This window comes from Heliconius melpomene, chromosome 10 (assembly GCF_056956725.1).
Source record: "Heliconius melpomene rosina isolate 202511_hmr_F chromosome 10, ASM5695672v1, whole genome shotgun sequence".
Taxonomy (NCBI): domain Eukaryota; kingdom Metazoa; phylum Arthropoda; class Insecta; order Lepidoptera; family Nymphalidae; genus Heliconius; species Heliconius melpomene.
In genome coordinates this window covers 2,726,243-2,787,190 of record NC_140398.1, presented here as the reverse complement: position 1 = coordinate 2,787,190, position 60,948 = coordinate 2,726,243, and the positions used below count along the sequence as shown (strand labels likewise).

The 60,948-nt window shown below is 33.8% G+C and overlaps 1 protein-coding gene across 1 annotated transcript; it reads right to left on the bottom strand.

Annotated features, from left to right (window-relative positions):
* Window positions 1-22,331: 22,331 nt before the first annotated feature.
* LOC146535157 (uncharacterized) lies at window positions 22,332-44,986 on the bottom strand. The gene is made up of 7 exons (XM_085191521.1): window positions 44,640-44,986; window positions 43,902-44,383; window positions 41,609-41,710; window positions 38,993-39,101; window positions 38,071-38,217; window positions 29,076-29,210; window positions 22,332-24,027 (listed from the first exon to the last, which is right to left on the bottom strand). Exons 1-7 carry the CDS (start codon window positions 44,854-44,856, stop codon window positions 23,912-23,914), a joined length of 1,308 nt encoding a protein of 435 aa, XP_085047647.1. The 5' UTR covers window positions 44,857-44,986; the 3' UTR covers window positions 22,332-23,911.
* Between the last annotated feature and the right edge of the window lie 15,962 nt (window positions 44,987-60,948).

Genomic DNA, 60,948 nt, shown 5'->3' with positions numbered 1-60,948 from the left:
ACGCGCCATGGAGCGGGCTATGCTCGGTGTATCTCTTAAGAATAGAATCCGAAATGAGGAAATCCGGAGAAGATCCAGAGTTACCGACGTAGCTCAAAGAATTGGTAAGTTGAAGTGGCAATGGGCGGGGCATATCTGTCGTAGAGCCGACGGCCGCTGGGGCAGACATCTCGTAGAATGGAGACCCCGTACAAAACGACCGGTGGGGCGACCCCCTGCCAGATGGGCCGACGACATAAAGAGGTTGGCGGGAAGCGGATGGGTCCGAAGAGATGAGGATCGAGTGTGATGGCGAGAATTGAAAGGCCTATATCCAGCAGTGGACAAAAGATGGCTGTTGATGATGATGATGATGATGATAACAATAAATAAAATATTAAATTTGAAACATAATTATCACTATATAGCCATCCACAGCTTTCCTTTCTAATACTCGATGTATTTATTGTGCTTCCATAAATAACATATGACAGTACAACATCTCTTAATAGGATTAAGCCAATCAATATGGAATGCAATCTGATATGTGTAATCTAGTTGAGTGTTTTGTATTGAATCTATTGTAATTGTATATACATATATTTATATTTAAACTATCGTATATAACAAAGTAAAAAAAATAAAATATTTATTTAGAAATCGTATAAAATTTTAACGTAGCAGGATTTGAACCTGCATCTATCGGAAGCCCTCCAAAACAACGCCACGTTCAAACTCGTATACGTTTTCTAAATTAGTATTTTTCTTTCCTAAGTGTAGAATAACACTTTAAAAATGTCATTAATATTATTGCTTATAATAAAATTAAATTTGAAGTTAATAGTATCACCGACTCAAAACAATCTAAACTATTTAATTAGATTTAAAACGCGCGGAGCGCGTAGCCAAGTGTTTTTACAAACAAAACTGGCGAGCAGCACCGTGTGTTATTTTACACGAACCATTTGAAGCCACTTTTTACCTATTCGTAACTCAAAAACTATTCCATCTAAAGCTGTCATATTTGGCTCAAATATTTAGACCCCCTACCTGTATATGTGCATTAAATTTCATAAACACAGCTCAAACAGTTATTTAGATAATGATGTCCAAAAATCGTAAATTTTTAGGGGGGTGACTGACCTATAGACCTTAATGTTAACCAAGTTCCAGATGACCTAGAATGGTGAAATTTAGCATCCGGTTAAGTAATTGGGTGTATATAAAGGGAAAAATCCGAAACTAGTATTTTTTTAATATTTTCTTATAATTTTTCAATAAATAGATTCAATTAGGAACATTTACTTATAGTGCCTGTAAAGAAATCATAGCAATCAAAGTTCATGATAATTGATTTTTAGGCTTAGCGCCTGACAAAAAAATAAGAGCAATGCATTATTTATATATATGTTGCTTTAATTTATGTCACGCGTTAGTAAATATTTTATTTGTTATGGAGACTAACTTCACTATTACTTACGTAAGCCATCTAAAACAACACGATGCTTTCAAGTATATTTTATAATATAAGATAAGATATGTCTCCATTTGTAGCTGAAAATGCCTCTAATTTATGTCCTGACAAAGCCTCAGCCTCAAGTCCATCATGTGGACTTCAAGGGCTTCACGTAAAAATATAAAAATATAATAAATGGATTAACATCCTTCATTATTATTTATTATAATTTAAACATATGTTTTAGTACTTATTATACTAATAGTATTTGCATAGTCGATTAACGTATTTGATATTAAATTATTATTACAATATTTAAGTACTAAGTCCTATATAAGATCCTATAAGGGTTCTGTTTTATTGCTTTCGAGGTACAGAACCCTAAAACAGAAAAAATACACTAAAAAATAAATATAAAAAAAATAATTATATTGATAGAAATATATATAAAATTTAAGAATAATATACTATCTGTAAGGTCAGTCGTGGCACAGGGGCACAAAGTGAAATGTGCGGAATAGAGTGTATTTTAACTTCCAGTGAGAGAAGCCTGAAATGGTATCTGGGACATGCGAACCAAGTGCTTAAGAGAAAGAAATGAAGTAAAATGTGGGTAGGCAGATAAAACTACTATACTTTTCGGTTACTTTTGGGGATATAGCATGTTGAGAGGCGATACCGAGCTTTATCTTCTCACCAAAGCGAGAAAGTGGAAATCAAACCCAGAACCATCGTATTTACGGCACGACCTCAGAAATGAAATATTGACATTAATTCATTATTTTTCATACAAAACGGAAAATCTACGTAAATTATATTGCAAGTACTGGATAGAACTAAATATTCTAGCTGACAAACGCTTCCAAAGATTCCCACAGCACAAGTATTTTAATGACACAACTTGTACGTATAATACATTAAAAGTTTCGTCATTACTAAGTTGGTAACTAGTTAAGTGAACTAAGTACACGGTTTAATGGTGGCAAGGTTGTAAAGCAACCTTAAAGGGTTTCCGTTGAGAAGGTTAACTGTCCCTCGCTCAAAATCTATCTATCTATAATTAATATAACTGAAAATGTATATTTGAACGAGTGTATGAATATTTACGTATTTTATTATTTGTATTGAAAATATAGTTTTTTTTATTTATTCAGAACAGCATTTTAAAAATAAAATGGAAATACGGAATTAACTGCTACATCTTGTCTTATTACAGGGAAAATGTAAATATTTTATTTTGTAGAGTAATTTACAAGAAGTAAAATAATAATACCCACATAATTATTTATAAAAGAGGAGGGTAGGGATACATTAAATGACGTTTTTGATGGCGTGAGTCAGTACGTCGTTATTCTGCCTCTCGTAAGGTGTTTAAGTATTTAAAATCAGTGTCACTGCTGAAACTATGCGTTAAAAAACTACGAAGTGTGTGTAAGTGTAAAGTGTGCGGTGTAAAGCGTACTAAGTGTGTATATGTGAAAGAGGAACAATAAATTATGGTTATTAAGTGCTATCTTCTACTTCCCTCCTGACATCTTGACATATGTAAGTACTTTTTTTTTTACCGGTCAATTTCTTTCGTGTGTTTTCCATACAACGTGACATTGGCGAAATGAATTGTGCTCAACTGGCACGCTCGAAACGCCATATATCAAGAATTCAATTCAACAATAAATCCTAGTCAATATTAAACACAAATATAAAAAAAATATCATATGTACATATATGACATATCTATTGCCAAAAAAAAATTAAAAAGATTGAACCCACGACCGTCGCGTTTAGTCACAAGCGTCCTACGCTACGACGGTCCTATCTCAGAGTTCAGTGATGACTCACATTTGACAATACATTACAATAAAGAATCACCACCAATCTCTCCCTCAAAGCCCGGCTTCAGGTGAAACCGACACTGATCCCAAATATTGTATTCGGTGTTTCATCTCAACCTGTATTTACATATAGTATAGAGTTACGAAAACAAACATACGCCCGAAGCTGGCATCGAGCTCACAAAGTGTGGCTCCATAGGCTTAATTCAACAAGATTTGAGTGAAAGGCTTTACTGAGAAACGTGATTTTCATAATTTAACCCGGCCACGGCGGAATAGAAGGAACATTGTTTTATTTTATCGGTGTTAGGTTATATTCTTGCAATACTAGCAGGTTTATAAATACGGGCAAGGAATTTTAACTAGAGAAATGAATGTCTTCTATAAAACACAAGACATGCAAGAAGAGATATTATTGAAATGTACAGAGATTAAAAGTGAAATAATGTATAGAGTAGAGAAATAAAAACACACTATTTTCCTGTATATATATCCCCGGTATATATCTATAATATAGGTAGTATAAACTGACGCCAATATGTTTATTTATATATATGGACGTGCATATTACTCGTATAAACATATCAATTTAACCTCATTATATCTATTTAACTAGCAATATAAATCTGAGGTAAGAAAATAACAACAAATAAAAGAACTATAAATATTTTCACGTTAATTTATTTCAGAAAAGTTGTTTTGTATTCTATGAAGGATCGATTAGGTACAAAAAGCGAAAAACGCTAAGTTGAATTCTATTGTATCTCATTCTGGGAGTTGGCACACACATTTATCACTGGATTTTCGGCAGGAACAAATGGTTAGAAGAAACTGCGGAATGGAGAAATGTTAGACAGCTTTCGGAAGATTTCTGTTGATTTGCTAATGGCTGAAAAAAGTGTGTGTAACTTAAAAATCTTTATTTTTTAGCTTTTTTTAGCCTTATACTGTATTCCGTATGAAGGTAAAAAGGATATTTAGAGGGAACCTAGGAATCAAATGTTAAAGTGCTTCCGTTCCCTATTTTTCGCTGAATTCTGGAGCCGTTGCTTCTTGAGTAGTGGAACTCAACACTGCGCTTTGCCTCAATACTAGAGGGAGAAAATTAAAATAATATGAAATATTTTATATCCTCGAGTGGGAGTCCAACCCACAAACTTTCGCGTTTATAATCGCACACTTGTGGCCCTGCGCCACAACTGGCCTCAAGGCCTGTGTTTGTCAATTTGATAGCTTTAATCTTAGGAACTACTGTGTTGCATAATCCATATATCAAACTTATAATCCCTTTAGTACATCACGTTAACCATTTCGATAGAACCAAATACCAACGGTTAGATTGTCATACAAACCTCTCAGTTGTTTCTGTTTCACGACGGACACTAAAATAGAAGTTAGTACGTACACGAAGTTAAAAATAATGCAAGATCTCAAACAACCACGTTTCTGCTGAAAGTTAAAAATTTATATGCTTTTCTATATGCACCGACAACGTACCTACAAGTGCCTTCGCCGCGCATTTGGAACGTGCCTTACAGCATGCAATAGTTATAGATACAATTCCTATTCGGTAAAATTTCTCCGTTTTCGATAGACTATTAAAGGCGTTAGGTTACGTAATTTTATTTTTTCAAAAACTTTTTTACTTAAACTCTTAATTCAAAGGTACTTATAATTAAAAAAAAAAAACTACTTTAAAGTAACACGGGCTCGTTTTAACAAAAATGCCATTATCTTTTCACAGTAGTGATAATACTATCAGTGTTGTTTTATTTTGATTTATTATAGTTTAAAAGTGCATGCATGACCTAGAAATATGTATGAAATATATATGAAAATAAGAAAAGAAATATATATATATAAAAAAGAATCATATGATATCTACAAGTGTTGTTTTAAAAATAGCCTAAGCTTATTTCTTATTTTTATGTTCTACATGATTTTACAAAACCCAGTTTTAAGAAAAATGTCCGTGCTCCGACATAAATAAAGCATCTTGTTATTTCGGAGCGCGGAGCGGAATGTTAGCGAAACATGCGAGTCTCAGAACGTATGGAAGTATACGAATAATGTATAAGAGTGGAATATCTCCAATTTATGTATAGTACAAAAAATACCATATGAAGATATTTTTTTAGCTCCACGCTATATCCTGCACAGCAAGGTATGTAAGGTGGAACCTGGGAATCTAGTGTTAAGAAACTCCGTACACCATATTCCGCCGAATTCTGTGGAACTGGAGTGGAACTCAACAACGGGTTTTAATTTCCTCGAGTAAGAATCGATCCCATAACCTTTTATGGCACGACTGATCTCCTATAAAGTGTATAAAGTATGTAAGTAAGTTGTCGACTCCCATGGGAAATTTATATTTAGAAATATTATTGATTTTTATTTCTTCAGCAAAGAGCACCCACCAGCATCCTTCCGTCCTTAAATCGGACGGAAAGTGAAAAATGTCTAGGTTCTCTCTTATGATATAGAAAATATGTATGTCAAGATAAAAATAGTGCTTTTAAATTTCCTTTCACTACCCATAAACTTATGCAGCACATAAAATGAAAAATAGTAAAGCTTATTTTATCATAACAGTAAATTTATGTAAGTGAATTTAAAACCTGACATTTATTTTGTTTTTAATGTTGGCAAACGCAATTTCTAAAGAGGTTTACGATTCTACTATAAAAAGCGTATTCTCATTTATTGAAATTTATTTTTTACCATATTCCCGTCACTGTGCTCTACTCTTTCCTTGATTTCGATTTTTTTCTTGTGGAAAAGCGGAGTGCCTTAATACTTATAAGATTCCCTCTGAATATATTTAGAATATTTATTAATAAATAATAGACACTTTTTAATTAAGTACAAGGAACATAGTATTTGAGTTATTTTCTAATTTCTAATACAGGAAATAAAACAGGAAAAAATAAAAAAAACTTGTAATGTCTAGTCGCCGTATGTTATAGTTGATAAAAATAAACAACTTTCTAAGCAGAAACAAAGCGAGTGGAAAATAGATCAAACTAGGCAAAAAGGTTTCCAATGTCATGTAACGTTCTTTATGTATGTAGCTTTGTATATAAATATGTATGTATTATTGAGGCCATTAGTGGCGCAGAGGTACAAAGTGTAACTGTAAATGCAGCTGGTTGCGGGTTCGATCCCCACTCGAAGAAATGAAATATTTATTTTTTCCCTCTTGGTTTCCTCCGTTCCCTCTGCCTCTGCCCTGGTGTGTTCGGGATACAGCGTGAAGCTGATGTATATATCTCTTAATAAAAATGGATGAGGCCTTTGTGGGGTAGTGGGTTCTATTCCCACTCAGGGTAATTAATTTTTATTTTTATTTCATAATTCTGGTAAGAATGTTGGTGGCGGTGTTGATGAAGTTTGGCATTTAGATTGGAACACGCAGAATAAACCTGGCATACTCCTACGAGATACAGGAATACTATACTAATTTAATCTGAAATTGTAAAAATAAAGATGAAAGGGAATATTGTGAACCCAATCCGGAGGTGGGCGTTATTGACTGCGATACAGTGTTTCACTAATGCAGTCACTACCGAACACAAAGTTTATGTTTCTGTACTGTTTTTCCCAAAATAAAGAATTTATTATTTAATTATTTATTTATTTAAAGAATTTATTTATTGTGAATTACTCTAGTATATCATTCAGCTGACTATAAAACTTACGAAATTACAAGATTATTTATGTATACGCGGTTTGTAGAAAAAAAAAATTAAATTATATAATAGCAACATACGCTATTTACTAAGAGGTCTCTCAAGAGTCTAGACCTTGACTTGGAAAATATATATTCGTAAACATATTTTGAGGCCACCATAAAATAGCATCTCATTCTAAACTCAATGAGTGTGGGTTCGATCACTAGCTGAAATAATTTTCATTTTCCCAAAGTAGGTAATTTGGTTTAACACTAAACTTCCTTTTTCTAATCCTGTTAAATGCGGGAAAAAGCGTCAAAGTAAAAAATACAACTCGCATCATAATAATTTACGCTGTTTTCTCATTTATATAATGTTTTAATTAAAATATCGCATGCTCCATAGACAATGTCCGTCTATAAACAATGAATGCTGAATATAATAGTAATAAACATGAATGGCCATTGTTGATATACGATGGATTTATTTTATTGTATTTCACTATAAATTTCACAGCTATAAATATTAATGGCATTAGACTTTTTTTTTGCTTGGAATATTTTTCCTAATTTCCTTTGAAATTGTGTATGTTACTGGAAATTAAAATATGAAAATAAAAATTAATAATAAATGAAAACTTTTTATTATATAGCGTGCATATCGACATATGTTTATTTTCCTACCAATCCGAAAGTTGAGGCAGTCAGTAAAACGAAGTTGTCTATCTACTGTGTTTTATTTCCGATTCCATTCAGATTCACGTTATGGAATAATAATCTTCTTGAAATATTGGCGCAGGGGCACAAACGATTGAACGGAAGCGCGTTAAATTGTGGGTTCGATCATCAAGTGAGAACTTGAGGAAATTAAATATTTAATATTTTCGTATATTCGCTCTGGTGTCGAGGCAAAGCGCGGTGTTGAGTTCCGGACTGTAGATTGGGAGGTAGCCTAGTCTTAAGTCTTAACACTAGGCTACCTTCCTCTGCCTACCCAGCTTGCGGGATACCGCGATAAGCTACCCGACTTGCGGGATACAGCGTTAAGCTCTGTCTCCCGAATGTTGAACAGTCAGTAAAACGAAGAGTTCGATTACTACTCGGAGCTTTCATTTCCCCGATCAAGTGGAACCGAGGGATATCTTATTTCAGTTAAGGAATTTCTTATTTCAGTGGGAGTAATTTAGATTCTAAATTCATCAACACACCCACAAGTTACTATCGTAGGACATTATAAAGCCATACAACCTTTCGTACTTAGGTCCTAATAACTAAGAAAGAATATTAAAATAAAATTCCCTTTAAAGTGAAATCACGTCAAAACGAACATTTTTCATAAGCCCCTTCCATCACAGATGTGCTAATTACGGCGGGCACGTTAATTGCGTGTCCGCGTGACGGACTAATGAGACAGCTTCGGTTTAACGCTGAGTAAATCGGCTAGCAGTAAATAAAATTTAAAGTTATTATAAGATGTACTAGCCAAATTTCTCGACTTTGCTTATATTATTTTGGTTCAGGTTTACGCTGTATCCTGCATATAGTAGGGTATCAGAGGGAACCTAGGGTTAAGATACTCCGTTATTATATTTATTTTGCTTGTTTGCCTACCTTGCTATACCGAGAAAAGCGTCAAATTATCTTCTTACGTCATATGTCATACATACGAGTAGGTGTACCCAAAAAACGTTTGCACTGACTGAAAAAAAAATAAGTGACACGAATCGTAAAAAACACCGAAGTACGAGCTGAAAATTCATAAAACTGGCGACCTACAAAACGGTGAAATGAAAATATGAGTTCCTACTATAGAGACTTCACTGTCTTTTCAAACTGTCTCCTTATTTGGATAGACAGTTGAAGTGATAGACGTTTTATTTTATACTTCTCGTATAGAATGTTAGATTTTGACGTTTATTGATTTTTATTTTATTTCAGTTTCATGCTATATTATTTGTTTCATACTAGCGGCCGCCGCGCGGCTTGCCCGCTTGAGATATTTCAATATTTATTTTACCTAAGGGTATTTAGAAAAAAAAAGGTTGATTATTTTAGTATGGTTATCTTTGCTTGGGATTATATTTGATTGTACTCACAAATTGTCGTATTTAATAGTAAAATATTTACTTATTTATTTTTTTAGAAATATATAAGTAAACATTTTGTTAGATCCTCAGAAAGCTCCAAGGTCGATATAATAATATGTACATATAAGAAACATGGAAAAATTACGATTTTTAATTAATTTAAAAAATGGATAACATTTCAGCTTCCAAATCTATATATACGCGAAGTTTGTAAAATTGATTCCCATGCCTAAAACGACTATATATATATATATATATAAATACAGTCGAATTGATAACCTCCTTTTCATACAGAAATCGGTTAATTACTTACTATGTTTTAAGACGTTTGTTTAAGAACGACGATATCAGGAATCTTATATCATGTTCTTACTTTATTTCCTAATAGAGAAAATGGACAAAAGTATATATGCGCTCTATTCTCATACAAATATATAAGAAATAGCTATCTAATACCTCATAATGAAATTCACTATCTCTATCATCACTCACTTTGTTAACTTGCAACCTTCTTATCAGTTTAATCGTCAACTTAAGTAAACTAAATAGTGTGAAATTGAAGTCGCCTTAAAGCCTTTGTGGTTAGGGAACAGTGAAGGGGCAAGACGAAATTACACCAAGAGGAACTTGAAGGCACTAAATATATATATTAAAGTGGAACAGAGTGTAACTTCCTATCCTATATCTTATAAAACAAAGTCGCTTTTCGTGTCTGTCTGAACTTTCTAACTCTTCTTCTTCTAAACCACCCAACGGATTTTTATGCGGTTTCCACCATTAGGTCGAGTATTTCTCAGGGAAGGTTTATATATAGTTTATTATTTGTACATTCTTATGTAAATTAACATAAATACGATAAATGTGTCTAAAGTCCTACCCATTGAGACACTTTCGCGCATGCGCTGCTTTAATGGTAAGTACTACATTAAAATAATGTACTGGAGTATTGTTCCTCTTAATAAGATCTACAAAAAAGTCCGCGAGAGCATATTTTTAACTTTTAAGGATAACGTGTAGTGATCATATTTCTGTCTAAAAATAGTAATTTCAATATATTTTTTTTTGTGAGGGATATTTTTCCATAATGGTATTAATCCTTATCCTTTAAAATACTTTATTAAATTTCTACGTTAAACGAAGATAAAATTTGCTTTTTAAACTATTTCGAAATTGCGAACAGTTTTAGAGAAAAACGCATTTAATTGTTGACACATCACGCCGTTGACTCTTTTTTTTTTTTTTTTTTTTTTTTTTTTCGGACTTGACTTTAATGCTGTTAGCCTTACTGGCCTTTACAGCGACACCGGGTGGGTAGGGAAGAGGGTACTCTGTCCCTGAAAATATGCAGGCACTGTGTGGCTGCCTGTGGGGAGTGCCGACGACGCAAGGGCGCCCCCTGCGGGGCTCGAACCTCGGCTTGCGGTCGTCGAGCGGACTGGGAGTTTCCCTATTCTAAGCAAAGCCGGCCGCGACACAGAAGCCGCGACCGGGGGATAAAATTAGACTAATCTAAGGGAGCTAACGGTCCCTACCCGCTGGACCCGACGGCGCCGAGGCGCCGCCGGGCCGTGAGATAAGCTTGACTACGTCGTCGGTTCCGGCGACGACGGTGTGTGTGTCGTGCGTGTGTAGTGTGTTTCCTACCTACGTACGGGCCGTTTGCTACGGTAATGGCGTCATCGGGGTCTAAGAGGACGCTACGCGGGCGTCTACGAATCGCGTGAGGCGTGTAATTACACGCCTCGGCGACGAGGGGGTTCGCGTGCGAGCCTGCGCGCTCAAAGTAGCGCTTCGCTAAGCGTTTGCAGTGCTCGTGAATCGATTCCAGTTCAAAATCTCTATGTAGGTCGACATTACGCACGTACCAGGGGGAACCTGATGCGATACGCAGGAATTTATTTTGCACTTTTTGCAAGGGAGCAAGCTTGGTGTGCGCGAACGCAACGCAAGCGTAAGTAAGGACAGGTCTAATACAAGCTTTGTATAGTGTCAGCTTATTTCTAAGTGACATTTTACTTTTCTTGTTTATGAGATAATATAATCTATTGAGAATGTACTTTGCTTTATTGCAGACTTTTGTAATGTGGGGTTTGAAAGTTAATCTAGAGTCTAGAGTGACACCTAGATATTTGACCTGTTTTTCCCAGGGAATGGGTTTGTCTAAGAGATGGATGGTAGAGACTCTAATATTTTTATTGAGAGGGAAGAGTATTGCTTTACTCTTCTCGGGATTGACTTCGATTCTCCATTGGCGGAACCACTCACCGAGTGCGCGGGCCGCTTTCTGGAGTCGATCTTTTAATAAGATAGTACAACGCGAGGTTGTGAAGAGGGCTGTATCGTCGGCGTACATAGCCAGGTGAACACCCGGAGTGAGCGGGATATCACTGGAGTACAACGAGTACAGGATAGGACTAAGCGTAGAGCCTTGTGGCACGCCTGCGCGGAGGAGGCGGGGGGAAGAGAGAGTGCTTTCGACTTTATAGCGAAAGTACCTATTCGAGAGAAAGTCCCGCAGGATGTGTACGAGACAGTCTGGCAAGCCGTAAACGGCGCGCAGCTTGTAAATCAAGCCGTTATGCCAGACTTTATCGAAAGCTTTCGCTATATCGAGAAAAATAGCAGCTGTATTGCTGTGAGAAGGATCCCTAAGGTTGTATCGAGCTATATGCTCTACAACACGGTGGACTTGATGTATGGCGGAATGTTTCTTTCTGAAACCGAATTGCTCATTACAGAGCAGAGAGTCGGCCTCTACCACCTCTTGGAGTCTAACGAGAATGATTCTCTCGTAAATTTTACCTAAACAGCTGAGAAGGCTGATAGGTCGATAACTGGACGGGATATTCCGCGGCTTATTAGGCTTGGGAATGCCTATGACTATGGCCTCCTTCCATTCGTCGGGGAATGAGCACGACTTAAGAAGGGAATTGAAAATAATGACCAATAGAGATATGAACTGAGCCGGTAGGGACTTGAACATTCTATTAGACAATTTATCGGGCCCCGGGGCCTTCCTATCTTTGAGGTTTTTGATGATGACTTTGACCTCGTCTTCAGAGGTCGGGCGGAGCGGTTCCCCTTGCGGCGTCAGCGCCCATTCTGCGACCGCGGAATCCACACGCGTAATGTGGCTCGGGTCGCAGGGCTGACTACTCGGGGTACACTGAGCCTCTAAACTGTCAGCGAGACATTCCGCTTTTTCGGTGTCATCGGCGGCAATTGATAAATCTGACCTAACGAGAGGAGGCATAGTCGAGAGACAATCGACTCTAAAAGCTCGCGACAGCGCCCAGAATGCCTGGTGCGATGGAGCGAGCTCCTCGAGCTTCTTATCCCACGACTCACCGCGCAGAAGTTCGAATTCGAATCGAACTCTCCTCTTTAATCTGTAAAATTCCCTACGATTGTTGTCAGTCGGGTAGGTATCGTGTCGTCGCATAGCTACGTTTTTACGTCTAATCAATCGCCTGAGCTTTCCTGAGATATCAAACCTACCGTCGGGCAGGTTTGTTACCTCTTTCGAACAACTCTGGATTGTATTTAGAATATAATCGGTGAATTTATTCGCCGCGTCTATCGCTAGCGCCGCGGAGTCGGCGATGCCAGGTATTAACTCCTTAAGAGGAGATTCATTTGAACGGAGGAGCTTTGCAAATCTCCTCCAGTCGACCACTGTTTTGGTGGGAGGGCCTGAGGGGCGCTCGTCACCTAACTTGAGAATGACAGGACGGTGGTCCGAATCTAGGTCGAGAATGGTATCCATTGAACGTTGCGACAATGCAACGTTCGAAAGAATGGCAATATCGAGTACATCGCCAGTGCCGAGGACACTAAAGCGAGTGGGAGAAGGCGGGCCTATAACACAAGCGTTATATTTCTCTGTGAAGGCTAGAAGCCTCTTGCCGCTGACATTAGTCACCGACGAATTCCAAAGTGTATGTTTACAATTGAGATCCCCGATCAGAAGGACCGAGTCACCCATACTAAGTAGCGCCAAAATGTCGCTTTCTAAAATTTGCCTATTAGGCGAACGATAAACTGAAGCTATAATTAAAGGCTGATGGCCTGTGAGGAATACCTGACACACCGACGCCTCGGCTGCTTCGAGAGACGGAGGGTCGAGTGGTACACAGTGTAAATTCTTCTTGTAATAAATCATAGTGCCTCCACCTTTGGTGGCTCTATCATTTCTCACAATCCTGTAGTTCGCAATGCCAGGACTACGAACAGCAGGTTTAAGAAAAGTCTCCTGTATACATAAGATATCTAATTGGTGGGCGTGCGCGAAGGCGCACAAAGCCTCTTTTTGGCGTTTGACACCGTTTGCGTTAAAAGTCGCTATTGACAGGGCTCTAGGTTTAATACGCGCGAGTTGCGAGTCAGCGGGCCGTGGGGTAAACCTATTTATGACCGCCATTGGAAAAATTTAAACCGCGACGAAGCCTTGAATGGCTTCGATGAGATCAATGTGATCTATAATAACCTGGGCGCGATCGTCGGAGCCGTTGACTCATCAGCTGTGCCGACTTAAGTTTTACTTATCCCTTACTCTCAGCATATAAATAAGTATATTAGTTACGTTGGCCATTTAATGTAGATCAAAATTGTCTTTTACTGTTTTTTCATTTTAATAAGTACTTTAGAAGTTGTTACAATATCAAAACATCCTTGCTGCGAAACGCGCCCCGCGACGTTTTGCTTATACAAGCGCGTCATGAGCAGTCATCGGTGGTTCCGTGGTAGAATGCTCGCCTGCCACGCGGGCCCGGGTTCGATTCCCGGCCAATGCATTCTATTTAATTTTCCTCACAGGCAGCCACGTAGTGTTTGCTTTTCATCAGGGACAGAATACCCTCTTCAGCATTAACCACAAGCTCAAAAAAAAAAAAAAAAAAAAAAACCCGCCCGCTATAGAGGCATAGCAACGAAGATTTAGATGCGTTTGCACGTATTGGATAATTGGAGTTGAATGTATTATTTCAGCGCGATATATTTGGTTTCATATTTTTTGTAGTAGTTATTAGTAGGAAGGCTTTTGTTTATAATTTCTTCCGTTTAAAAATAGTCATTTAAATATATTTTAATAAGTACTTGAAAAGATTAGTAGCACAGATTTAAAATTACGATACCTACTAAAAAATCCTTGCCGAGTAAAACAATTGGAAAATCCTTATTGGAACTACGACAATGCGGGTTGCATTAGAGTTTAATTAATTTTCACATTATCATAAGTGCTTTGCAAACATACATTATATGAATAATCCAGTAGTAAAAGCGGGCGAAGCCGCAAGGGGGTCGCTAGTATCTTATAAAACAAAGTCGCTTTTCGTGTCTGTCTGAACTTTCTAACTCTTCTTCTTCTAAACCACCCAACGGATTTTTATGCGGTTTTCACCATTAGGTCGAGTATTTCTCAGGGAAGGTTTATATATAGTTTATTATTTGTACATTCTTATGTAAATTAACATAAATACGATAAATGTGTCTAAAGTCCTACCCATTGAGACACTTTCGCGCATGCGCTGCTTTAATGGTAAGTACTACATGAAAATAATGTGCTGGAGTATTGTTCCTCTTAATAAGATCTACAAAAAAGTCCGCGAGAGCATATTTTTATCTTTTAAGGATAACGTGTAGTGATCATATTTCTGTCTAAAAATAGTAATTTCAATATATTTTTTATTGTGAGGGATATTTTTCCATAATGGTATTAATCCTTATCCTTTAAAATACTTTATTAATTTTCTACGTTAAACGAAGATAAAATTTGCTTTTTACACTATTTCGAAATTGCGAATAGTTTTAGAGAAAAACGCATTTAATTGTTGACACATCACGCCGTTGACTCATCAGCTGTGCCGACTTAAGTTTTACTTATCCCTTACTCTCAGCATATAAATAAGTATATTAGTTACGTTGGCCATTTAATGTAGATCAAAACTGTCTTTTACTGTTTTTTCATTTTAATAAGTACTTTAGAAGTTGTTACAATATCAAAACATCCTTGCTGCGAAACGCGCCCCGCGACGTTTTGCTTATACAAGCGCGTCATGAGCAGTCATCGGTGGTTCCGTGGTAGAATGCTCGCCTGATACGCGGGCGGCCCGGGTTCGATTCCCTGCCAATGCATTCTATTTAATTTTCCTCACAGGCAGCCACGTAGTGCTTGCTTTTCATCAGGGACAGAATACCCTCTTCAGCATTAACCACAAGCTCGAAAAAAAAAACCCGCCCGCTATAGAGGCATAGCAACGAAGATTTAGATGCGTTTGCACGTATTGGATAATTGGAGTTGAATGTATTATTTCAGCGCGATATATTTGGTTTCATATTTTTTGTAGTAGTTATTAGTAGGAAGGCTTTTGTTTATAATTTCTTCCGTTTAAAAATAGTAATTTAACTATCTAAAAATAGTCATTTAAATATATTTTAATAAGTACTTGAAAAGATTAGTAGCACAGATTTAAAATTACGATACCTACTAAAAAATCCTTGCCGAGTAAAACAATTGGAAAATCCTTATTGGAACTACGAAAATGCGGGTTGAATTAGAGTTTAATTAATTTTCACATTATCTTAAGTGCTTTGCAAACATACATTATATGAATAATCCAGTAGTAAAAGCGGGCGAAGCCGCAAGGGGGTCGCTAGTTTTTTATATTTTTAAAATGTTATTAATTATTCAACACTTGAGAAAAAAAATATTTTTGAGACAACATATAAAATTTTGAACGTAGCGTAGCGTTGGGAAATGTCGATTTTGCCCTTAATATGGCTTAGTTGGTCAACTCGCGCCTCTTAGATGGTTTCCGAAGAGGCACGAGTTCAAATCCCGCTACCTTACAATTTTTAGATGTTTTCTAATAAGTTTTTTTTTTCCGAATAACTTGTTTAATAAATAATAATAAAGTAAAGTAGCAGGTACTTTAATAAAAACATTGGATAAAAAAAATTGTGCACCTGTAAGCAGTAAAAATATTTGTTACTTCTGAACCAGTAGGATTTCTATAGACGAAAAACCAGTCGCACTTTAAAAAGGCGATCAGACGAAGCATCGTCGTTATAAACAAAAGGTAACTATTATTTTCAAGCCACAATATTTCGAATTGACAAAAAAATCATATTGTTTGACGAAAAATGCATTCCTTTGGCACGCGTCGCTCTATAAGTATCTCATAAAGGTATTATATTGTTAATTTTATAGGTCCAAAAAAACCAAATCGACGATTCGATTATAAAATTGAATACCGAATGGGATGGAGTCAGCATCGATGATATAATGGACGATAAAACGCGGGTCATTGAATAAAAATACAATGAAATCGTAGCATTTTAATGTTTAATATCCTTCCAAGCGATGTGGGGCACAAATTGTGCAGGATTTTTCCAAATATTGCAGTTTTTTTTGGTGTTGTTTTATCATTTTATCCATTTTATTTTCATTAAGCATATTATTATAGTGCAGTTAAGTATTTAAAAATAAAAATATGTAAATTTCTATCAATAATATGACGGTTTAAATTAATATATTTTTTTAAGGTTAATAATAAAAAATAATTTTTAACCATCTGGCAGTAACAATCAAAAGTTATTAAGCAATATATTCTGGTCATTAAAAAAATGTTCACAGTAACAATTCTCTATTTACACGGCCTCAAAATATGGGTCGAGTGCACGAGAGTTCTTGTTGTAGTACCCACATAAACAACTTGAACAGCGGAAATTCAAGAGTTTGTTGTAATCCAAACAAAAATGAAATTTTATGAGGACTATTATTGTTCTTTTCTATAAAAATGAGATAAAAATTGTGAGTGGAGTAGGACCTGTTGATAATCGTAAATACAGTGAGGTGATAGTATATTTATTATATTATTTTTTATCCTTTAATTTTAAAATTGGCATGTTATGTGGAAATGTGAGGGTATCCTGTAGGTTAGGGTTAGATTAGAGAATGTAGTGAAGCACTAAAAATTTCTTAAAAATCCGACGAGAGCGAGAAAACACGAGATATTCCACTTAATGTCTTAAAATCAAAGCAAAGTTGCAAGCGACGACTAATACATATATCAGCTTTATTCCTGTATCCTATTTGGTAGGCAGAGGAAACCTAGTGTTAAGACGCTCCCTTCCCTACTTTCCGTGGAATTCTGTGATAGCATTGCGTGTTGAGTGGCGGATCCTAACGCCGCGTTTTAGCTCGACACCAGAGCGAAGCAACGAAAATATTATATATTTCATTTCATCATAATAATATAATTATATAAGGTACAGCAATTTTTCTATAATAATACATTAATTTTATTCTTGCATATTCAAATTATTTAAGCTATATTTAGTAAGCCTACAAGTCACCTTTGACTCGACGACCGTCGTAGAAGTATGTCGAGTTATTTCTGCGGCTGTTATGCAACTGTACGAGTTTGTAACAGAAAACTTTTATTTATAACACTACTTGACGGTTTTTTTTTATTTTCTGTCAAATTTTAATTTCATTTCAGTGGTTCATTGAAGTAAATTTTTTTTTATAAGTGGCAAGTTGTTTTTTTTTTTCTTTTCGAAATTTCTGTATAGTCATCAACTGTTGGGTGATGTCATTCAGATTACAATGTATCTAAAGCATACAGAAAGTAAAGAATTAATGAAAGTTTCATCACTAAGTTATTTTTATCTTCGTTTTCATTATTATAATAGCATAGATAGTTGTCTATTTTCTTCATTGATCTAACTCTACTATATTTTCTTCATCGCTGGGTTGATAATAGCAATATTTATCAATTTAGTTTTGCCTCAGTGTAATTTTGTTATATTTAAAATTAAATTTTATTCTTTTTATCTCGTGGAAGTTGATATTTTACAAAATTGGTTCAGTTTCAATGAGAATGCATTTTTATGTTAAGCATGACCTGATTTTATTTTTAGAATCAGCTCTAGACGAGGATCCTCTTTAACGTTTGTTAGCACAGACATGAAGCTGGATATAATTTTACACTAGGTACTTTAAAATGTTATTTTCATTATAACCTTAATGTTGCCTCTGATAGAGAAAAAAAAAAGTACATGAAGTTTCTTTTTTACATTTAACAAAATAATATCGTTGAAAAAATTCTAAGTATATAACAATTTTAATACTATTTAAGTGTCCGCCAAACAACGCATAGCCGAAATCACGTAGCGTAAGCACTAAGCTAAAACTTGGCATGTAAACACTTTGACAAGTATACAGGAGCACTAAAAAGGGATTTCAAGAAATTCTTAGAGGAACGTGCTCGAAAAGGGAGTTGCGGGCTTGTATTTTAACAAAACAACTTCACGCTTTTCCCGCATAACAGGGAAACAAATTTCAGTAGTTTTTCATTATGAGCTTTGTCTTCTCATTCCCGCGAAAAGGAATCGAACGCACAACCGTAGCGCTTGCAATAAGACAACTTATATTAATAAGTATGTAGGTTATTGAATCTTGACACCTTATAATTCAAACTATAAGAAAACCACTAAACATCAAGTTGGTAAGGTAAGTGAATGGAGAATATAAAGGAAAAGTATCCGTACGTTTCCATATAAATGTTTTGAAGGTATCTGGCATTGCGCCAGTGCAATATGAGCCAGGACCTACTCGTATCTAACATGTTATCAATTTAAATATATACATTTTCGCTGTATCCCGCATATGTCTAAATAGGCAGAGAGAACCTACTATTAAGACACTGTCTTCCATTTTTCGCCGTATTCTGGAGGCACAACGACGCCCTTTGCCCCGTTACCAAAGCGAGGAAATGAAAATATTTAATCGCCTCGAGTGAGAATCGAACCCACAACCTATGTTGCTTACAGTAAAAAAAATCTTGTCAACAAAGTAACATATATACTCGTATAGTTTTACGATAATCTAGACTTTACACTTCTACAATAAATTATATAGTCAGACAGAGATTTGGTTTAGCTAGGATTGAACTATATTTTTTTCTTTTTGATTTACATTTTAATTTAAATGTGTAGGGTTTCTAAGTTAAATAGATTGATTTACTTTTAAAATGTTTTAAAGTTTAAAACTTAAATTATTTGAGTTTATACGAATCTACAAAGCGAGGAAAGGTACTATTTAATACTTTATTTCGAAAGTTATTTGAGCTTTACAAACTGCACATGTTGAAAAAAAAATCAACTATTATATTATAATTATTAATATTATAACTAATGCATAATGAATATAAATTACACAATTATGAAAGAAATAGTCATTTATCTAGTTATTTACCTATTTGTATCATTAGTTCCTGAGTTTATCTCGTTTAACCAAACAAGCACTTCTGTTTTATAGACTACATAATAAACACTAGTATAACACCTCACTTTTACGGTCAACCCATCGATTGAAAGCTCAAGGCCACTTTGACCTCACCATTGGTTAAGGACGTATATTTTTTAATATAATACTAGGCTCTACGAAACGGTGCGATTTTGTTTATTATTTTATCTAATCATTACTATAAATTTTGTGATTTTTTCTAAGTTTTTTTAGGCTTAGAACATTAAACATAATTATCTCTAGATATGTAGTTCCTGAACGACTCGAGATGTTCGAATTGCCTTCGTCTGCATAATTAACTTAATGATTTTTTGTAACTATTCTCTCTCCTTTTCCTTTTAACTTAATGCTGTTTCTCGTATGTAACAATGTAGGCAGAGGGAGCCTAGTGCTAAGACCCTCCGCTCTCCACTTTGCGGGATACAGTGTGAAACTAAGGTATTTGATTTAATTTATTTAAAAATATGTTCAAAAAGTGACCTATCTAAATCGTTCGTCAATAAAATGATGAGTAATCAGAGTAAATTATATGTCTTAAATATTCAATGTTCTTGATACTCAAATTTACTTACATGTCATTATTTAAAATACTGTTTGTAAAGTAATTTTCGTTCTACGAAAGAAAATTGATATAGTAAGTCAATTTCACACAATGATAATTGTATAAGTTTTTTTATCACCACTTCGTGGGACAGTTGCAACATGTCAACCTAATGGTGGTTGGTGGTTCAAGTCCTGAAGTTCGTCGCAGGCCAGTCGTGGCCAAATGTGTGACTGTAAACTTATTATGGGTTCGGTCCACACTCGAGGAAATGAAATATTTATTTAAATTTATATCTTCGCCCTAATGTCAAGGCAAAGCGCGGCGTTGAGTTCCGCTACACAACACGTTATGCCTCCAGAATCACTGAATTCCACTCAAGTGAAAAATACAACATGAAGCTGATTTTGATTTAAGTTTTTTGTTGTTGTTTGTATACCTGTCCAAAGATTTATGGGAAACTAAAACTTTGAAAACCTATGAAATAAATGGTTTCACAAATCAGTAAAATAAGCAAAAACAAAACATGTAATTATTCAAAACAGCCTACATACATATATTTAAATAAATCCATATTTATAAAATACCCATTCGAAATAAACTTGAATTAATCAAAATCCACAAAAGCTGTGAATTCTGTTAACAATTGGGTCATTATAATTCAACAAATGACGTCACGGGTGTAGAGGTGACCCCACAGTAACAGTGATCTAACTATCCAATAGACATATATGTGTATAGAACATATAAATATATATTGTATGGACGTAATGTAAGCATTTTAATGAAACTTTCTTTAAGCTTCAAGCCTTATCTTTTCTTTTCTCTATTGCCTTGTCCAAAAAAATTGTAAGAATAAACTTATAATATATAAGGTTTTTCCGCCCTTTTTTTTACAAGCATATATTTTACGAATACTATTATACACTGCTAGTTCACTAAAAAAGAACTTTACACGCTTCTCAAGTAACATATACCTACGTACAAATACTAATACATAGGTTGCCGTCGATCTATTGGCTACTGGTTGACACATGCCGATTACCTCTAACCGCTGTCAGCACGTCAAACCCTTAACTGCAAACTGTCGACGTTGAATGGATGTGGAAACAAAGCACCATTCAACCGGTTTCACTCTGATAGAAAACTCATCACCTAACCTGAGGGGAGCTGACTAAATTATGAGGGTTAAAGATTAATAATAAAATAATACACCATATACGTATATCATAATTATTTCAGGCCAGTCATGGCACAGAGGCACAAGTGTGTAAACTGCCACAGGTTCGATTCCCACTCGAAGAAATAAAATATTTAACCTTTTCATTTACTCGTTCTGGTAATGAGGTATAGCGCGATGTTGACTTTCAGAATTCGGCTCTTTTAAAGGGAACGGAGTGTTAAAATTAGGTTCTCGGATTCTCAAAAATAATATTTAATTATTAAATTAAAAAAGGTCAATAAATATTTTTAAAATTAAAGGAGCCTAACTAAAGAGCCTTTTATATCATGTTAGACTCTCCCTCTATCTCATTCAATATATTGACTTAAATCTTAAAATTATACGGATGTAATTTTTTGCTTACCTACACTTTAATTTTTTTAACAGTTTCTTTTGAAATATTTACACTTACAATATATATATTAAATAAATACAAATATGCCATTATATAGAATACACTGGACACGCTCATCTTAAGAGCACCTAGTCTAACGATGAATATAACTAAAAAAATAGATTTACAATACTAAAAACTAGAGACAAGTAAATATCTTCATCTAATCTTGTGGTAATAAATAACAACCAACATTCATTTCTAGATTTAATTTTGTACAACGAAAACAAGAAAAGCTAAGAATCAAATTAAGCAAAATTGTTTTGACGGATTCAAAACAAAAATAGGGAAAACGTTAACCAATCACATTTAGCCGAATGGCTTACAGATCTAATCTAAGGCCCGGAATAGACAGGAAGATTTACACAATGGAAATATTAAACAATCTAAAGAGATTTTGCGATCCAATTTGTAGTTCGGTCGGTCGTTAAGACGCGTAAATAGAACAATTATTTTAGGTTTATTTCTTTATATCTAAATTCAATTAAAGCGGGACTGGAACCTGCGCCTTCTTTCTTCATATTATCCATATAATTTTTACTAACTGTTCCATTTTGAAAAAAAAAACATTATACATAATATGTAAGTACATATTATGTAAGTATATAATACCTTGTACAGTAAAAAAATATTATTAATAGTTATTTTTTGTACTTGAAATGGTCTTGTAGTTAGTTATTCAGTCCCCCGATTGGACCTCGAACCCACTATCATATCCTTTACAAAACACTCCTTCTCACTGCGCCAAAACAACATTGGCTAATGTTAATTAAATCTCCAAAATTGTGGAAAAGAGAAAGAGAGAAAACTAACAAAATGGATATAAATAAAACACTAAAAGGCTTGGCACGTTAAATTCAAAATCTTATTTATTCTTAAAACAATGACAGATAATTTTACACTTTTCATTATATCACTTACTTGTACGCATACATAGTTTATTATATATTTATTATATTTCACAATTTATTTACATCAAACATTATTTATTGTACTCGATTGGTATACTTTATTTTCTTTAACTGTAACAAAATTTGCGAATGTCTTATGATATTTTCCAGATTTTATAGTGTTATAGCTAATAAAATACATAAGAATTATGAAAATTAATTAAGTTTTAACATGATTGTTTCTTATTTCTAACATTTTTAAAATGTTTTTCCATACAGGGGATAGCAAGAAAACGTATAAAAAAATCCGTAGCGGGACTCGAATCTGCACCTCTTGGAAACCATCCAAGCGCTCTGACTACTATGCCATACGTTCTCATCCAGCTACGTCGACATTCTTATACGTTTGTTACAACTTATTTACATATGTTGTTATTGTTATGAATATGTTTGTTTGATTAATTAATATTGTCATTTTGTTGTCTCACCCGTGGTAGATAATTAATCATTGCAAAATAATTACTGCATATTTACATACAAACTAATTACATTGACATATTTTGAGAAAAATATATTCTTACATACAAATAACATAATTAATTATTTTTTTAACATTTAATCTTACAATAACTTAGCATAAATAATAATAAAAAGGGTTTTTTTTTACATTGAAATAATTTGTGCTTAGATAAATATCTCCACCCCTTGAATGGTTCTGATAAATGAATCAATAGTTATATATTTTTTTAATTTCGTAATATAAAGTGAGCAGAGAACCTTGTGTTAAGACACTCCGTTCTACATCTTCTTACGAATATTCAGGGCATTGTATGTTAGGTAGCAGAACTCGAAGCTTCGCTTTGTCTAGTTACCAGAGAGAGGAAATGAAAATATTAATAAATATTTATGTCCCCGAGTGGGAATGGAATCCACGACCTGTCGTGTTTACAGTCACTCGCTGTATCATTGCACTATGACAGCCTTAACAGTGAAATAAGAACCTGCACTTGCTGTATAGTCTTGATTAACGAATCTACAAATTAAATTTTAAATCACTATTTATATAGGATAAAAGAATGTATTAATGTAATAATTAATTATTTTTATTAATTAAAATGTATTAATTTACAAATATAAAATATTTAAAGTATAGTAAGTACATAAAGCTACAATATTAATAAAATGGTTCAAATACCAAACTAACAAAAATATTTAACGTAAGAAATGTATTAATTAGCAGGACCCCTACTAAATAAGGCAGAAAGAACCTAATTCTATAACAAAAATCTAAATTTTTCGCTTCAGTTCAAAACAATACTGGCGGAACTCAACCCCGGTCCTTTTCTTATCGCTCGATCCTGGTGGGAATTGAACCCGCAACCGTTCCACTACGACTCTGTCCACTTCATAATTTAAAATATTGCTTTGTCATAAGAATAACGAATTTTATTTGTTAAAAAAAAAATACAAAATCTCAACTGGAAAACATCACAAACATTACAAACTCTATAATAATTACAAGAAGACATCGTTATCCAAAGCCTAAAGCTTTATACAGGAATAGTAAAAACAATATTAATTGTAAATGCACCTGCGTTGATTTTACAGAAGAGTTATTGCCGTGCTGCATTGCGGCTGGCGTTTCACCTGTAAATAAAAAATGCGTTACTACCCAAATATTATGGAAGTCAGCTTTTACTTCCGTTAATGGTTTTCACTCAAATGTTTTATATGGTGATGTGCTAAATAATGGAGAGGGTAGAGTTGTTTATCTATTTTGGGAGTGACCTGTAGAGATTTTATTTTGTTTCACTCTGTATCCCGCTAATAAAGTGTAGGCAAAGAGAAGTTGGGAAATCTAGTGTTAAGACCCTCTGTTCCCCGCTAAATTCCTCCATATCTCACATTCCGTCGAAGGCATTGCGTGTTGAGTAGCGGAACTCAACACTGCACTTTGCCTCTTTACTTCAAGTTAAATTTGAATCACAATTCGACGTAGCTTGATGAGAACGAAAGGCTTAGTGGTCATACCATTTCACAATTTCCAAGAGGTGAATGTTTAAATCGAAATAAGTGACTTTTTTTTAAATGTTTCATAAAAAGTATTTTTTTTCCCTAAGTGTGGAACAATCTAAAAATTTAAAAAATAAAATAAAGTAGGTAATTTTTCACATAATAATTATTAATAACTATAAAAAATAATGTAATAAATAAATCCAACATAAATAATAAATCTAAACAGATCTGAAATATACGCAAATTTCATTCATCATCCAATAACCGGGCCCCAGGAGCCTCGCAAAAACCAAATTGACGATTTCAATTGAATTGAATAGATAGATGAGATTAATAGCTGTATTCAAGTCTGGGATACAGCGAAAACCGATATTTATATAGAGAGCAAAATATACTAGTGTTTGTAGATTTATTTCAATTTAGTATGGATATTTTTAACTTTTGACATCAAATATGTGTGAATGACTAGTGTTGGTTATGGATAGAGGTGGTGGTTTTTATCTATAAAATACTAGCTTTAATCTACGGCCTTGTCGCTGGGGTTAAATAGAAATAACTATGAATTGTGTATGACATCACAAATTCCCCAGATATAATGGGTTATATAGCATCTAAAGGATTTAAGTGATGTAACAAAAATGTAGCCTTATAGCCTCGATAAATTGACTTTCTTTTTATCTTACATAATTAAACTTTTCAATTCAAACCAGCAGTTCTGAGGATTCACGCTGCACGTCCAACAAAACAAATTGTTTCATCAAAACATCTTCACACGGCCTGCATGTAGGGTAGAAGAGTAGGCAAAGGAAGCCTAGTGTTAAGACGCTCCACTATTCACTTTCCGCCGAATTCTAAAGGTATTAGGTGTTGAGTGTCGAAACTAAACGCCACGCTTTGCCTCGAAACCGATTATATTTTCATTTCTTAGAAATCTAAGAAATGAAAATATAAATTTAAATAAATATTTCATTTCCTCGAGTGGGGAGCGAACCCACAACCAGTCCTGTATACAGTCACACTTTGTGCCCCTGTGCCATGACTGGCCTCGAAGGGAATACTAGCCTAAAAATAAACGTATGATACCATCTAATTGAGCCTTAGAGTTGATGAATGAAGCAAGAAAATTAGACTATTAGCTTGATTAAACAGTAAAAGTACCGAAGACTTTTACACTTAATGTGAGTACTCGTTTATTTTGTCGTGTCACCATTTCATTAAAATATGCTAAATATATTTTACTCTGAAATATATATATAGGAAAGTGATTAAAAATAACTATTTACTGAATTTATTTAAAGTTTCTAATTTTTTTCTATATTTATAAAAAATGGAAAGTTTCGTAATGAATTTATATAAAGTACGATAATGTAGCCCGTAACTAACAACTATGTGTTACATGGACTATTTAATTTAAAAATCCTTTTGTTGCCATGCCTCTAGGAATTTTAGGATATCGTCAGTAAGGCCTATTTTTTAAACCGCTTTAAAATCTGAGATTAATCTTGAGATGTCATTTTCATTCATAAATTACATACCTAATAATGAAAACGGGATCTCAATCGATCGATCTCAGACTTAGAAATATGGGCATTAATGTTGTGGTTTCAGCTATTATGAATTATCTGAGTCACTCAGTAATAGACTAACTTTATATATATTATCAAAAAAAATACTATAAACTATATAATAACACCTACGACATTCTCAAAATAAAACTCTTCAAATGAAACTCACAAAGTATAACGAGTAAATATTATGGGGCTAATTTGATGAAATGTTCAGCCAAATTTTGACATTGTCTTTTATTTCTTATTATAGAACATTCTTCTACAAATTGTATTTTTTGCAAATGATAAATAAGTAAATTTTATTTTCCTGTTCTTTTTACATTAACAAAGACAACGTTTTAAAGTCTTCTTTATAATATAATTAGTATACTACGAATGTTGAGGCATGGCGTCGTAAGACAATGTTGGTATAAATGTGATAGTTGTGGATTCTCAACAGAGAAGTAAATTATTGCCATTTCCTCATTTTAAATAGACAAAGACCGGCGTTTAGTTCTATCGTTCAACACACGATGTATTGAATTCGGACGAAAATTGGAGAACGGACTGTCTTGACACTAATTTCTCTCTATTTTCATGTAATATTTCATTCAATTTATTTAATTGTAAAAGTCAAAAGTTGAATAAAGTACAATTCAATGAAATCTAATGTAGGTACTTACTTAAAATACATTTTTTTTCAAGTACATGGTAACGTATAGGTATATCATAATACTTACAAGTTACCATATACTTGTGTTTTTAATAAAAAAATATAACCACTTAAAGTACTACAAATATTTGTATTCTCAATAAAAATATTCCAACGCGGCAAATTGAATCATTAAATTATAATACACAAGTAGGCACTTTAATCACTTTGCCCGAGGGCCATTTCGTTTTATGAAATATTTTATGAAAAATATTACAATTTTAATCACGTGGAGTGGATGAAGAAAATTATATTAGACGTTTCAAGTTTATCATGTTGAAAAAAGAGTTCATAGTAAATATAAATAATTGTAGATATGAAATTATTTAATATTCCATGGATTCACCATCCGGGTACTAAGACTAAAATATTTATGAACAACCCTACAAATGACAACACCATTATTACATATTAAAATTATAATTTCAACATCTTACTTTCTCTATCTTCGCGTAGATTTTCTAAGAAACATAACAAAAAAAATTGTGAAATACTAATTTCCACCAATATTTGAAACCTCCTTTTTATTATAACCACAAAGCCATTCAAATTCCTTTACACGAACTACAAACTCAGCTTGTATCTCATTGAGCGGCTTACTCAACTCTAAATCAATTTGGGGAACGTTGTTGGTACTATGCTAATACCCTACTTACCGTTTGGAACCGCTTAATCGTCACAGATCAAATACAAATGTTTAGTTCACGTGAGAAACTACCTACAGTTGTTCCTGGATTGTGACTGATTTGATAAATAGATTTTTAGTTAGGTGGCTAGCTAGCTCTTCGCGTGTGACTCGAACTCACAGCATTTTAATACTATTTGCGTTCAAAATGAAGCTAAAAAAAGTAAATAAAAATACCCAATATGAAAAATGAGACAAAATTTTAGTAAAAACAAGTAGAATCACTCTCATTGTATACAAAATTCCAAACACCGCAATATTCCCAGCTTATAAACCTATTCTGTTAGCCTTCTGTTTTGAACGTATAAAGCTTTAGTACAATGTACTGAATACGAGTATAGTGTTAGATAATGCAGAAATGTTTCCATTTACATTCCTTTTGGTGTTTCCTGACTTGCATACTTCCTTGGATGCTACGTCGAAAACAAGAAAGTTAGTAAGACAAATTTTAATTAAAAATATATATTTATTCATATTTTTTTGTGCAGTAAATTAAAAATAATAAACATTTTTACATTATATTTTATTATCTTATAACAATTTAAATGTTATTAATATTAATACCATTAAAAACATATATTAATCGACGTCATAAAAGTGATATTAAAAATATTGAATGTGTTGCCTACGATAAGTAAGTAAAAATAATAAATAAATTTACAATTCCTTCTCCAGAAAAAAACGTACAATCTATACTCTATACTAATATAATAAAGCGGAAGAGTTTGTTTGTTTGTTTGTTTGTTTGTTTGTTTTAACGCTAAGATCTCTGGATCTACTGGTCCGATTTACTTTGTTTTTGTTTTGTATGAAAGCTGCATTCTTCAGAAGTGCTATAGGCTATATAATATTACATTACACATATATATTAATAAATTAAAACACTTTCTAATTTGACATGCAATTTATTCTGCCATGTTAATAACAACCGTCGTCGCTACGCGACCGCGTTCGTTACCGCGTCATTTTGATGTTCATCCTTATGAAAATAAATATAATAGTCACTTTTAGCATTTCATCTAGATTGATATTATATTTCTATAGAAATTATATTCTTATATTTCAAGCAGGCGTAGCCGCGTCCGGGTCCGCTAGTGCTAAATATTTTCTGTGATTTTTCGCCTTCGCCTGACTTAAATGTGACCTTTGGTGTCAATCTTTCTTAACCTTTCTCAAGGCCCGTATTGCCAAACAAATGTATCGAACCAATAAACACTAACATTCTAGCCAAATGGACTTGGAAATGGAAATCTTGGAAATGTCGATATAAAGTAAATGTAACATCAATATAAAATTGACACCATTCAACTATAATGGGGCAGTTTTTCTTATCCAACTGCTTGACGCAAAGGGGATTATATGTTCATCGGTATGTATTGCATACGTACGTATATATATGAGTGTAGAAAATAAATGACTAAATAACTACTAAAAATAGTAAATTATAAAAATTAAACCAAGAAAGCATTACGACTTTTAATTCTAAAAACCTATTAGGCTTATTTTAATGCAGTAGGGGTTTTTTATATTTTTTTATATGAGCTTATGCTTCATATTAATCCTGATATTAAGCTGTAATGTAGTATACTGAGGCCAGTCGGGGTGCACGAGCACTAGACTAGACTAGTGTTGTTAACGCGACAGGTTGTGGGTTCAATTCCCATTCAATTAAGGCATATTCAATTAAAATAGCAATCTTAATTAAAATAGCAAATCTTTAAAAGTGAATACTTACTTTGTACAACATGTACGGTGACAGAGGCGGCCCTGGCATTGGCTGGCACACATGTATAGTTGCCAGAGTGCCGCGGCTCAGCCTTGCCGATGATCAGCTCGCTTGTTTGCCGGACGTTGTGGACGCTTACCCCATCTATACAAACGAAATATAATGAGTATTATTTATTTAAATACAAAATATCCAGTTTGAACTGCTTCAAGGCCAGTCGTGGCTAGGTACAGGAGCGTACTACTGTGACGTGACAGGTTATGGGTTCGATTCCCACTCGAGAAAAATAAAAATATTAAATATTAATATTTTTAATTTTCTCGCTCTGGTAAAGAGCAGAAACGCGTTGAGTTCATCCACTCAGCAAACATGCTTAAAAGATTAAGCGGAAAGTGGGGAACGGAAATGTTTTAATTTGAACAGTATCTTATCACTGGGTTCCCAGGTTCCTTTTGCCTAAAAATACAACCACTAGACACACACGAGCCGAGGTATTATTTATTAAATAATATTTTTAGTTATTAAGTTGTTTGGGCAGTCAGTTTACAGGCAGACACGGTTCCATTTCGCTCGCGACATTTTCAGTCCGTCAGCTTGTTTTAATATCTCTATTATTATATAGTTCACTGAATTTTTGACACTGTGCGTAACGACAGCATTTTCATTCAAATATAAAAATAAAGGAAAAGGAAAATTGTGATAGACATTTCACGAGCTAGAATCGTCAAGTGCGAGTCAGACTATTTCAGGAAAAGTGCTATTTATAAAAACGGCGAAAAAAAAAATCATGTTTGTTGTATGTGAGCTCCCCTCAAATATTCTTTATCATTTGCGTATCCCTAAAAATGACTGACTGTTATATCGACTTTAGTTTAATTTTCACAAAAGCAACATTCGTTTTCTTTTTGTTAAAACTTCACGCTGTATCCCGCACAAAGAAACTAGTGTCAAGGAACTCTCTTAACTACTTTCCTTACAATTTTCCAGATATAGCGCGTCGTCTGCCAAAGCAGAAATAATAAAGTTAATTAAAATATAACTTTTACAATGAAATTTAGCACCACTGAGCCTCTACGTCTCATAAATTATTAAAACAATATTTCAACGGGAGAAATATTTTTATTTCAACATAAAAACCAATAAAATCGACACCACCTCGGAAATGCTCGCCATCGCCATTTAGGCATTCATAAATTCCATTCTGTCGTCAATACCACCGCAGATATGGCACGAATTAAAACACTGGAACCATATAAAGACCACAGAGTATAATGAAAAACAATTTTCCATGAATATTTAAATAACAATTATAGATGCGATAAAAATATTTACTTACATTGGTAATATATTGGGAAAACTTTTAAATATTTAATGTTAACTTAAAATTTTATGATAATTCATTTATTTATTGAACCGGCTGCGTTTGTTTACATTAGTATATACATATGTATTATATAGTACACAGAACTCAACATAAGTGTGGCTAACACTCATAGGCGTACATCACCTTATGTAGAGGAAAGTTTAGCGTGAAACTAAAAAAATCATAATCAAAATGCAAACAACAGAAAATAGTTTAGAACTACGAAATGCTGCTGGAACGTGCTTGGCAGAACTCAGAGAACCACCGATGTTCATTTTGAATTTATATTTAACTGGTCGATTCGATTCGATTCGAACAGTAACATTAACTTTTAAAAAATATATTATAACATTATGGAAAAGTATTGAAAAGGAGATAATTAAGAAAAATCTCCAAACCTTTGAAGGTCGACCTTTGCTAAGCCAAGTGTAAGTAATATGCTGATAAAATTAGACCTACTCGTATGTACATATCGGACACCCAGCGAACGTCAACACTCAATGTTCACTGACTTCATTCTTTGGTCAAAAATAATTTATGTATGTGAAAGATTAAAATAGACAAATTTAATTTAATCGAGTTTTGATGTCTCTTACTTTTTTATTTGTTAAGGTATCTTTATCTATTAAACGTACAAAATGTACTGAAGGTAATAATTTAAACGATTATTTAATTATAATTTGTTATTTTCCTATTAGTATTTAATCCCACAACCTGTCGCTATCTACCCGTTGATATCAATTTTTGTATACAGGAATAACCTCGAAAACATTTCTATAACAATATACAAAAAAAATATATCGACACAAAACCCTTGCCATTAGAACCCGATTCGTTCTTTACCAATTTTGTAACGTTATTTATATGTATATTTGACATTTACATCTTTCATGATTATTCAATCTAGTGGCAGGGGATTCCATGAATGTACAAATATGAATCTCAATGGCTTTGTATATTATGAATATAATGGAAAGAGCTCTGTCATTCCCAGTGATGGATTCCTGAATATATGAAAGTAATGATATTTATTTACGAAAAATATCCAACTAGAGTAAATCAGAATGGTCTTTGTGGAGGAACTGATCTTTTGTGTTTGATATCCTAAGACCTGCCGGCTTATTACTTTTGACAGACGAATGATGGATATATGCTAAGTAATTCTGTAAAGCTAATTATGTAGGCATAATTATATTATAAATAATAAATAAGTAATTTATAGGAGCACATAATGTCAATAGCCACTCGGGGGAAGGAATCATTATTTACGCATATTTGCATTTCTCCTCTCTAGTGACACGACAAAACGCGGTGTTAAGTTCCACCACTCAACACATAATGCCTCAAAAATTCGGCGGTAAGTGACAGACTACACCGTAAAACTAAAAACAATACGATTCAGCTAAATAATAGCCAACTCATTAATTATTTATAATAACTGAATGAAATCTATTGACAATGCGTCCATCTAAATTACAAAACCAATTGGTAATTACATAGAGGACTAACATAGGCGTAAACGTTGAACAATAATTATGCTAAACGAACAACTGTTTTTGCACGAGTCTAAATTCAATATACCAACGCAATATATTAAATAAATTGATTAATTAATGTTCATTTATTAATTTATATACAATAAAACGCTCAGCTGAACTTCAATATCTGTTCAATATCTGTTCAATATCTGTATCTAGATGCCGTCGTTACGTAGAGGCATAAGGGTGTGACTGTAACGCTACGAAAGTAGAAGAAGTATAACTTCAAAAATAAAAAAGAGCAGCTTCACGCTTTTTCTCGCAAATAAATTTATAGTGTCGAAACACTTCGTTAATTAGTTATCACCATTATCTCTACGATATCCGGTGGTGTCAACAAAAAAATGTCAAAAGCATTAAAAATTAAACAAAGTTTTTGATCCACAGACCAACAGAGTAGGCGTCGAAAAGTTTAAACTTTATACGAAATATTATTTTAGATTTTATTCCAAAAATAGTAATCTATTTCTAACTTTTGTTTTATAAAATATTTAATGGACAGCGATATAAAATTCTGCAGAGAATTTCAATTTGCCTCAACTTCTAATAATAACTTACTTTATAATAAGTTTCGTTGTAAGGTTCCAAATTAACTTTTACTTAGTCACGGTGCAAATTTTCAATAATATGTCGTAAGCGCTTTTGAAGTTATATCAATTTTAGTTTACAATTTTAAAATGTGAATCCACACTTAAGAAAGAAAAATACTTATTTAGAAAACGTTTAAAAATTTTAACTTAGCGGGATTTGAACCTGCGCCTCATGGGATATGCTCCCAGTGCTCTAACTAACTAAGGAAAATACTTATTTAGAGTTCAAATCCCGCTATATATTCTTTTCAATCGCCATAAGAGAATATGAAAAAAAAATCCTTCAAAATATGTTAAAGAGTCTAGTACTCTAAAATAATATTGAAATTTAATATCCAAAAAAGAAAAATAACAGTGGAATTTTCAATAACGCGTCTAATTAGAATAAAATTAAAATAAAAAATACATATTTCAAACTCGAAAGTAATACTAGACTGTAGAGAATGAATAAAAATAACAAGTAATGCTATCTACATATGAACAAGATCATTATTTTGTATCTACACTTATCGGTTCATAAAAAAACCGGACAAGCACGAATCGGGCTCGCCCATCAGCGAGGGTTCCGTACAAAAATTGGAGGTGTCGAGCTTTTTCCGAAATTCAAGCTTTGCTTAGCTAGAACCCTTTCGTCTGATACCTCACTTGAACGGCTTCAATACCAAATTTGGCCCCCTTTTAACTTTATTATTTCTTAGGATTTAAACCGCGAAAATTCAGCGGAAAATGAGGAACGGAGTATCTTAACACTATTTACATTTATTTAAAAAAAAAAAGAAAAGGATAAATCATAAGAGATTTTAATATTCTACCTAAAATATCAAAATTCCATAGCAATCACAGCACACACTTGATTCGGGGTCGCGCTTGTGGTGCGCCCCGACACAACCGAGGCGAGGGCGGCTAATGTAATAAAGCTGTAAAGTTCTTGTATCCAAAGTAACTACCCTTCGTCATAAATAATCTAATTTTGTGTCGCACCTCTCCGCTTTCTAAGAGAAACCGTATTTCTATGTTGATTTATTCTTGCATGTATTCGTATAAATTAATTTATCTCGGTATTGATTTGTATTCTGTACGGACTGATAAAGGGAAAAGTATTTTAAAAATATAAAAGTATAATTTTGTATTTTTGTAGCTTAAAGCTTTTTCCGCATACCCGTCGACAGAGAGTCTCAACACTAGCAAAGACACTCCGAAATGTTTCGCTGCTACTATACTATACTATAATGTAATAATGTATAATATATAAAAATTATATATCCTATATCTTATAAAACAAAGTCGCTTTTCGTGTCTGTCTGTTGTTTCTAACTCTTCTTCTTCTAAACCACCCAACGGATTTTGATACGGTCTTCACCATTAAGTCGGGTGTTTTTCGTAGAAGGTTTATATATAGTTTATTATTTGTACATTCTTGTGTAAATTAACATAAATACGATAAATGTGTATAAAGTCCTACCCGTTGAGACACTTTCGCGCATGCGCTGCTTTAATGGTAAGTACTACATGAAAATAATGTACTGGAGTATTGTTCCTCTTAATAAGATCTACAAAAAAGTCCGCGACGGCATATTCATATTTTTTAAGAATAACTTGTAGTGATCATATTTCTGTCTAAAAATAATAATTTCAATATATTTTTTATTGTAAGGGATATTTTTCCATAATGGTATTAATCCTTATCCTTTAAAATACTTTATTAAATTTCTACGTTAAACGAAGATAAAATTTGCTTTTTACGCTATTTCGAAATTGCGAATAGTTTTAGAGAAAAACGCATTTAATTGTTAACACATCACGCCGTTCACACATCAACTGTATCGAGTCAAGTTTCACTTATCCCTTACTCTCAGCATATAAATAAGTATATTAGTTACGCTGGCCATTTAATGTAGATCAAAACTGTCTTTTACGTTTTTTCATTTTAATAAGTACTTTAGCAGTTGTTACAATATCAAAAAATCCTTGCTGCGAAACGGCTCGCCACTCGCCATGCGTCCCGCGACGTTTTGCTTATACAAGCGAGTCCGCCGCGCCCGCCAGCCGTACACGCATCGGTGGTTCAGCGGTAAAATGCTCGCATGCCACGCGGGCGGCCCGGGTTCGATTCCCGGCCGATGCATTCTATTTAATTTTCCTCACAGGCAGCCACGTGCTGCTTGCTTTTCATCAGGGACAGAGACCCTCTTCCCTACCCAACCGATGTCGCTGTAAAAGCCAATAGGGCTAACAGCATTAACCACTAGCTCGGAAAAAAAAACCCGCCTGCCTCTATAGCAACGAAGATTTAGATGCGTTTGCACGTATTGGATAATTGGAGTTGAATGTATTATTTAAGCGCGATATATTTGTTTTCATATTTGTTGTAGTAGATATTAATAGGTAGGTTTTTGTTAATAATTTCTGCTGTTTAAAAATAGTCATTTAAATATCTAAAAATAGTGATAAACATAAAAACATAAAAAAACTCTTTATTTCACACCATAATAAACATATTAAACAAAAACAAAAAAAAAATCGTACAAAAAATAAATGTGAATTATCACTCTATAAAAGTGATCTCTTCCAGGCAACCTAATCTTAGAGGAATCAATTTAAAAGACAGGGCATGGCGCGATCAAACATATATATATTTATACACCTGCATAAATACTATCTATAGTGATTTAAATATATTAAACTAGCGGACCCGGACGCGGCTACGCCTGCTTGAAATATAAGAATATAATTTCTATAGAAATATAATTTCAATCTAGATGAAATGCTAAAAGTGACAATTATATTTATTTTCATAAGGATGAATATCAAAATGACGCGGTAACGAACGCGGTCGCGTAGCGACGACGGTTGTTATTAACATGGCAGAATAAATTGCATGTCAAATTAGAAAGTATTTTAATTTATTAGTATATATATGTAATGTAATATTATATAGCCTATTGCACTTCTGAAGAATGCAGCTTTCATACAAAACAAAAACAAAGTAAATCGATCCAGTAGATCCAGAGATCTTAGCGTTCAAACAAACAAACAAACAAACTCTTCCGCTTTATTATATTAGTATAGATATATTATAAAGATTGGTAGCACAGATTTAAAATTAAAGTACTAAAAAATCCTTGCCGATTAACGGTTCGTCGCCCACTACGCGTCCCCCCGTGCCCCGCAACATTTTGCTTATAATAGTGGATCCGCCGCACCCGCCTGGCTTCTTTCCCCCGGGCATGGAAGGAAGGCCTGCTCATTATGCTGCTGAGGGATATCGATCTATAATCCGTCTTAGTACGGTCGCCAAGTTGTTCGAGAAGTTACTCCTCTCACTTCTTCAGTGACACATCCACCCACAAAGCGAGCAGTTTGGCGAGCGGGTATACCACTCTGGTGGTCAGTGATCAACCGAGAGAGAGTAAGAGTGTGCAATAGCAGTCTTCCTTTACGTAGCACGCGTATTCTACCGCGTCTGGCACCCGGGCTTACTTCATAAAGTGCTCAGAGCGGGCACCCCCCAGCACGTCGCGCATGTCTTTGCCGCTCTGCTTTGTAAGTGACAGGACATTTTGCGTGAGAGTTGAGAGTGCGGGGTCTAGCAGCGACTCGATCGCTGCCGTTGTCCCAGTCAGAATTTTGTCACCTGCTCTCTACGCACTATACACTGATGACATCACAATGCCCTAGCGAGTATTACTCAACGAGGAATCCTGCAGGTAGTACAGAATCTCACCCTCCGGCGAGTGACGCAGGCACCATACTACGTGAACACCACGCGACACTCACCGTAACCCACCCTAGGTAGAAACCCTAGAGGTACACATTAGTCGTCTCGCGTCCAACGTATTCCATTGCGCTGATGTATCGGCTGATCTGCACCTAAGGAGCAGCCCTCCGCATAGCCGGCCGCCCGAGATCAGACGTCTTGACTTTGGTCGTTTAATCTAGGCCTCCCTCAGGAAACCGAGGGTCCAATTCCAATCCCCTTCCATGTGTCTGCTCTAAAGCAGGTTTTCGTCTGAGACCGCGGTCAGAGAACCAAGACCCTGATAGTTGATTAAGTTTTCTGTTGTTTGTGTTATTATTTGTGTTTATTTTAAGACAATCGGAAAATCCTTATTGGAACTAACAAAATGCGGGTTGCAGTAGGGTTTCAGTAATTTTCACATTATCTTAAGTGCTTTGCAAACACATACATTATATGAGTAATTCAATAATTAAAGCGGGCGAAGCCGCGAGTGGGTCGCTAGTAATATATAAATTTCCTGCTGATTTTATAACCCACCCCGGTTTACAATCTAATAAACTTTTAAAGCATATTCTGATTAAATAGCTCATAAGCCTGAAATGATTTTTACCGTTCTCTTTTTATGTCTATATATTACTTATCATTGCGAGAAATATTCTTTTGTGACATTTTTAATATGCAGTCTATATGTGTCCTCAATCTTGATGAATACAATTGCAAATATTACTGAGTAAATTCTTCCAACATATCCTATTGTATCTTAACATATTTTTGTATTTCGCTCTATCTCGGTCACTCCATTCCCCAGTCTCTGCCCACATTCAGGACATCGCAATGAGTGGCGTAACTAAACGCCGGACTTTGCCATGCCAGAATAGCCAGACACAGACCCACTATCGCACGATGACTTCTCTATAAGTGGTCATAAAGAGAATTATTATTTTCTTTTCTAAAATATATCGTGGTGGAGAGACTGTTATGTTTGTTTAGCTTCACGCTTTATCCCGCACATAGCAGGGAATCTAGTGTTGAGACACTCCGTTGCCATTAAAACACTTCGGTTCCCCATTTTCCGCTGAATTCTCGAGGTATTGCGTGTTTAGTAGTGGAACTCAACGCCGAGCTTAGTCAATAAAATATTTGATGCTAAAAAATTATAATCACTAAACAAAGATTTCAAAAACAAAAATATTTATAAATAATAATTTTTAGTAAAACGTAATTCATTTCCTTTTATAAAATCCACAGAGAGTTTTAAATACAATGACGAATGTCTACAATATACTCAAGTGGCCACCGTCAAGTAACTGACACAGTTTTTACAGAGAAACGTGCTTTATTCAGATCAATGGAAGTTGTAAGCTTCATTAGGTTGTAAAAGCAAACTTATTATTCTTTCTTGTATTGATAACTCTGAAATGAGGCTTTTCTTTGTTTTTATGGTTTATTTGTAAGTAAGACCGCCAAAAAGAATTGTCTTAAAAATGGAAAAAAGTGATGTATAAAAGTATCGTAACGAATTCTTGAGGCATTTGGGTTGAGTGGCGGCGCTCAACGCCGTTGTTTTCATCTTCACGCGTCATCCCCAATGGATATAACAAATATTCTGTTCTTCACTTTTTGCTTGTATTAAAGACCTGCCTGTTGAGTAGTGGATCTCAACGCTACATTGTGTCTTTGGTGAAAATCTTTCCCCCACATCTTTTACACAGTCCCAGTCCCAGTACTCGACTATAGCTTAATCATTGTATATACAATTTAAAACTATACTTACTCAGATCATAATTAATCATTCTGTTCTCGAAGAACCAGAACACATATGAAGGTGGTTCGGTGGACCTCTTCACGAAGCAAACCAGCTTCAGCATGGAGCCCTCGTGGATTATCTTCTCCGATTCGCCCACTATTTCAGCATAAGCAGCTATTGGAAAAAAAATATATAATTAGCAATTGTACCCTACTACAATATAAATAATACTGGTAGTGATGAAATATTATTTTCGTTGTTTTTATTCATTTTTAGTGTTTTTCTCTTTATGGGGAAAGAAGATAGATATTGTGGATAAGTGTCTCTATTGTATTTTTTATAATTTGTTTGTTTTCATATAAATATTTACCAATATTATGAATATGAAGACAAAAATGTTGTTTGCTTGTACGCGCTAATCTCAGTTACGTCAGAGTTACGTCAGACACTCAGAATGTCTTGTGTATCCCAACTGTTAGTTATTTGCATTTGACCATGCGGGTGAAGCCGAAAGCAAATACTTGTATTATGTAAAGCTTCGTATCCAATTTGGAATCATTGTATATCATATTATATATAAATACATCACATTTATTTTTTTAATGAAATCAGCTTAATGATTTCAGATATTCTTTGCCTCGTGGCGAGAGCGAGGAAATAAAAAAAAAAAACATTTTCTAAAGTGAAAATCAAACCCACAACCATACACTCTTTTGCTACTGCACCATGACTGCCTCAAAACAAAAGGCTTTAAAATCCTTTTAAAATCATCCTTTAAAATATGTCACTTTTGTCAGTGCCACTTTGTTCGATGTACTCTTTAATACTTTGTAGTCATTTATAGGTCATTTTAACATTTTAAAATATTTATAATAAACTGAACAGCTATAGAAAAGTACATACATACATATATTTTATATAATTTTTCATACGTATTAAAAGTACTTACCGACAAGAACGAGCTTAAAAAATATACTTGTAGGTGGATGTGTAGGCACTTGGCACTCGTAGTAGCCGCCGTCCGCCGACGTCGCGAAGCGGATATGCAACGCCCAGTCCTAGGAATATACATATGTATGTTAGATTCCATACAAATATTATAAAACTGAAGAGTTTGTATGGTTGAACGCGCTTATCACAGGAACTATTGATTTAAATTACTATTTTTCTACAAGAGACTTTAGACTGTTGACTGCGAAGAGTTACCTCGGACACTAAGAATGTGTTATGTTATTTTAGATTAGCAGCCCGAGCGTAGTCACAGGTAAAATTTAGTTATTTTTTTTTGTTTTTTAGCTTCATAGGCATAGAGGGAACTTAATGGTCAATTCTCCGCTACTCAACACGCAATGCCTCGAGAATTACCACACTAGGTTTCCAGGTTTCTTATGCCTACTCTTCTTCGTGTGGTTTATAAAATAAATAGCAGAACCCTAAGGGTGTGGAAATGGAAAAGAAAAAAAAAACCACCACATTTCCAATCAGACATCTCACTACCCTTACGTCAGTATGTACATACAATCTCGTTATACGAACACCAATATTAAATTCAATCACAGTACTAATAAAATTCAATTTTAATCCGCAAACAAATGTTATCAAAACAGCAATCTTTCGAAGTTTGCAAAGTAATCGTTTGTTCCCGAAATGGAATTTTACATTGAGAAAGGTTTCGTTGATAATATAATTAAATCGGAATCCACCCCTAATCTCATTCATTGCGTTGTACAAGAGATGATAAACATTAAGAAGCACTCAAAACTTATAAGATTCTGATAATTATGTTTGAGATATTATGGAATTTCTCTTTTGGGTTAGTAGAGCGATTATTATTACAGGCTAATATAGTTTGTTTTGTTTTCTGTACTTTTTGTTATTCCCATATTATATCCTGAATATAGCTGGGAATTTATGTGACAGGTTTCTTTAAAACGATATGGGTAACATAAGGAAGCCTCTAGAAGCTGAAGAAAACAGGACATGAAACGTGCATAATTCTAATAAGAAAAGATAATTTCTATCTAACTTCGTCCTGAGCTTACCTTTATCATCGACAGTTTTTAACTAGCTTTAGAAACTACAGTATTAAGACGGCTCTATGTTACATAATTAAATTGCATTAAGCTAAGGGAATTTATCAAAGAGTTCATACAAACACACAATTAGATTAGATGAAAAAACAATAAAACTAAATTTTCCGACGAAGAAAAAGAACGATATCTCGAAAGGGGCCTATCATCTATCCTTTTTTCTATCGATCTAGCAATCCTCCTGTATATTGTACTTCATTAATACAATAATAAATTGAATAGTATTAATATATAATTTCATTTCTATCAAATGTTTGACGTCGCTAAAACATTATAAACCGCTCCCTTCATAATTGACTATTTAGTAAAGAAAGAAGCCACGAAAAATGCTAACTAAGCAAACGGAGAACAATCACGCCGAAATGAATTATGCTCCATTAACTTGTATTACTCAGCTTTTATATTATTTCCTATAAACATAATTAATAAAAATAATAATTTTGCCTTTCCTACGTGGGGCTTAAAATGAGACTATAAAATCGACTGGTTGTGAGTTCGATCCCCAAATAAAATAATCCCGAAATCAAATATTTATTTAAAAATTATATTTTCATTTCTTCGCTATGTGTCGAAACAAAGCGTGCCTCCAAGGTTCTCTCTGCTTACCCTGCTGTGTGCGGGATATAGCGTGAAGCTGATTTATTTTCCCGCTCAGGTTATAAAATATAATAATTCCACGATAGACTGCGCTACGATGACCTTTAAAAAAGCATTTAAAACATATATATATTTCCTACTTATAATAAGTATCTATGAGACGACATACAGGTCAAGGTAATTCGGTAGTATTGGAATGGAAAATATCAAGAGCAACTCTCGAATATAACCATTTCATTAAAAATTACTTATTATATCTACCGCGGTAATAATAATTAGTTACTTGAAAATCACCGAGCTCATTAATGAAAAAAAATATTCAGTATTTGAGATAAATATTTTCTACAGAAATCAGTGTATTTTTAAATTATATTACTTTAAAGACCACGGTCGTAGCACAGCATTTGACTAGAGGTAGTGGGTTCGCTTCTCACTCGAGGGTATAAACTATTTTAATTTAGTCACTTTGATATTTAAATACCAGAGTTCTGACACAGCGCGACGCGCATCGTTGATTAATCATTAAAAACTGCAATGTCTCAAAAATTTAAAAAGAGTGGAGGATGGGAAACGAAGAAAACCTAGCAGGTCCTCCGCAAAATGTCTTTACACTAAATTCCCTCTGCCTACCATGCCATATGCAGTATACAGGATTAGGCAAATATATATATTTTTTAGTCAAGATATACTTCTGCCTTCCGAAATAACACATTAAATCGAGTGGCGTAATTCAACGCTGTGTTTTTCATCAATATATATTGAAAACATGAATGATATATTACATACTTTCATTGCCGTTAAAAAAAAATATAGTAATAGATATATGTTCACTAAATTTGTAAAGCAAAATTAAATACAGATATATGTATATAATTTACCTTGACGTGTCTTCCATGGGCGGAAAAGAACCTGTTGTCTGCGCTGTAAGTGACGAGGCCAACTGATAACAGCGAATAGTCTTTCCTCCTTATCCACGTGACCTAGAAAATAAATACCTTTAGAACATTATATTAAAATTGATAGTATAATATATATAATTTATTATTAAGCTTGTTAAAAAAAAATATTAGTAGATTATTAAATTGTTATTGAAATTCTATTGAACAATTCGATAGAGGACGACGTGGCGCAGCGGAACAATAGTGAAACTGTAAACATGACGGTAGTGGGTTAGATTCTCAATCGGAAAATTAATTAATATTTCCATTTCCTTGTTGAGGTAGCAAGGCAAAGCGCGGGGATGAGATCCGCCACTATACACGCAATGCCTCAAGAAATCGGCGGAAAGTGGAGAACGGAGATATCCTAATGAGGAACGAAGTGTCTTAACACTAGCTTCCTAGGTTTCGTCTTAGGTTCCTTAGGTCTTAGTCACTCCGCAATTTCCGCTGAATTCTGAAGGCATTGCTATTTTAGTGACGGAAGTAAACGCCGCGTTTTCTCGCGACACTTGACCAAAGAAATTGAAATAAAATTTTCCATTTCTTCCAGTGGGAATCGAACCCACAACTTGTTGCGTGACCCTTGCCCATGCTACGACTGGCCTCATTCATATATGAATGAATGATATACATAGACTATTAAGTTTTCTCATAAGATATAATTTAATAGAGGAATAAAAAATCTTGTATATTGAAAGGCTATTTCATTTTAATTCGATTAACTAATTATGAGCGTAAGAGGATAGAATTATATTATAAATATATAATATCGATATTATATTATAAGTACATTTGAAAGCAAATTGATTAGGTGTTAATCAGCTTAGAGTATAATATATATAATTCAGATGAAAATTTTAATTCCATTGCAATTTCAAATAATAGCTATATTTTGAAGCCGTCGCGTAGTGGTGCAGGGGGACAAGCATGTAAAGTTTATGATTTCTACTCAAAGGAGTGAATTATTATTTATTATTATGTTCATTTCTTCGCTCTAGTACCAAAGTAAAAGCTCGGTGTTGAATTTCAACAGGAACGACTACGTTCCTTACTTTTCACTGTTGTGTTGAGTTAATGAAAATAAGTCAAGAAAATGAAAATAATTCAATCTCCAATTGAGAATCGAACCCATCACCGTCGCGTTTACAGTCACACGCTTGTGCCACTGCGCCTTGACAGCCTCTTTCATATATTGATTTCAGCCAGAACTCTTACGTAAACATCGTTTGTAACCAAGTTGATAGAGTTTAGAAATTACACACGTTTCAAGTTACACCGAAGTTATAAGTAATATCTTAAATTCGATAACAACTTACTCTAACTCAAATACTTAAAACTCAGAATCTAAATTAATAAAGTTTTACATTCTAACTGATACATGTTAAAAATTTCTAATTTAAATTATAAGCAACGTGATTATAAAAAACTCATATAGGTACATTTTATTTGTGCTTAATATTTCTGGAAGGAAAAAGAAATTTATAAAACTTTCATACATTATGATTTATTTTTAACTGCAGGCCGAGGCCGTAGTGGCGTAGCGGCACAGTCTGACTGTTGTGAATTTGATTGCTGGTCGAAGCACCTACGAATTATTTTCAATTCCACCATATGGTATCATGATAAAGTTCTGATAAAAAGACAAATTCTCATAATGCTTGTACATTATCAAAACAATATATTTATGTATAGATACTATATATCTATATATATACTTAAGTATATTTAAAAGTTCGTATTACAAATTTCACTAAGAGTGTGTCTTACACTGTGTAAGATACACACTCTCATGTAACATTTTTGTAAAACTCAATGCCGATCTTTTGTTTCATCAGGCTGAGCTGTTCTCGTATTCAAACAGTTACATCAGAAACTACTTTCATTACACTTTGTGGGAAAGAAGTATGGGGCTTACTGCTCTACTGCTACAATACAAATGAAAAATATTTCTCTTTCGATATGACTTAGTATGTAAAAAACATTTTAGTGAAAAATTACTATCGCTTTCTTTTTTAATTTCACATTGTATTGAGCATATAACAGTGTAGGCCGCGAGCGACTAATGAGCAACACTTTGTTCTCCACTTTCCGAAAAGGAAAAAAATATTAATTTCCCAGGGAATTTGAATCGAAACCACAATCGTCACGTTTACAGCTAGATACTGTGCCGCTCCGCCACAGGATATTCCCTTCTTATTTATTCCAAAAGAGAAAACATGAAAACACTCACCGTATTCTCCGTTATGTCACTAACTTCACAGTGTAATATTGCTGTCGTTCCTATTTGAGCTATAACAGTAGTACAATTCTCAGTCAAAAATATACCATTCTTAACATTTTTCCCACTTAACTTATTAACTGCTGATGCAGTCGAATCTCTGTACATTTTCTTAACTTTATTTAGGGACTTTGACAGTGAAGTTTCATCTAATTCCGATATAATTTCTTCTTGTAACCTCTCGTAATGTTTTGTATGATGCCTCTCGTGGCTTAACTCCCTAACGTGTTCTATATCTATATTATGTACATCTTCATTTAAGTTTTTATCTAATTTAGAAGATAAATGAAAGGGTTTAGGTAGTTTAGGATATGTAGTGCTAATATTATAGGCACTAGTAGTGAAGGATTCGGTTGTATCCTGTTCATTGTCAATAGTTGTATAGACAAGTGTGGTCTGGGTGGAAGATGTTGTCGTCGTTCTTCTTCTGTGACCTAGAAAAGAAACTCCATAAATATGTTTTTTATTTTAAATATGTTTTTACACTAAACTAAGATTACTATTTCTTATCATTTATTTATATAAATATGCATGCAGGAAAATAGTTTTAGAAAACACAAAAACTTGACCAAAGCGGGACTCGAACTCACGCCTCTGGCGACTAAGCCTATCAAGTTGTCAAAATTCTTATACACTTAATACGACTTAATTACTGAGCTTAATAACATAAACAACATTTAGTAAACCAACCTTTTTTGTGATGACGAGTGAAATTCCCAAAAACGCTCCCCAACCTTTGTTGGTTTCTTGTCGTGCACAATTCTAAGGACTTCAAGTCGTCGGAGTTCTGCGCAACCAAAATGGAAGACCTTTTCGACTCCATAGCTCTCGTGTTCACTAATAATTCTGCTTCAAGTAACAGAATGACAGTGGCATAGAGTAATTTAAGTTCTTTACAGCAAAACATTGTTTGGCACTGTTTGAGTTAGTGAACGTCACATTTGCGAAATTTCGTCACATTGCGACACACTTAAATTTATAGTCATTATTACTGTGGAGACGCTAGCTTCCTCCAGTTAGAAGAATCGTCCACAGTTTGTGCATTCTGAAACAAATACGAGGATTTAGAGAAATGTGAAAAACAGCTTAAAATACTGGTTTGTGTAATAATTAAATTGTATCATTAACGTTAAAATTAAGGCAAAGCAAGGCGTTGAGTTCTACCACTCAAAACGCAATGCCTCCAGAATAGGGCGGAAAGTAGAGGACGGAAGTGCCTTAATGGGAACGGAGTGTCTTAACACTTCCATTTCTTGCCACTCAGTAGAACTACTTACCCAGCTGGTATTAAGTTTATTTCATTCGAACATTTTAAATTGCTTACAAATCTCTATTTGTATAAAGAATATTTTGATTTTAGCTATTTCCGCGGCGTCTCTACACAATATTCTAATAGTAATAATAACTAATAATTATAATATGTATATATTATACTTTATTTATTTATTATATTCATGTAAAATATATATAATTCAAGTAAAAAAATGAAAATTCCACAAGAACTGGGTCAATGTTCAAATAAAACAGCAGAAGCAATATAAAGGTCCTCCACGTTATAGAATCATTAAAATTCATTGAAAGTAATGAAGCGTTTGATTCGAAGGGCCGTTTTTAAGATAATTTTCTTTTCTTTAGGGAGATACCTCTCTTTTACCTGCAGGTAATATAGTTACCTTATCTTTTACAGAAAGTAAAATTTTCATAGTAGGAATTCCTTTGAAGATTTTGATTTAACTTTTAAATTAGAAGTATACAGAATATTATATTGTAGCCATATCTTTGTCATCGTGGTACGGTGGGACAGCGTTAGGCAGAAATCTGATGGTTGTGGGTTTAGTTAACTCAAAGGAATGAATTATTTCCTTTCCTTGCTCTGGTTGACGAAGTGCGGCGTTAACTTCCGCCACTCTTCAAGTTAAAGGAGAGAACGGAAATTTTTAACACTAAGATCTCTCTGTGAAGTTAAAAAAAACTGTTATATACTACTTCTTTCGAGATATTATTGTGGAAGCAAAAGTATTTTTTTTTTCACATTTGAACTGTTATTCCACACATAGGAAAGAAAAATACTTCTCAAACTTAAATAGAATTATGGCTTAGTAGTCAGAGCGCTTGGACGGTTTCAAATAGGTGCAGGTTCAAATTCAGCTATGTTTAAATATCCATACATTTGTATTTTATTTACTGTCATATATACCACACAAATTATTATTATAACTTTTAAGTTATTAAATACCGTTATCAGATTAACAGTAATTGACTATAATAGTCTCTATTAGCTATCACGAAACAAGCCGTCAATAACAAGTATCTAATATACTGTGGAATAATGAATATTGAATAGGCAGGGGACATGTCCCAGTTTTGAATTGATTTTACAAATTATTGACAAATTGAAAGTTAAACTTGTTTATAGTTGATTAAAAAGGGATAGTTATTTAACCAAGAGCTAGTCTATGGGTTTAAATCGCGCATATAGCAATCTTAAACTCTAGTATGTTATTACATGCGAGAGAACTTAAGACACTCCGTTCTCTTCTTTCCACCCCAATTCTTTTGAGTGAGAATCGATTGCACAGCCGTCTCGTTTACAAGTCAGACGGCTTACAGTATTACAACGACCTCTTTTGATTATATACAGTTTTTTTAATAAAATATCAAAAAATACCTCGAAAATTGAGCGGAATATGAGAAACAGAGTGTCTTAACACTACTTTCCTTTCTCCTACTATGTGACAAAAAATAAAACAAAAAGTGATATTTGTAAGCATTATATTTGAATTTTAAGCCGTAATATGAAAACAAAAGTTTTTACAGTTCCATTGTCTAACCAATATCATCATTTAATTGTACATTTCTTTTGTTTCTCACTGTCAATCGTGCTTTATAGGACATTGTTTGTAATTTTCATGGAAAACTAGCTGTTTATAAATAGCTTATGAAATATTTCATTTGTTTTTATCAATACTAGCGACCCGCGGCTTCGTCCGCCTCAACTTCCCGATATAATAAGCTGAATTGTTTTCGTGTTCTTATACTAATTTGTAGTGCACTTATAGCATGATATCTAATATTAAAATTTTAATATAGATTTTTTAGCTACACGCTGTACCCCACATATAGCAGCGAAGGCAGAGGGGGCCTAGTGTAGACACTCCACTCTCTACATATTTTCCACTGAATTCTGTAGGCATTGCGTCTTCAGTTGCGGAGTTCAACGCTACGCTGGGACTCAACACCAGAACATGGAAATGAAAATATTTTATTTCTTCTAGTAAGAATCATACTCAACAACCTGTCGCGTTTACAATGACAGTCTTGTGCCCCACTGGCCTCAATAATATCTTGAGATTTCATTATAATAACTGTCATAAGATTTTTTTATTATTTGCAAATAAAAAAAGACAACTTTGATACTTGTTGTAAGTAATGTAATACAGAGCGCCACAGTTCAATAAAAAAAACAGCATCACGCTGTATCCCGGATATAGCAGGATAGGCAGAGGGAACCTAGTGTTAAGGTACTCCGTTCTCCACTTTCTGCCAAATTTTTAGAGGCATTGCGTATAGTTCAATAGTTTTTATATGTTGCTCTACTCGTAACTCACTATATTTAGTAGAATATGAGTCAGCATACTTTATCTTGATATTAGAGGTATATTAAAGTTTTTTAGTGCCCTGCGTAGTGCCGTTGATAAGTTTGAAGTGTTAATTAGGTACTAGCTGAGAAGGTCACGTCTACTACTGCCTAGGTTTATAGTAGGTCCTAAAATACTAAAATATTAAAATGTCCATCTAACGCAGGCTCGTAGACTGCCTTCAATTTAAAATTTATTTAGAAAGTTATTTGTGTTATTTTTATTAGGCTTTAGGCTTTAAATATTCTTTATTTAGAACTTAAAATTAAATATTTTCATTTCCTCGCTGCTCGGTAACGAGGCAAAACGCAGCGTTAAGTTCCGTCACTCAACACGCAATATCTACAGAATTCGGCGGAAAGTGTAAAACATTTGTTTTTTCTCTTATTTATCCTTTCCAATCACAAACTTGTTACACATCGTTTTAAATTTTAGTTAAAATTTTTTATGTAATAATTTTTACTGGTTAAGTACAAGAGCATCATGTAATACAAACACAAATATTTCTTTAACTTTATAAACAAATATATCTAATATATGACGTATATTACGTTAATTGCAAATAATTATATAATTAGGAGTGACCTTTATCCACAAGCAATCTTTTATTTCACATAACTTAAAAAAAACCACATTTATTTTGTAACATGTTAAAACTTCTTTTGACTTTAAGTTAGAAAAATATATATTTTCTAATGGAAAATACGTTCATTTTTCTTTTTTCTGTATTTCCATATGAGTTTTATAGCGCTCGACGTTTCGGTCAAGGCCGCGTCGTAATAATCTATGTTCATAATTAACTTTAAATTTTCTCTTACTTTAATAGAGATGCTCATAAATATATTTTTATATGTTGTAATAAAAATGTTTCTAAGCGAATCTCTTTGACTATAGAAACTTTTTTATATAATGGTATGTTAATAAAACAAGCCCAGGGGCACGAGTGTGTGATTGTATACGCGACTGGTATTTGGCTAGATTCCCACTCGAGGAAATTAAATATTAACATTAACAGATTTTCGCGACGTCGAATTCAGCCACTTAACACGCAATGCCTCCATAATTCGGCGGAAAATGGAGAGCGGAGAGTCTCAACACTACGCTCTCATTGCCGACCCTGCTACATGGATACAGCATGAAGCTGAAAAAATAGTTAAATAAAACATTTGCAAATTTAAAATGTCGTGGCAACGTCTGTGAGTTCGATTCAGACTCGAAGAAATTTAATGCGTTTTCATAATCTCTCCTCTTATGTATCGCTTGTGCTAGTAATAAATCTTTCCATTATATCATCAAGAACAGACATTTTTTCTAACGATTTTTTTTTCTTTTTTTATTGCTTGGCCGTTTTCCTTTTTTAATTCTAGTAAAAACTTGGTCGTATACAAACAACGTCGCTGGAATAAAATTACAATATAATTTAATTTCTAGTGATGTTGTAGTACGAGTATATTGTTTAAGTTAGTTGCTATTTCAATAGTTATGTAACAATGTTAGCAAAGTCAATATAGGTCCTGATGTGTCCATTAACTCGTTTGTTACAAGAACGCATAGAGTCCTAATGATGGAATGCATATACATTCTCTCATCATAGGACTATAGGAATTGCAATGGACCCACAATGAAGTGAAGAATTGAGTGATTTGGCGGAAATTGGGGAACGGAGTGTCTTAACACGAGGTACCCTCTGCCTACCCTGTTATGTGCGGGATACAATGTGAAGCTGATTTTATTAGTGTACACAAAACTTACATATTTTACTTTTTTTAGCTTCATCATATACCACACAATATGTAGGTACAGGGACTAATTTGGGGATTGGTTGTATTTGGAATAAAGAAGCGGAACTTAACGCCGCGCTATTCCTCGGCACCAGAGCAAAAAAATAAGATTACATTTCGTCGAGTCGGAATCGAACCGACAACCTGTCGACTTTTTACATGCTTGTGCTTCTCTAACAGAATAGTATTAGTACTATACTATATTCAAAACAACAGGTAGCTGTAACAGTATTATTAGCATATTCAAGCAAAGCTACTTGCCTTTATGTTCATATACACACAAGCCCCGGACCGCTGAAGCAATGGAATTAGCCGTAAGGCTAGCGAACTTAGTTTGGCAAATATTTCAATATAGAGAAACTGTATATCTATACTATGAGTAGCTATGGAATAAGCAAATTATTTAGAATTATGATTTATTATAAGAAATATTTATTGGCGATGTTAAATTGGAGAGCGTGTTGTTGAAAACAAGTTTTACCCGCATACTAGAGAATTTTAATTGTATTCTTTTTTATGATTTTAGTTAATACGAGTAAATATATTTTACAATATTTAGTATCACCTAATTTATTTAAAATTTTGCGATTTTCAGTTTTTGTTTTGTTTTTAGTTTTTTAAATTTCACGGTACATACTAACTTAAAAAACTTGGCTGAAAGTGGCTCCCGGACTGCAGTTAGTTGATGTAGATGTACTTGATGAATATTAGAAATCACTAACACCTTTTAACTACTAGTAGGATCAAACCCAATACCATCACATTGCGCTACGACGAATCAAATTTTCTAACATGATAACCACGAAAAGAAAATTAAAATTTCCTCTTTTAGAAAATAACTCCAGACGACATAAAACAGTAGGCTAACCTACTTATATTTACGAACTAATTTCATAAATAGGCTAAATAAAAATATATGACACTTTTAGCCCCGGTCGTTTCATCCTACAGCTTGAGGCGTAGCCAGTAGATAACAATCTCTCGAGTGTAGCGCTCATCTTGTCGATAAAAACAGTTACAGTCAATTTTTACTACATAATAACTCTCATGAGTTTATAGGCAATGGGGGGAGTTCTTTTTTGCTTTCTCTAAGAAAACAATAGTGCCATATAGATATTTAATGTTTTTTTTTTTAAATAAGACAGAAAAAATATAGAGTAGAGGCCGTTGATTTGAATCATAATTCGGTGGATTGGAAATATTTAACATTTTCACTACCTCGCGTGGCTCTGCTAAAGCAAAGCGCGGTGTTAATTTCCGCCATTCAACAGAACATTCGGCGGAAAGTGGGGAACGGAAGTGTATTAATGGGGACGGAGTGTCTTAATACTTGGTTCCCTTTGCCTACCCTTATATGTGCGGGATACATCGTGTAGATAAATAGTAATAGTAAAAAATAAGCACTAAATCCCTTTTATTTACATCACAAAAAATAAAAAATAGAGGCTGAAAACATATAAAAAATTAAAACGATCACTATTGCATTACATGCTGCGTTTAAAAAGTTTAATTAAACATGAAATGTTTTATTCAGATTGCTGCCCACATGATGGACCGGTGGTTTTAAAATACTCGGTTATGCCTACATTTAAAATGTACATCTACCTACCTAATATGGTGGGTATTAAATGTTTAAATTGCAGTTGCAATTACTTATATAAGATAACCTTGTTTTTGCTTGACGCAATATTCCTCATATAGCAAGGTAAACTGAGGGAACCTAATCTTGATATACTTTGTTTCCCATTTTCCGACAAATATTTGAGGTATTGCGAGTTGAACGGCGGTGCTTAACGCCGTGTTTTACGGTTCAAAGTACAGTTATAAGGCACGTTTTTAAAATTATATTTCGTAGCTAATATCAAAGAAAGGCAAATAAGCTTTCTAACCCTGTTATTAAGTCATCCCAATCAACCTGTAGTCTACACTTGAAAATAAAATAGACCTCAATTCTCATCTACCTCAGTATAATTTGAATCGACCTGGTTTATACAAACACTCGTGGCATGAATAGGTGAAATAAAGATCAAGTTAACTTAATAGTTGTGGGTTCTTATCTTACGAGGTACGTTGAGGATAATAGGATGTATATTTTGTACATTTGTGTTATCTTTTAATTCATTCATATAAAGAAAGTTTCTGAGATCATTTCATATAATTGTGTGAAATATAGAAAGGCTAGTAGTAGGCAAAGGTGCGAAAGCATGCGACTGTAAGCGCGACAGGTTGTAGGTTTGATTCCCACTCGAGGATATTCAATATTTTATTCATCGCTCTTCTAATGAGGCAAAGCCTGGCGGTGAGTCCCCACTCAATACGTTATGCCTCTATAATTCTGCGATAAGTCGGCAACAGAAGTGTTTTATCATTAGGTTTCCAGGTTCTCTCTACGCGCCCTGCTATGTGCAGGTTACAGTGTGAAATAAAAATAAATAAAAAACATAGTGTAAATCATATGAGGAAAGATATAATCGTATTTATAATATTTATACAAAAATGCATATTTTTTAAATAATTACATAGTGCGAATCGTGCGGGCGCTGGTAAACGAAGCGAGGAAGAAACTACGACCCCTAGTTTAGAGTACATATTTACATAAGAATACGTTACGTCAATAACGTGCTGGACTTATTTCTTAAAAAGCAAAAGTACAAAATGAAGTGACGCTGATTTAATTGTGATAAAATACTCATATAGAGATACTTGAGGGTCTCGGGATGAACATAGGATACTTTTTTTTCTCATATTTGTAATATTTTCGAGATATACAAATATATTAAAATAATTAATTTGACATGCAATTTATTCCGCCATGTTAGAAATCAACAATCGTCGCTACGCGTTGCTAAGCAACGACTTGCAAAGTTTGTTGTTTTAAGAAAACGTCACCCAAGGTGAGTTTGCTTGATGCATACATGGCGCGCGCCTGTATAGATTTGTATACATTAACAAAAATTTGATTTCTATAATTTGATATTCATCCTTATGAAAATAAATATAATAGTCACTTTTAACATTTCATCTAGATTGAAATTATAGTTTGCTGTATAACATTCTAATAAATAATTAAGGAGATGTCACTGATTCCTGACCTAGCCTACGAGTGGTATAGTATGACTGACGCGAACGGGCAGATGACTGATGGTTTTGTAAATCTTTATATATTTTCGAATTACTTTTTATGTAATTATTTGCTGCTTATAATTAATTTATCTCAGTTTGGTTCTATCTATACCGATGTTATACACTTAAAATATCGTAATTTTAATAATTTGGGATTTTATTTAATATTGTTCACAAAAATTAATAATTATTTAATATAGAAAAATGTTTAGTACGCGCGCACAGCAAACTAATATTAGGTACTTTTTCTAATATTAAGAATTTCCTTTAGTTACTTTTACTCCTTTTGTTTGTTCATTTCGGTTACTCAGATATTTTTTCTGATAATAAATCTCCACTTATTATTATTTTTGAACTTATTTTAATTATTTAGGCTTATATTTTCGCGGACGTAGCCGCGTCCGGGCCCACTAGTCCATATATAAAACGAGGTTCCGCTACAAAAGGGTACCGTGAGCGTAAAAAATATTTGTACCATGCACGCTATAGTACCAATATGTTTTGCCCATTTCCCCCCATCTTCCCCTCACATGAATAAAACATTAGTCCGACAATACCCGTATACGATGTTTTTGTGACCCTGAATCCAAAACTAAGATTCCGCTCCTTTATTCAGCATCGAAAGCTTTTACGGACAATTAAACACATTTTGCTTTCCATTTGTTTTCTTTTAAGAAAATAAGCCATTTTCTTTTATTGTGGTACTTTAGAGAGTGATCATGGTTTTTTATGGATATATAAAGAACTTTGGGTAAATTGAGTAAATACGAGTAAAATAATATTGAAGCCAAGCACAAAGAGTGACCGCAAAAGGTTGTGGGTTCGATTCCCACTCGAAGAATTTAATATTTTCATTTCTTCGCTCTGGTGGCGAGAAGTATTTAGTTCTACAACTCAACACGTAATATCTCGAGAATTCGGCGGAAAATGGAGATCGGAGTGTTTTAACACTAAGTCCCCTCTACCTACTCTGCAGCATGAGTAAAGTTTGTCTCATCCTATCCTATATCTTATAAAACAAAGTCGCTTTTTGTGTCTGTCTGAACTTTCTAACTCTTCTTCTTCTAAACCACCCAACGGATTTAGATGCGGTTTTCACCATTAGGTCGAGTATTTCTCAGGGAAGGTTTATATATAGTTTATTATTTGTAAATTCTTATGTAAATTAACATAAATACGACAAATGTGTATAAAGTCCTACCCGCTGAGACACTTTGGCGCATGCGCTGCTTTAATGGTAAATACTACATGAAAAAAATGTACTAGAGTATTGTTCCTCTTAATAAGATCTACACAAAAGTCCGCGATGGCATATTCGTATCTTTTAAGAATAACGTGTAGTGATCATATTTCTGTCTAAAAATAGTAATTTCATTATATTTTTTATTGTGAGGGATATTTTTCCATAATGGTATTAATCCTTATCCTTTAAAATACTTTATTAAATTTCTACGTTAAACGAAGATAAAATTTTCTTTTTAAACTATTTCGAAATTGCGAATAGTTTTAGAGAAAAACGCATTTAATTATTGACACATCATGCCGTTCACACATCAACTGTATCGAGTCAAGTTTCACTTATCCCTTACTCTCAGCATATAAATAAGTATATTAGTTACGTTGGCCATTTAATGTAGATCAAAACTGTCTTTTCTGTTTTTCATTTTAATAAGTACTTTAGAAGTTGTTACAATATCAAAAAATCCTTGCTGCGAAACGCGCCTCGCGACGTTATGCTTATACAAGCGAGTCCGCCGCGTCCGCCTGCCTTACACGCATCGGTGGTTCAGTGGTAGAATGCTCGCCTGCCACGCGGGCAGCCCGGGTTCAATTTCCGGCCGATGCATACTATTTAATTATATTTAAAATAATATTTAAAAAGCCACGTAGTGCTTGCTTTTCATCAGGGACAGAATACCCTCTTCAGCATTAACCACAAGCTCGAAAAAAAAACCCACCTGCCTTTATAGCAACGAAGATTTAGATGCGTTTGCACGTATTGGATAATTCGATTTGAATGTATTATTTAATGTCATTTAACTATCTAAAAATAGTAATTTAAATATATTTTAATAAGTACTTGAAAAGATTAGTATCACAGATATAAAATTACGGTACCTAAAATCCTTGCTGTGTAAAACAATTGGAAAATCCTTATTGAAACTACGAAAATGCGGGTTGCATTAGGGTTTAATTAATTTTCACATTATCTTAAGTGATTTGCAAACATACATTATATGAATAATCCAGTAGTAAAAGCGGGCGAAGCCGCAATAGGGTCGCTAGTAATTTAATAAATTAAATGAAATATACACACACATTGTCACAAAATCGTATAATTCTATGACAAATTCTTAAGTTTATTCGAAGCTTAAAGTATTCTGTTACGTTATAAACAAGGTTCTTTTATAAAAGGTAAGTTTCTAAATGAATGCAATCAAAAGATATGAGTCATACAAAATGGGTCATCTACAAACTTTGTCAACTTTTATTAGTTTAAACTTCTCGTTGGCCTACAATACTAAAATGAACTCTCGGTGGACGGGCCCGACTCGAACTTGACCAATTTCTTTAAACTGTAAAAAAAGATATTTATTTGCAATAATTTAACATAGTAATTAATAGAAATAGGATATTTCTTAGCACAAAATTCTGATTTTAAATTCAATAAGGAAAAATGGAATCGACAATCCAGGAAAGAAATGGGACAATTGCTGCAGCAATCCGTAATGAAATATCTATTTTTAACAGATTGTGCTGAAGTATAATATCGAGCTAGGATTTATTTTGAACTTAGGTTCCATTATTCTTGCTGTGATTGTTACTTCAAAAAGGGCTTCGAAGAAAGTCTCCTCTTTTTAATCAACACACTTTTGTACTAACGAAAATGAGACCCAGACAAAAAAATACTGAACAAAATCAGGTTCCTTTTCAGGAACGGATGAAAATAAATATGTGAAGTTTTGTTTAAAAAAAAATCGATCTAGTGCAAGTCGTTCTCGCCCACTGAAGATCCCGTACTAATTTCAATAATGTCAAATGGAACGTCAGGTATTGCCGGTAAAGCTACTCAGCTTTATATTTCTTTTCCTCGACTGAGAATCGAACACAAAATCTGCGTCACGACTGTATAAATAGTTTATAATAATTAAACAAACACTGGAGTCTATAATAGTTACGCTAAGCCGAAAACAAATAATACTTCAACAACACTTTAATTATATACAAAGAACAACAAAATCGTTATTAAATTTTCTTAACAACCTCCTAACAAGTAGAGTTTTATTGACTCGTGTTCTGAAGACCATTTAAATTTTAAAACGGACTCAATTGGTTCATTTCTTGAATTTTTTATTAGTATTGATTGTAAAATCAATGAATATTTCTTACATAGAGTGTAGCTTTCAAAGAGTTCAATTAAAAACAGAAAAGTACCTACATTATTAATATTGCCTAGCGGTCCCCGCGTGGTTTCACTCGCTTTAACTAAATTAATTTTTGAAACCCTTTATGTCTGTGCTTTTTAATTTTAATTAAAAAAAACTTTATGGCTTTTGTAGTTTATTTTTTTTCATACAGAATTTAAGAGTATAATATGCTCGTATCTTTTAAAAAAGCGTAATACAAAATAAATTGTGTAAATATCTTCTATATTACAGAATATAAGGCGTCGAACAAAATTGAAAGTAAAACGGTTGAAAACGGACACATCTCGGAGCTTAATCAAAGACAAGGCCTCAGAATTTGGCGTTGGTATGGAATAAAGAAAATTGGAACACCAAATGTTCACACGAAATTGAAACCTGTTATAGAGGAATAGAATTGAAATTTACGTAGCATTTAACACTTCTTTTGTAACAACTGTTTTGTCTCTAACCGGACAAAACCGGACGTAGAGTGAAAATGTCGTTTTGGTCCCATTGCAATCAAATATTTCATAGTAGAACAGTCATATTGACAGAATTTACTATTTTTTTAAATAAGCCTGAAGGCCTCGTAGCGCAGTGGTGACGTGCAGAACGAGATAGTAATGTGTGCATATTCAATTTATTGCGTATAATTTAAATATATTTGTTTTAGAAATAAAGAAATACTGTTAGTTCTTCAACCAGGCGCATAAAGAGTGATTTGTGGCTAATTTTTTTCTGCCTGAAATAAAAAAGCACAAACGTGTGAATGTAAACGTGACAGGTTAGGGGTTCGATTCTCGCATATATTTAATATTTATATTTTTTCGTTCTGATGTCGAGTATGTCGCGCTGAGTTCCGCCACTCAACACACAATGCCAATGAATGTGGGGAGCGGAGTGTCTTAACACAAGGCTTTCTCTTCCTAACCTGCTACATACGCGATACAGCGTGAAGCTGAAGTGAAGAAAAACAAAAGAAACAAAAAACTAAAAATACATAAATAGTCAAGAGTTAGTTATCACAAAAAAAATGTCTGAAAATAACGGCTAAGGCTAATATTTCAGTATCATTTATAAACAACATAAAAACATGAAAAGAGACGTAAAACTTTTTATAAAAGATTTTATTTTTCTGTTATAAAGTGGTTTGAACTTCAGTAACAAGTATTAATATATAATAGTCCACGTGAGCGAAGCCACGTCCATTTGTTAAGACTTGAAGCGGATATTTATTGTTCTATGTTGCTGGTTCTAATGCTCTAGAGATTATAAGCTTTCACTGAATTTCTTCAACGCTATAGCCGCTTAGTGAACAGTGTTTGTCTGTAAGCACGATGGTTGTGAGTTCAATATGGAAATAGTTTTTTTCTTTATTTTTATGCTGTAATCCACACATAAGAGAGAAATCAGAGGGAGCGAAAATCAAATAATAAATTCTATATAACAAATACTTGACTTGGATTTCAAATATGTAGCGAGGGGTTCTTTTTAAATATTTCGTTTAATATAAAGTTAATTTCTCATAAAATATTGCCTTTATAAATTTAACAAGAAGTCAGTCAGCGTTATTACAAGAGACCGACTGTGGACAGTATTTTTTAAAATTAATTATTTAAAAACTCGAGCAACTGTCATAATTTCCATGAACTAGAACAAACTGATTTAAAATCCATCTACAAACTAAATTAAAATTACATTGAAAGATAATCAAACCCGTTGCTATTCATAGAAAGTAAATTGTATTATTTCAATTTACATTTCATTAGTGAATTGCAAATGTTATTTCTAAAGGAGTTCACTTAATTTTAGCCAGGATTTAGTTTTATTTTAACAAATGATTGACAATTTTTTGTAGCTGTTTTTTAGAATTTCTATATAAATTATCTCGATAACTACACTATAAGTACACATATGCCATTGCAACGATAGTGGGTTCAATTCCAACGCATGTTGATTTGCAGAACTCTACGCCGCGCTTGTTTTGTTTTGAATCTTCAAGTACGAATCGAACTCACACCGTCGCGTCGCGTTCTCAATTAGTTACTGTGCCTCTATGGCCTTTATATTTATATAACCCTTGGACATTATAAGAAATATAAAACCTGTACCTCTTTCAGAACAATTTACACATACATATTTATTTTAAAAGGGTTTTGTAACAACCAACCTATTTCCAGGCGTAGGCCTTTAAGAGGGCTTCTTAAGTGTGATGCTTCTAAGAGCTCTACACATTCGCGCGATCTCACGTCCGCAATGTATCATATTGCGTTATATTTCTATTTATTTTATACTTAGTATAAGCAATTGCTATCATTTTATTAAAATATATAAAAGCACTTATATTTAATTTAACTACCTAAAAAATAATAAAAAATGTATAAAAGTAATTAGGTATATTAAATTTATGGAAATTGTTAAATAAAAGATTGAATATCGGTACGGAACCATTCGTGAGCGAGACCGACTCGCACTTTCTGGTTTTTTATCAATTCGACGATACAACTCAATTTATAGTAAGGTTTTTCCAAACTAAAACAATTTTGTAACCACGCCACAGCGTGACAGTAGCCTACAATGCATTTCGATAGTTTCACCACTCGGAGAAGCAGCAAAAGCTAAAAAATATAATGTACTTTGAAGTCATCGCAGTACAGTGGTACAACGTCTGACTGGAAACGACGTTTGGGGGTTTGATTTCCATTCGGAGGAATGAAAATTGCTTGTAACAAAGCAAAATACGGCGTTAAGTTCCCCCACTCAACACGCAAATGCCTCTACTAACCCTCCTATATGCGGGATACAGCGTGAAGCTTATCTTATTTATTATATTTCCACACGTAGGCACCTAACGACAACTACGTCCTACTTTCACTTCCACTGCGTGTCGTGTTTCCCGCTATATAAATGTAAGGGGACATGTTAAGTGTTTTCCACTTAGGCCACTACAGTTTTGTGTCATCTCCGAATTTTGGAAGCCCGCCAACGCCTAATTTGTCTCCACCCATGATCTATGGGTAGATGGCGCTATCTATTTAATTTATGAGGCCATTGATTTTACTCGTAGATAAGCTGTTGATATTTTTGAAGGATATTTTTTTTCTTTGATGTTTGCTTCTGTAAAAACATTAATTTCTCTTTATTAATTTTAGAGGGTTTAGAAGCCCACAACAATCGTTCCGTCTCATACAATGTTATATTTAATATGTAGATTTCCTTGTTCTGGTGTCAAGGCAAAGAGAGTAAGGTTCCCTGATTTCCATTGACTACACTGCCATATGTGTGATACAATGTGAACCTATACATAATAGATTTAAATTAAAAATATATATTATTTATCAAAATTAAAAATTAAATACATACTTTTAATAAAATATAAACAGTATAATATCTTATTGACGACAATTTCTTGGTAAACATAATTTGTCAATTCACATTTCCTTTGATTCGGTATCAAAGCTAAATAATACACGCTACAAATACTAATGAGGGTCGTATTTTGTTTCTCATTTGCTAAATAAAATTACCATTTAAATATAAAACGAGTACTGTATTTTACTGTAAACATTTTTTTATCTTATAACAAAAGGTGACTGTGAGCGCGACGGCTGTAGGTTCGATTTCCTCTCACGGGAATAAATTATTTTAAATTCCTGCTGCGTTGAGTTCTGTCTCTCAACTCAAGGTTCTGCATATTCTTCTATATACGGATAACAGCGTGAAACTGCTAGCAGAAGAGAAGATTCAATCGAGACATGACAGTAAATCAGTGTCTGACAATGTCTGACAGTGTCTGACAGTGTCTGACAATGTCTGACAGTGTCTGACAATGTCTGACAGTGTCTGCAAACGCAATGGTTTAATCCCTAATCGGGGTAATAAGTTTTCTCATTTACGCAATTGAGTAAAACGTGGTGCAGAATTAAGTTTTGCTTAGAGAAGGTGGGGAATGGAGTATGGAGAATCTTATACAGTACATTATCTATATTTATGTGCGAGAAAAGCGTGAATCTGAATAAAGCAAATAGCAGGTATGATTTACGAGTATGTACATATATATTACAATAATCTTTGTTTATTTATTTCTTTACTTAGTTTCTAAACAACGCATTCAAGTGTGCTTGGCTTTATAACTCGACTCCTTAAGTTCCTACGTAATTGATGTATACGCTTAGACCTTGGCAGAAATTAGCCATCGTGAATTCGACTGCTTGAATTCTATGAACATTTATTTAAGCTTTTTTTGGAAACTTAGAGAGACACTTCTGTTCCCAACTTGGAACTTCCGTTTCCGAATTTTGGAGGCATTGCAAGTTGGAAGTGGAACTCAACACCGCGCTTTGCCACGTTACCAAAGCGAGCGAGTCTTACCAGAGAGAGCGAGTGATACGATAGCGGGAACACAACCTCAGATATATGAAATACTGATTTTTTTTCTTCTTTATTGCTATATAACATTTCATTTAAAATTCTACGCCACGAGATTTATCTTCCAAAAATGAAGCAAGTACATAATTAAAACCGTTCCCTTAGGAAGATCGAGAAATTCTTAGTACTACCCTATGCTCCATAAAAACAAATGCATAATTTCAGCGTTCTACACTGCGTAGCTGAGCATCGTCTATCAGCCACTCGGTAACGTAACAGATTTATAAATAAATGTAAATAAGTTACTAAGTATAATATTCCGAAGGTGCATTGTAAAAATATCCATTCAAATTGAACCCAACTGCGCCACAACATTTATACTTCCATTTATGTTTACATTAAAAGTTAAATAAGGAAACGAATAAAAACAGTTTCTTAAACATTTCTTTTAAAGTCTTTTCAAACTAGGGACGTTTCAGAGTTTCTTTTGAAGTTTGAGTAGTTTTCCAATGTTGGAGACCAGCCACTGACAATAGATAAGTCGCGGCCTTAATACAGCCTCGTATAGGAATATAGTTTTTATATTACTTCTTGACTTCTAGAATATTAGTTACAGTGATAAAAACTTATTGTTATATATGTAAAAAGGAAATAGTAATACTAAATTTTAATATGTTTGTCC

Bases quoted from the DNA above. Each gene is read 5' to 3' on its own strand.
- LOC146535157 (XM_085191521.1), bottom strand. From the start codon at position 44,856: ATGTTTTGCTGTAAAGAACTTAAATTACTCTATGCCACTGTCATTCTG. The intron at 38,218-38,992 runs GTAAGTACTTTT...TTTTTCCAATAG, and splicing joins TTTTAAGCTCGTTCTTGTCG to CTGCTTATGCTGAAATAGTG. The intron at 24,028-29,075 runs GTAAGTATTCAC...TTTTATTTACAG, and splicing joins CACCGTACATGTTGTACAAA to GTGAAACGCCAGCCGCAATG.